This window comes from Ascidiella aspersa, chromosome 1 (assembly GCF_963924565.1).
Source record: "Ascidiella aspersa chromosome 1, kaAscAspe10.2, whole genome shotgun sequence".
Taxonomy (NCBI): Eukaryota; Metazoa; Chordata; class Ascidiacea; order Phlebobranchia; family Ascidiidae; genus Ascidiella; species Ascidiella aspersa.
Window position 1 is genome coordinate 2,479,258 of NC_139447.1, and position 72,089 is coordinate 2,551,346.

At 34.4% G+C, this 72,089-nt stretch overlaps 3 protein-coding genes, 2 long non-coding RNA genes and 2 pseudogenes across 5 annotated transcripts in view; 5 read left to right on the top strand and 2 right to left on the bottom strand.

The window, feature by feature from the left end:
- Nucleotides 1-1,096: 1,096 nt before the first annotated feature.
- Nucleotides 1,097-2,183, bottom strand: LOC146166523 (uncharacterized; annotated as a pseudogene).
- A 335-nt stretch (nt 2,184-2,518) lies between these two features.
- Nucleotides 2,519-4,767, top strand: LOC146166524 (uncharacterized). Its single transcript, XR_014498688.1, has 4 exons — nt 2,519-2,930; nt 3,202-3,264; nt 3,826-3,936; nt 4,152-4,767. It is a non-coding gene; the product is annotated as an uncharacterized LOC146166524 (long non-coding RNA).
- A 10,735-nt stretch (nt 4,768-15,502) lies between these two features.
- LOC146166525 (uncharacterized) lies at nt 15,503-16,244 on the top strand. Its single transcript, XM_083389247.1, has one exon. The coding sequence runs from the start codon at nt 15,518-15,520 to the stop codon at nt 16,136-16,138; it is 621 nt and encodes a 206-aa protein (XP_083245373.1). The 5' UTR covers nt 15,503-15,517; the 3' UTR covers nt 16,139-16,244.
- Nucleotides 16,245-26,420: 10,176 nt separating this feature from the next.
- Nucleotides 26,421-42,091, top strand: LOC146166526 (uncharacterized; annotated as a pseudogene).
- A 754-nt stretch (nt 42,092-42,845) lies between these two features.
- On the bottom strand, nt 42,846-44,424 carry LOC146166527 (uncharacterized). Its single transcript, XR_014498697.1, has 4 exons — nt 44,319-44,424; nt 44,121-44,198; nt 43,609-43,709; nt 42,846-43,263 (listed from the first exon to the last, which is right to left on the bottom strand). It is a non-coding gene; the product is annotated as an uncharacterized LOC146166527 (long non-coding RNA).
- Nucleotides 44,425-50,408: 5,984 nt separating this feature from the next.
- On the top strand, nt 50,409-51,461 carry LOC146166528 (uncharacterized). Its single transcript, XM_083388615.1, has 2 exons — nt 50,409-50,938; nt 51,014-51,461. Exons 1-2 carry the CDS (start codon nt 50,409-50,411, stop codon nt 51,459-51,461), a joined length of 978 nt encoding a protein of 325 aa, XP_083244741.1.
- A 6,620-nt stretch (nt 51,462-58,081) lies between these two features.
- LOC146166529 (uncharacterized) overlaps nt 58,082-72,089 on the top strand; it is a 23,734-nt gene continuing 9,726 nt past the window's right edge. The window contains 5 exon segments of the mRNA XM_083388687.1: nt 58,082-58,728; nt 62,203-62,942; nt 69,247-69,312; nt 69,315-69,767; nt 71,953-72,059. Of these exon segments, the coding sequence (XP_083244813.1) occupies nt 58,082-58,728; nt 62,203-62,942; nt 69,247-69,312; nt 69,315-69,767; nt 71,953-72,059 (2,013 nt within the window).

Below are 72,089 nucleotides of genomic sequence, written 5' to 3' on the forward strand. Positions count from 1 at the left end.
AGGGTGTCTGCTTTGGCAATTAAATCCTTTAGTCTTACAAATGCAATGTCCTGGGCCTTGCCCCATGTAAACTTGACACTTTTCTTTGTTAAATCCAAAATGGGTCTTGCAATTGAAGACAAATTCGGGATAAATCGTGCAGAATATTGCACCAAACCCATAAATGATCTTGCTTCACTGGCAGTTTTGGGAGGTTCAGCATTCTTGATTGCTGCTATTTTCTCTTCACTTGGATTAATCCCTTGCTTGCTTAAATCATGACCAAAAAAAGTAAGTTTAGCCATACGAAATTTGCACTTTTTAGCATTCAGTGTCAAACCACAACGAGACATTTTATCCAACACAGCATACAACCTCTGATCATGCTCTTTTCTTGTACGCCCATGTATAATAACATCATCTGCAATGTTTGCAGTTCCTTGACATCCCTTCAAGATATCCCATATAATCTTCTGATATTTCTCTGGGGCAGAGTTTAGACCAAACATTAGTCTAGTGTACCTGTACAATCCCTTGTGTGTGATAAATGTGGTGATATGCCTACTGTGTTCATCAAGTAAAATTTGATGAAATCCCCACTTCAAGTCCAATTTACTGAAAACAGTACTTCCATTAAGTTCATACAGCAACTCTTCCACTGTGGGTATTGGGTGTCTTTCCCTTACAATAGCTGTATTAGCCTGTCGCATATCCACACACACTCTAATGTCACCATCAGGTTTAGGAATTACCACCAATGGAGAAATCCAACCAGTAGGCCCTTCAGGTGCTTCCTCGATTATCCCCCCCATTAACAGCTCTTCTAATTTTAATTCCACTTTTTCTCTCAGCTGAAATGGAATTCTTCTCACAGGCTGTGCCACAGGTTTAACTTTATCATTGATGTGCAACTTCAACTTGTATTCCTTCAACAAACCAATTCCAGAAAACAGTTTTGGAAATCTGGACAAAACATCATCATACACAGAGTTCACACAACTTGGCCCCAAGTGTAGTAATCCTAACACTTCTGCAGTATGCTTTCCAAGCAAGGTGTGACCTTTTTTTTCTGTGACAATAAAATCTACCTTGCACTCTTGAAGACTGTCTTTAGATTTCACCTGGGCTGTAAAAGTTCCTAAGGTAGCAAGAGGCCCTTTACTGCCATATGCATACAACGTCTTGGTAGACTTTCTGGTTTCTGCTTTAATTTTCTGCTTCTTTAGCCATTCCCATGTATCCTTGTCAACAATATTTGCTGACGCCCCTGAATCAATCAAAATATTTGGCAAGGTAACACCACCAATTACCAGTGTCACTGTATAAAACTCTGTTAGAGGTTTTAGACCAAAAACAAATCCATCACCATCTTCTTTCTCTATTCCATTTTGTACAGTGTTATTATTGGAACGCCTTTCAAAAAGACGATGTCCCTCTTCACCATTATATTTTGATGGCTGGAAACCATTGGACCAACACTTTGATTTAAAGTGTCCAACTCTACCACATTTAGCACAAGCTTTTTTTCTAGCTGGACATATCATATCTTTCTTAAAATGTCCCTTTTGACCACAAGCAAAACAGGTTTTTACTTCTTTTCTTGATGTTGAAGCAACCTGACGTTTTCCAGGCTTTTCAATGTAGTTGACTGTCTGGCTTTCCTCCATCACTTTTGCTTGAGAATTCACAGCTTCAAATGCTTTGGACATTGACAACACATCTTTAAGGGTAAGTGTATCTCTCTCCAGAAACTTTCTACGTAGTGCATTTGAGTGACATTTATCAATTACTTGATCACGAATTTGGTCATCTGTCTCATTTCCAAAATTACAAGTAGCTGCACTTTGCCTTAGTCGACATACAAACTGATCAACTGATTCGTCATTTGTTTGATGCAATTGACGAAACAAGTGTCTTTCAAAAGGTATGTTGCACTTTGGCATAAAATACTCATTTAAAACAGTTAAAGTTTCATCATAGGTCTTATTGTCATCTTCCTCGTTTACTAATGTATAGTAAATTTCCTGCACATTCATACCTGCAGTATGTAGCAACAGTGCCTTTTTCTGAGCGCTACTCGTGATTCCCTTTCCCACCAAGAATAGATTGAAAGCTCGTTTCCAACGCTTCCAGCGTTGAGACAAACCATGTGCATCGTCTTGAACATCGAACGGTTTCAGTGCACCAACATCACTGTTTGACATTCCCACGAGGGCAGGATTCCCTTCCATTACCTTCAGAAAGTTCCACAATCAACCCAAATGTTGATTAAATGAATGAAAAACAGATCCTCGTCGCCAAATGTAGCGTCTCACTCACGCTTTTAGGGATTCAAACGGATTTATTACGCTGCTGTCAATTACGCAGCACAACTTCAGCACACGCTAGGTAGAATCCTTATGTACACAACAGTTCATGTAACAGACGACACGAAATGGTAACCGGCACATTATAAAACACTACAGATAGTGGTTATGTTAGAAATATAACTAGTTATGACAGTGATTAATGCGACTGTTTTAAGATGAAAAATCGGCGGACCATAACGTCCTATTTCACTTATTAATCTATTAGGCATACCGTTATGAGTTAGTTCAGCAGCTTAGAGCCTAACATACATTAAATACTCCAGTTTGTTATAACGCTTATTAGGTGTAGGCCTACAAATATTTAAATAACGGCAAATTGGTGCGTCGATTTTAAATTTTGAAAGGCGGCGCGAGACGTCACACTCCGTTAAGCGAGAGGCATTCTTTCGCCAAGCGCGCGTCTAAAAACGCCTTTGTTTCGCCAAGCGCGCGTCTAAAAGTTAGTTTGCGAACCACATAAGTTATGTGTATGTGAGAAGTGTGATAAACATCAGCCAGTTGCAGTTATCTTGTTCTCAACTTTAAAAAGATTAGGATAAAAAAGAAAAGGAAGGTGGATATGTCTAGGTCAAGCCATTTATGGTAAGTTAAAACATTACTGTTTTTTATTTAATTTATATGTCAACACTTTTGTTGAAAAAGAAACAAGAACATATACCCCACTGATATTTACTACTTTACCTTTTTTGGTGATATTATTGTTGGACCCAGTCAAGTTCACACCAAAAACTTGTAGGTTAAGCAATGTTAATAAATAATTAATATAATACTATTTGACCCACCCTTATCCAAATAAAAAGACAATTTCTCCTTTGTTAAATCATTTATTTTAGTTTTTATTTTTATCTTTCAGCAATCCCAAACTGCAAAAAATGAAGTTGTCTCAGTGGATAAGAGTTACAAAAAGCCATTAGAGGTGCAAAATTAATATTTGCAATATTTTGCTATTTTATATGGTAATAATTGTCAATGTTGTTTTTAGATATTACCTTTATTTGTACAAGTGTGCTTTATATAGTAAAATTCTTTACATGAGGCAATTTTGTTTACCTAAATAGTTTTGTAACATTAACTAAATTGCACTCATTGGAACTATAGGTTACTGATAAACCAAATTCCATTAGTATCGGTACTTCTCATCATATTAATTTATGCACTTTGCCATGTTTTTCGATCCACTGTAGTGTTTTCTAATTTGAAGTTAAATTTCTGAGAAAATTTTACATTAAAAATCACTAAAGAGTCTTTCCTGTAAATGCACTTATAAATTTGTTTTGCTCATTTTAATATAGTAATGACGTAATTTGGTATTGGATCAGATCCCGTTACATTTTGCCTAAATTTTTTGTATTAGACATTCCTAATTTTAAGTATAAAAACACAAATATGCATGTAGTAAGTGATATTATTTTAAAGTATAGGCACATACAGACTACGGCACTATAATTTCTTTTTAACTTCATGTGTTTTTTTACAGACAAGCAAGGATTATTATCAGCAGTGTCCACTATGCTTAACAATGGACCGTATCTGGTCAGGTGAAGGAAATTAACCAAACGCCATTGAAAAACAAAGAACTATTCTTCTGGTAAGAAATATGTTTATAGCTCCTGTTAAGTGATAATATACAATAAAATAACTCCAAACAATAAAGACTAATGTTGCCTAAAATTGATACTGTTAACATTACTTATTTTATAATTCATATATGTTTAGATTAGTGGAATATATTTGTCTGATGGCTTTTGAGAAGGATCGCAAAACTTAGTTTGCATTAAGTGAAGGACATATTTGTTTTTGTAGAAAAAGACAACCACATATCATGTTACAAGGGCTGTCCAGGACTCCTAAATAACCATTCATAGCAGTGTTTGTCAGTGCAGAAAAAAAACTACTGTTGTAAAAATCTAACCCCACTTCTGTATATACCATTGTGTGTTTAATATGAGTGATGTCCCCACATGTACGTTTAGCCCTTCATTTTTTATAGTCTTTTTGGTGAAACGTTCTTAAATGTTAGTGATACGTTGATTATAATTATTGTTTGCAAAATAATGCTATTTTCATTGTAATTTTAAAGTATTTTTCCTTATGTTGTTTTTTCTTTTGTATTTTTATTTGTCAAGTTCCATTTGTTACAACAGTGTTCTTTCTAATACACTTTCTTATTTGCTTCTTAGAAATTGTGGTGAACGCAAAATTATTTGGGTGAATTCTTTTTCTACCCAACAATGTTGAATTTCTCGACAAATGTATACCTTGAATATTATGTATGGCACGAACTAAAATTACCCAATATAGCATTTGGGTGAAACAAAGCGATACCAAAAAATATTTATTGGGAATCCCCACGAGCGTACCCAGAAAAGTAAAGTGTGTACAACCTAATATTACCTAAGAATACCATTTGGGTGGAACAATGCGATACCCAAAAATATTTATTGGGAATCCCCACGAGCGTACCCAGGAAATTAAATTAGGTACAGGCTTATGTTACACCCATGTAATTTAGGTAAAATAATGTGATACCCAATAATTTAGATTAGGTAGATATCAGTGGTACCCAAGGTATTTTGGGTATTAATTACCCAAAAATATTTATTGGGAATCCCCACGAGCGTACCCTGTTTGACAAAAAAGTACCCAATGATTTTGGGTATTGAATACCCAATTTTGCTAACAGTGTATGGCAGCTACATATTACCTAACCACAGTAGATGCTTGAATTACTACTTCTCAGTCGCATTAACTGGAGATGATACAAGCTCATATCGAAACGTTTTAATCGTGATGCTGTCGATCTTCTTAACCTTTATGGCTTTGTAATTTATTAATTATCATTACTAAAATATCTTTTTTATATCGGTATCGAATAACGTACAAGTTGCAAACTTTTGCGATATTTGACGTATGTTTTGGTTAAGAGGCCGCTGTTTTTCTCAATTTAATCAATTTAATGGTGTTGTTTCGTTGTTTTTTACAAGTTCATTATAAACCAAGCATTTTGCGCGAGTTTGGAAAGTTTAGTTCCTATTGAAAGGTTCGGGTTCGATAAACGTTTTTTTATGTTAATTGCGCAACAAAACAATAACAGTCTGGTCACAGATGTGCGCTTAAGAGAAAAAAAGAAATTTAAGTTAGTTAAGATAAGCAAAATTATCTATATAATATTAAAGAGCATTGGCCAGAGGTTGTGGCTGTGCAGTGCCTAGTATTATTAGTGAGCTATACTTGTTACTTTTCAGAACGAAAATTAAAACATGTCAAACAATCAAATTGAATTTTCTACGACGGAACTGACAAAACAGAGCGATGATGGATTTTCTGATGATTCTGGGTCATCACAAGAACATGAACCTGTAAGTGAAGAGTCTGATTATAAAGAACAAAGTGATTCGGATCTAAAGAAAACTTCTGAGAAGCAAATAAGTAAGGACAATCCAACAAAAAAGAACGAAATTGCAAGCAACAGCTTTGAGTTCCGTTGCAACATTTGCGAAAAGTTGTTCGAAAAGCGCTTTAAGCTCAATGCACATTTGTCCAGATTACACTTCAAGAAACACAAATGTGAGGTTTGTGGGAAACTGTTTGGGAGAAATAGCGAACTTGAAGATCATGTGAGAACTCATACTGGAGAAAAGCCTTTTAAATGTGCTTATTGCGCTAAATGTTTCAAAGTAGCTCAAAACTTGCAAGTACACGAACGAATTCACACTGGGGAAAGACCATATAAGTGCAAACATTGTGGAAAGCGTTTCACTCATTTGTCTAGCCTCAAAACTCATAACAAAATACACACCGGAGAAAAACCTTACAAATGTAAAGTTTGTGTCAAGTGTTTTGCTAGGGCAGCTACCCTTAAAGTTCATGAAAGAATTCACACTGGAGAAAAGCCTTTCAAATGTAAAGATTGCGAAAAATACTTTTCCCAGCTGGGACCTCTTCGAAAACATCAAAAGACTCACATCAAATGAATGCTTCGTAACAACAACAAACCTTATAGTGCTTAGAACAATCCAATACAGATAAGCAAATGAATAACCACAAAACCTAAAATTGAAGTACACTTTTGCCTCGTTCTAATAACTTTCTAAAAATCGCTTTTTCATGTAAATTTACCAGTTGTTTCATCAGCAACTCTTGAAAGAAAATTTCTTGGCAAATTTAGCGCGTTTTTTGCTTTGTGTATCACCCCTAGATTTAAATCTGTCACAAAATAAATAAACAGCGCTGTGTTTAAAACATTAGTTTTTTATTACGTCATTTCTCGTAACATATATGCTTAATTTCGTGAATTTAAACAGCCGCATGAAATTTATTAAGATTTATATTTATGCAACCACGCAAAATAAGCTCTACAACAGAATGGTAAAAAAATGATAAATGTTATGGTTTTGAAAGACTGCGTTCTTTAAGGCTACTGTAAGTTTTAACGGCCGAATATTTGTCTTTGTAAGTTGTAACGGCCCAATATTACTTTGGTTCTTTGAAACAGCATCTTGCAAGGAATATTAAACGACACTACTGTCTTATACCAATGTAAAAAATAATATATTATGCAATAAGAATATCAAAGCCCATACAGAATAACTCTTTATTCATTTTCAACATAGATATGATATTCTTATTACGTCTTACTACAACCTCCAACCATTATGCTCCAAAAAAAATATATTATGCGTTTTAAAAAATTAACATCAAATAGCCGCATGTGGCCTGTGAGCCACAGTTTGCCAACCTCTGTAAATGTATATATATCATTTGTACCTGGATAATATACGAAATACATTGCGTTCTTTCAGTGAACTTTGATACTGGTTTCGGTTTGCCTAACAAGACAACATGATGCTCTAATGTGGACATGTTTGATAATGCTATAAACTAGGTAATCGGTTATATATTAAGATGTCATCTTATAAGCAATAAATGCAAAAAGTTGAAAACGTATATGAGTTTGTCGCTTAAATGAGTTAATTTGCTGTGATTGTTGTTTGATGTATAGAGTTTATATATTGTGTAAGATAAATTTAAGCATTCAATGCATTTATCTTTATAAATAAAAAAAGAAAACACGCAGCGCTTTAGCATCTAGCGACTGTCTTTAAAAACTGCCAAACGACATCAACCATGATTAATTTTAAAGTATATTTGATTTGTCCGTTTCAAACCAAAAATAAACTACGCTTAATCTATTTGTACATGTAACTATCCATGCCTAACTTAAAACTAGCCATGCGTTACATTAAATCAGCCATGCGTTTCGGGCTTGCGTAAACGGAAATCATCAGTTTCAGAAAAGCTGTGCGATGTTTATAGTTGCATTTCTGCAAAGCAGGCAGTGGCATTTTGTTTAGCTTATCGCGGTAAAAGCGTTCAACATTGTTTCTTAAAATTACGATTTATTAGTTAGAAAAATGACAGCTGTATACGTTTGCTTGGAAACTGCAGATGTGGTTATGATTATATAATATACATAAAAATTTAGTGTTTATGTGGCAGCTCCATATTAACTAACAACAGCTACAATATTGGCCTTGTATATCAACACAATTTTAAATAAGGATGCACCATCATTAACCCTGTAAGAGGTTTAAGCCATTTAGTATAATTGTATACATGACGCTCAGTGGCTTATTTAGCAAGCTGTAAGTTGTAGGTTAAGAGTAGTAATTTAGCCGTCCATAGATTTTTGTTTATGCTTCAGATAACAGTATGCTTTAGACTACAGTATTGTTTACAGCAGTTATTCCCAACTGTGTGCCGCGGCACACTGGTGTGCCTCGAGAGACTACTAAGTGTGCCGCGAAACTTTTTGTTATTTCGGAAAATAAGTTGTTTGTAATATACAAATTGGCATACACTTAGACTTAAAGCGCACTATAGCCATTACAAAGAATCATGTTGAGACATTTGCAAATAGTTTGTCGTGTGGCAAGGGCGAATGTAAAATGACTCTATTGTTGTTCTGTTAAAAGTGTTCCGCGAAATATTTAAGATATTTTTAGTGTGCCGTGAGTCAAAACATTTGGGAACCACTGGTTTACAGTATGCCGGTAAAAAGCGAACAGACTTACGGGATGTCAATAACCTCCGCAGCGTGTTTCTTCTTAAAGAAAGGACCACTTAGGCCTAATAAGGATATATTCAATTTCTAACATCAATATAGCAACGGGATAATTTTTACCCAATGATCCTTTATTAATTTTACTTAAATAAAGGGTTTGCAATTATCCCTGTGCCATCCGTATGTATTGAGCTTTACTTTTCGGATTTTAAAATTTAAGCAATCTTGTTAAGTAAAGGAACTACTTATATATTTTATAAATCGCTATATTTTAAGACGTTGTACACCCCTGTCTTAAGATTGCAAGGTTTTTTTTTTTTGGTATGAGATGGTTGATTTATGGAATGTGGAGCTATTTGTATTGATGTGCAAAAAAAAACTCATTACAATTTTATGTTCTAGCAATACACCAAACACCTGTGGGGGTATGGGTCCGGATTAAATGAGTCTTCATTTATATAATTGCCAAGATGAATCGACCACACTCCTACAAGATTTGAGATGGCCTGTCTTCGTGAGGCCATTCAGGTCCAATTCTTTCCTTTAGTTCAGATACATGAACAGTCAATTTTTGCTGTCTTCAGTCAAAGCTGTAAAAGCCTCTATCTCTTTTTCTGGTTTATATTGATTGAACACGCTATTTATAGACGAGAATCAGTTAAGAAAATTTCTGCGATAAAGAAAGATTTACGTCATTAATTCTTATAATACTTAACAAAATATCACGTGATAACAAGGCGTGGTTTAAACCTTTTTCACACTTATTTCTGACGCGAAACATACAAATTTTACGTCAAAATACGATTGCGAAACAGCCTCTGCCTCCAGTTAAAATGTCAACAGTTTAAAAATCACACAACCGGGGAAACCGGCTAATGTTCAGACCGCGGTGTTTTGAAACATATACAAAAAAACGGATGTAAATACCTTGACGCATAAAAATTGGTGTCAGCAATTTGAATTGTTTGCAAATTCGCTGCAAATATTATGTGGTTGCAAGAAATCTACGTAACGGAATTTTACCGAAAACTTTCCGCTTATCGTTTGCACATTGGCTGCAAGGAGTAACGTAAACATTAGAATATGGTTACAAAGAATTTAGGCCATAGATTTTTACTGAAAATTTTCCGTTACGACACATCGATTAAAAACAAAAATTCTCTGTGTAAACACAATATGACAAAATGGCTTCTACAAATATTCCCACGCTAGATTTTGGAACAGCTTGCATATTAAAAGCTGGTTATTTGTTTGTGAAATGTGTGTGGACACGTGGACGCGAAAATTGTTCGATCACATAACGCATTTGCGCAATTGTTTTAGTCAGATTCCTGATTCCTCGAGAAAGTTTTCTCTTTGGTGCCTGAATTAGCAACCGAGGACTTTGATGTCAGCGTTCGCTGAGTTGCTCGAAATTGTTGTGTGCTTGACACACCATTGCATTGCTGTGGATTGAGCTTTTCAGGCGATCTGTGCGGCAGCAGGGGAAACTCCCTGTTTGGTGCGTTGTAATTTTGACGTCACCGGAAAGCCATTCATTGTGCGCTGCGCTGTGCTGTGACCTTTCGCTGTCCAACGTGCTTTTGTATTCTGAAAAATGCGAAATATTTTTCGGCAGATGTGTGTTCGTATGTCTTGAACATTTTGATTGCAACACTTCAAACTTAAGTTATTAACATTTTGGTTATAGACACACATATTTTTTTTATACTTATATATATATAGGCGCGACAGGTTACACTTAAAGTTTGAGACAATTAATTATTGCAATATATTCATTTAAATTTATATTCTTTGCGATTCATACAATGACATATACTTTATAGCGATTACATGGTTATTTAATTTACATTATACGCGATACATAGAGTAACTTATACATAATGGTAACATTTTTACATTTCTTCGCTTCAACAGCGATACATACAATGATTATAGTTATAACAATTTTGCAACAAGTGAACATTTGTGGGGCATTTCGCGAGCAACGTGCATTTTCATTGAAATTGGTTATCGTCATTCGACTGGCTAGTCGAAGTTTATCATAACTTCATTTTGGCGTGGCAACTCTAGGGTTTGTGAAATAGGACAGGCGTTGTTGGAAATTCTATCCAGCTATTTAGTAATTGCGACCGCATATAGGTCTTGGTCGGATAAGGGGATTTTCTTATCGTGGAAATGGTAGAATTAACCACCATGATATATTTAGGGTCAACGTAGCAACAACACGTTAGCGATGAAAACTAGTGACCTAGCAAGCTATAGGATATTTGACGTTACCGAATATCATTGGTAACTTGCGGAATACATTTATAGCACTCGCTGAGAACTAATGCGTATGCTATGTATTCTTTTGAAAAGATAAGTGAAATTTATCTGGAAACGTAGAATTTTTGCTTTACATTTCGCTTGGAGGGATTAAGTACCGGCGTTGAAAAGCGATAACTTACGGAAACACCGCTAATGGGTTTTGTCGGTTGCTAGCTTACCAACATATTCAAAAGCGATCGAGTGGCAACTAAGCCTTGTAAGCCAGGCACGCCTTGGGCGTAAGTTTACAGATGAACAAGCTACTTTTTACGTAGGGTCAAGTGTCTTAACGCGTACTGGCAATCCTTGTTAAAATAGTAAGCTTTTGCGAGTGAGTTTCACAAAATGGTTCATGAGATATAATATATTAGACGTATAGAAGTGTACACTTAAAATTAGTCATTTTGACTGGCTTGCGTTTTATAAGTAGCTGCGGATCCGTTTATAGAAACGCTGTTTGTTTTAGGAAGGGAAAATGCGGTTGGAAACGAGTTCAGTTTCCACGTAGAGTGCCGTTACGGAAATTGTTTGATTTACGCCTATTTAATTGGGGTTGCATTTGAAAAGCACGAAGGCAAGCGATGCATTGAAAATATTTACATAAAACATTTAACACATTACGAACGCGAGCAGGGTTTTATCCCTAAAGTCGTGTTTATAGACTTACACGAGTTGAAGCATATTTTTCGCTTGTGAATGACATTACTATGCTTTTACGAAGTATTTCCGCTACGCGTGCTTTGACGCGGGCAAAATTTGGACACATTTGAATGGCTCAAAAAAATGTCGCATAAACACTTTACAGACCTTTCGGTCGGTATTTTAATAATTATATACATATATATTAAAAGTATAATAGATTTTCACCTGATAAACTAGGCAGAATCAGTTATTGTGAAATCCATAATTCCGTTTCGTTTTCCATGATTCCAAACAGTGGTGATGTCTTTATCGGCAACGCTTGTTTGTATTTCGTGTTTCGAATTCCAAGCAAATGCTTTGCTGACGCTATGGAGCGTCTCTTCACGTATCTTTCGATGAGATTAATTTCTTCTAAAGCTGGCTTCTTGCAAGTTCCAAACATGACAGTTTTTAGGCGGCCGTTTGTAGGTGGTCCATACAGATTAAGGCACATATTTTTTTCTTTGAGCTTCGTTTCTTCAGTCTTCTTGGGAAAGTAGTTTGCAGGTGGTTCGTTCGTCACACGCGGGCATCAATTTGTGGGGGTATGGGTCCGGATTAAATGAGTCTTCATTTATATAATTGCCAAGATGAATCGACCACACTCCTACAAGATTTGAGATGGCCTGTCTTCGTGAGGCCATTCAGGTCCAATTCTTTCCTTTAGTTCAGATACATGAACAGTTAATTTTTGCTGTCTTCAGTCAAAGCTGTAAAAGCCTCTATCTCTTTTTCTGGTTTATATTGATTGAACACGCTATTTATAGACGAGAATCAGTTAAGAAAATTTCTGCGATAAAGAAAGATTTACGTCATTAATTCTTATAATACTTAACAAAATATCACGTGATAACAAGGCGTGGTTTAAACCTTTTTCACACTTATTTCTGACGCGAAACATACAAATTTTACGTCAAAATGCGATTGCGAAACAGCCTCTGCCTCCAGTTAAAATGTCAACAGTTTAAAAATCACACAACCGGGGAAACCGGCTAATGTTCAGACCGCGGTGTTTTGAAACATATACAAAAAAACGGATGTAAATACCTTGACGCATAAAAATTGGTGTCAGCAATTTGAATTGTTTGCAAATTCGCTGCAAATATTATGTGGTTGCAAGAAATCTACGTAACGGAATTTTACCGAAAACTTTCCGCTTATCGTTTGCACATTGGCTGCAAGGAGTAACGTAAACATTAGAATATGGTTACAAAGAATTTAGGCCATAGATTTTTACTGAAAATTTTCCGTTACGACACATCGATTAAAAACAAAAATTCTCTGTGTAAACACAATATGACAAAATGGCTTCTACACACCTTTAAGTTTGGCATATTTATTAAAATTAAGCATTTGATATTGAAGAGTTAATCTAGGTCAACTTTTTTCCTTTCACACGGCAGCCTTAGTAACATTATCAATTTGACCAGAATTTAGTTGTTCTGTTCAAAAACTAGCCCCATTAGCACCAATTGATATACATCAAACAACACTACTTGTACTTTATATTCCATTTGTATTAAAATATGAATATAGCTTTTGAACTGTAGGGCCAAGTCACATTGAAACCACCAAAAAATAAATAAATATATTTGCAAACGGCAAACTAGAAATGACTACTAACCGTAGAGATAGTATAAAATTTTTCCAACATCAAAGTTTCCACTCCAATCCTAGCTGGTAAATAAACCCAGCCATCCGTTACATAAAAACCAGTCATCCGTTAAGTAAAACTAGACATGCGTTACACAAAACCAACCATGCGTATATAAACCATGCGTTCGGGGCTTAGGCAAATGAAAGTTGTTCGTTTAGAATGCACTTCTGTAATGCTTGCAGTGGCATATAGTTAAACAAAGTGAGGTCAAAGTGTTGCTTTGGTATTTATGTCACCTGTATATTTAGATTACATTATATTTATCGTCGACCTGACAGAATAAAACTAACGACAGCTAGGCCACAGTTTTAATCTTGTACATCAAAATAAATGAAGCACTATAGGACACTGAAGAATGCGTTATGCTGAGTAGCTTTTGTTTAAAGTTGTTTACAGTGCTGGTAAGTGTGATTCTAATCAGTGGAAGCCAGTTGAGTATTAATTTAAATCTCGGTGGTTTGTATGTGTTGGGTTAGGAAAGCAACAATTTCGTCAAGAATAAATGAGAATTTATTAAAGCAAAATTCGCCAAACCATTTCAAACAATAGTAAGAATAAGAGCATTTAAAAAGCAGCATCGAATACTCGAGCAGCCACTGATTAAACCTTTTTTGTTGTCACGATCTGCTGCTACGCTCCAGTGCGCACGGTGCTAGTAATATAACCTGAGGCTTTTGTAAGTTAACTTAGGTCCAGTAATTTCCTGACAGTAAACTGCAGCAAGATGCAACCTTAGAAATATTAGGAGCTATTTCATTATAGTAAGTATTTTCCAGAAAATGTTGCAACTAACTTTTGCAATTACAGTATTATATATAGGTTCAGTGTACCTTTCTGCAATTAGACTATTATAATATAGGTTTGTACCATTCTAATAGTTAAATTGACTAGAGCTACTAGCGAGTCTGTGATGTTTTGTGTGGCTTTACGTTCATGTTATATTTGTGTGTTTTTTTTAGATGTGCAGTGCAGATTTTCTTAGGTTACTAAAGTTAGCATTACCATTTTGAACCGTATAACTAGATATTTGAAGATTTTAGTTATCTAATATCCAATGGTTATTTAAAATGAATAGTAACGTTGTTGCAATAATCCTCCCATGAATGTGGGGTTTGCAAATAACGCATGAATTCAGAATTAAGTGGATAATATATTAAGTTGGCACTGGAAGAAAGAAAGGTTTTTTGCATAATACATGTTAACACTGTTGCTCAAAATTTGCTGATTAACTTATGACAATTACGTCTATTACGTCACACGCTTGCTTGTTTTCTGCTGCTAATGCTATAGTTTTTTTTATTGTTAACTACTTGTGTTGTTGGCTGATTTAGTAGTTGTAGGTAATTCGTTAACGAGTATTTCTATTTGCAGAAAAGAGTTTTTTGAATGTTAACGTCTATAATTACGCCACTGATATAATAGTTCATGCAAATTGCTAGATTGTCCATTTTGGTATTTCATTGGTTTGCTGATTTCGTTTATATATGAAAACCGCATTCGTGGTGCGTATTAAACACGTCGATTGGCATCCTGACTAAAAGAAACTTTTCAAGTTATAACAGTAAAAAGAGCTACTAAGTTTTGCGACACAGTAAGTTGGAAAAATGGATTGTGGCTCTTTGTGAACAACACAGTAAGTTAGAAGTTAGGAAAATGGCTCTTTATAAATAATACAGTAACTTAGAATTAAGGAATGGGTTTTGGCAGATAATATAGTTAATTAGAAGTAGGAAATTTGGCTCATTGCGGATAATACAGTAAGTTAGAAGTAGGAAATTTGGCTCATTGCGTATAATACAGTAAGTTAGAAGTAAGAAATTTGTTTTTGCAGATAATACAGTAGTAACTTAGAAGTAAGGTATGTGTTTTTGCAAATAATACAGTAAGTTAGAAGAAAGAAAGGTCGCTCATTGCGAATAATAAAGCATCCAAATGGTGGCCAACCCATGACGAACGCATTGTGCTCTCAGATTCCCTAAAGCACTTTTAATACAGACTTGTGTTGTGTTTTCAAAGTTTAACTGGCTGGTTATATTTTAGACACAATATAGGTTGGATGACAACATGAATAAATGTGCTGAGTTTTTAGCATTTAAAAGAGAAAACATGTCGAACTACGAGATTGGAGTTACATCAAAAGATTTCCAATATGAGAACGATGATGATATTTCTAATCATCCTGTTGCCACGGTTACAGATTGTTCTTCACAAGAACATCAACCTGTGAAAGAAGAGTCTGATTGTGAAGAACAAAGTGACTTATATCAAATGGATACGAGAAAAGAACAAAGTAAGAGTCTTTCAACACAGAATACAGAGTTCCGATGTCACGTTTGCGAAAAGGTGTTTGAACATCAAAAACAGCTTAACTTACATTTGTCCAAGATTCACTTCAAGAAACACAAATGCAAGGTTTGTGGAAAACTGTTTGGTAGAAATTTCGACCTCGAAAGCCACATGCGAACTCACACTGGCGAAAAGCCTTTCAAATGTGCTTATTGCGATAAATGTTTCAGCCATGCTCAAACCTTAACAATACACAAACGAATTCACACTGGGGAAAGACCGTATGAGTGCAAAGAATGCGGAAAATGTTTTGCCTATTTGGCCAGTCACAGAAATCACGAAAGAATTCACACTAGGGAAACACCTTTTCAATGTAAAGAGTGTGGAAAATGTTTTATTCATGCACGAAGCCTCAGTTCTCATAAAACAACTCACACTGGAGAAAAACCATATAAGTGCAAAAAATGTGGAAAGTGCTTTAGCCAGGCAGAAAGTCTGAAAGCTCATCATAGGATTCACACTGGAGATAAACCTTACAAATGTGAAGAATGTGGAATGTGCTTTAGCCGGACATCAGATCTCAAAGCTCATCATAGGATTCACACTGGAGAAAAACCTTACAAATGTGAAGAATGTGGAAAGTGTTTTCGCCAGATATCACATCTCGAAGCTCATCATAGGATTCACACTGGAGAAAAACCTTACAAATGTGAAGAATGTGGAAAGTGTTTTCGCCAGACATCAAGTCTTAATAAACACAAAAAAACGCACTCCAAAGAAGAAACGCTTTAAAACAAAACTTCTGTTTAGCTTTGAATCTTGCAAAAACACATATTTGTAAAACTTATAGGTAACATAGAAAACACAGAAATACCAAACACAAACTTTGCAAAAAAGAATCCACAATGGTTGTAAATAATTAAAAATATATCTTCAATTTGAAGGAAATGTAAATATATTCGAGCTTCGAACATATATCGATGGGCAACTTCCTATGCTGGACTTATGCTACTTCAACAAAAGTAAAAACGGCGGATTTTTTACCACCGAACCGTTAGAGTATCTATTATCATTAAAACAGTTGCTTTAAAGTGTGAAGTCTTCACTTAATATTGTTAGTTTTCTGATCGAAATGGTTTTAAAGCGTTTGTAATTGTCGATGTACAATTTGTGTTTCAAACGTTTTAATGACATTTACGCTTCGCATTTAAAAATGTAAGCCATCTTGTAGCGTAAAGGAAAATACAAATTACATGTTTTGTGTTTTATAATAAAAATGATTATTCAACAACACGCATCCGAGGTTTTTGGAAAGAGTTGCGTATTTAAAACCACACAGAAATTAACATTACAGAAAAACATTTGAGTGCAAAATATGTCAAAAATGTGAGGTTATGATACAAGTCTTTCAAATACTTTAATTACGCATAATGGAAACTTAGATTTAAATTTTTTCTGGTATTTAATCCTAGTTATACGTTGATTCAGCTTTTCAATTTATCTTTACGTCGTCCGAGTGCGACTGTGGTAATAACTTTTAACACAACACGATTTCATTTTCTCGCTCAAGGCAATTTCCTTTAACTAGATTTGCTGCAATAAACTAAATATAATAAGCATACCTGGATGTTGGTGTTTCTGTTGTTTCCGTTTACATTTTTGGATATATAAGTTAGTGGTATTTTAAAGTTTTATAGTTATTAGACAATTTTGACGCAAAAGTGTAACTTGCATTCTACAATTCATGAGTTTAAGCATCTGCATTAAATTAATGAAAATATATATATTTATGCAACCACGCGAGGGCTCTGAAGCCACAACAGAAGGTTGAAACATGAAAACAAATGATGAATATCATGGTAATTTTACAGAGTGGGTTCTTTAAAGCCACTGTAATAGCTCAACATCGTCGTGTTTATGTTCTTCGAAGCAGCAACACTGAAATAATACAACAACACAGGATAAACTAGTTTGTTACGGAATTATACAAAAATATTATTTCTGATTTGAATCAATTTAATCATAATTAATGCTGTAGATGCGCAACAGAACTTTATCAATCTTTGAAACAAAAAGCCACAGTTTTTAAACCTGTTAATGTATACTTTGTTTGTACCTGGATAATATACGAAATAGAACGCGTTCTTGCAGTGAACTTAATACTGGTTTCGGTTTGCCCATCAAGACAGCACGGTGTTCTAAGGTGAAAATGTTTATAATTGTTTAAAACTAAATCAGTTATAAATCAAGACATCATGGTACAAGCGTCTAATCTCATTCGCAGCTGCGATAAATAACACTCTGCTAGCAGCAGCGTTGCGGGGATCGAACCCGTCGTTATCCTGGCTTACTGTTCAGTGTTCGCCGCTTTGTCAATCCGGCGCCAGGACAATTATCACCGTTTATCTGAACAGGAAGCATCTTGTCGTTCGACCCGATAAAACCAACCAAGCAAATGTGTTTAACGTCATATTAGTGTTTGTACTGAGTGCAGTTTACTGTACAAGGCTGAACAGACTAGTTGCTGGAGATATCTTTTGGGAATTTTAATAAATCAAAGGCTTTAAAGCTGTATGGAATATTTAAAATATATACATTTGTTAATTTTATTTTGTATTGCAAGCCATTTATATACTACAATGACCGCCGATTGTTTAAGTATGCCGAGTTAGGTTTTCATTAGGTCTATCTAACTTCTAATTAATGCCAGCAGATATAAATTTGATAAAGGGTTGGTGATATTTCTTATAAACGCACTTTAATCCGGTAGCTAGAAATTCGTGAAAGCTTTAGAAACAATGAATGGAAGCTAAGGTAGTTTAAAGTAGATTTTAACATCATAAGAACTAGAGCTATTTCAAACAGTTGTTGTTAATATAAAGTAGCTGGGAGAGATATAATTTCATGCAAAGCTCGTTTTCATGCGCTAGGGAGCTTTGTAATCCTATATACCAGACCTGGGCAACATACGGCGGCCAGCGTAAAATTTTTCCCAAAATACATATAATCATCTTAAACACTCTTTACAGAGATGGATCTATTCATGACCCCACAAAACCTTATTTTTATCCTGTTTTGAATACTAAAATGTAAATTGTTTTCGCGGTTCGCGCGAATCTTTTCTGACAAAAGCGTTCTCAGCATTATGCTACTCTCTCCAACGAAAGTTTAACAATCCTATCCTAATTTTATATACATTTTAAGCTTCGGTCGAATGTATTCCGCCTATAAAATATGAACTAAATACTAGCCGATTTCCAAACTCTGAAACATACCGATTCGCATTTTGTCAACCTAATTTAGTTAATGAATGCTATGTTGTGTGTTTCTCCCGATTTATATCGTCTTTGCAATATGGCCGTTGTATCACAAAACTTGAAGCCTCGAAAAGCAAAGTAAACATTGTAAGTTTTTTCTGAGACGTTTTTACGCATTTTAATCTTAAATTTTGAGTCAACTCGCCCACAACTTGATAAATTCTAATACAAGATATCTACGTTTTGTATTTGTGCTCAATGCGTCACGTCTTAATATCTAAATTAAAGTTGGTATTTTAAAACAAATATACTGGCATTTTTGTTACGACGTCTTCTTCAAATTCGACTTAAATTGCAATTTTTCAAGCTACAAACGTAACAACAAACTACGTAACAAGTTCGTTGGCCTATTTGTTTTATACCGCCAGAGCAAGACGTCACACTGCGTGTATTTAAGATCCTATTTTTGACCTGGCCCGCTACAACATTTTAAGTTTGTCAAGTTGTCCGCGGTTAAAAAAATGTCCGCTCCTGCTATATACTTATGTTTCAATTGCCTAAGTGAATATTGTACTATAAACATTAGTACCGCTTATTTGAAATATATTATCGCCGTGAAACGTCGTTGTGGTTGTGATATCCTTACTTCTGTCGTCTAATTATAATCAATTGCCAATTAAATGTTATTGGGCAAGCGGCGAACTTGTAATATCAATGCGCTTCTTTGAAATGCGTTTGTACTGCAAAGTAACACTCGATCGTCAAGATAAGCTGTATAGGTTTACTAACAAAGTCGGGGCAATACACATGGGTTTGCAGAACCGACTCTAGTAATGTTGCATTCTTCGCAGTGAAGAATGGTTGCGGTATGGACATTATAAATTATTACAGTCGATATTTAAACGCGCCTTAATTTAATGTTATAAGGTTAGCTTGACCATCTTTCTTGGGCTGTTAATTTGATAAATCAGTAATAAATATAATTCAAGACATTTTTATCTTTCAGGAAATAAATAAACATGTCAAAACACCAGACCGATTTTGCAACAAAATATTTGAAAAACGAAAGCTCAATAATTTCCACCCCTAGGCTTGGATTTCAATTTACAGTGCATTTCAATGGTTTCAGTTCGCCAAACAAGACATAATAGTGTTCTATCAATATTGGTTCATTTTTCCTTATTACTGCTATAGATTTTGTTCGTCGAAATGGTATTGATATAATGCGTTTTATTTTTACCTGTGATTTAAACTATAGTTGTTGCCAAATGTGTTTAAGCTGAATTTTGCGATCCAAGCAAATATTGTAAGTTGATTATGGACATTAATGTTTTAAAAAGCGTTACTTGTTAAAAGTGAATATATATATAAAGGTCACAGTCCATTATACACATATCCAATAACAGATCCTTCTTAAATAATTGAACCGCAAATGGTTCTTCGTAATTTCTACATTTTATGTGTGTTCGCAATTTCCAACGTTTGTTGCTATAATCAGTCATTTCGCTGTAAACGTTTGTAATGCTAATTTGAAATATATTTATTATCTCCGTAAGACATCGTTAGCATAAGCGTTTAATTGTGTGATACCCTTCCTACATTTATCTAATCATTACTAAGTGCCAATCTAAATATTAAGTGTCATATCTAATTATTATTAAGTATTTTGGAAAATATTTCTAAAAGTTTTTGCTATGTACAAGAGAAAACCACATACGAGAATTCAAACTGAAGAAAAAACCTTTGGTCTCAACAATATTGAAATACTTTTAAATCGATCAGCAAATCTCAATTTGTTCAAAATTGTAAATCTAACAAAGAAAAGAAATATTCTTCTTGAATTATGAATGCACAAAACTAGAACTGTGTTATCGGGAAAATATCATATTTCTCGTCTCTTTCATTGTTATAGGTCATGTTGCGCAGCATTGGAAAACTCTCAACAAGTGAATGGCAACATGTGTAACGGAAGTTATGTGGCCGTTCTTGGTGGTTTCTTACATTGTGTTTACACGCGCAAAAGGTGTTAGGGTTATATTGCGGTCTTTAAAGCAGTAAATACTTTAGTTTGGTTTATTGTCAAACGTACAAGCGTCTTATCTCATTTGCAACTGCAATAAATAACACTCTGCAAGCAGCAGCGTTGAAGGAAGCATCTTGTCGTTCGACCTGATAAACCAATCAAGCAAATGTGTTGAACGTCATAGTAGTGTCTGTACTGAGGGGAGTTCACTGTACAAGGCTGTACAGACTATAAGTTGCTGTAAATATATTTTGGTAATAGTAATTAATGAAAGGCTTTAAGGCTGAAAGGAATATTAAAGTATATACATTTGTTAATTTTATGTTTTATTACAAGCCATTTATATACAACACTACAGCCGATAAAGTACAACGTTTTTAGTACGCCGAATCAGGTTTTCATTAGGCCTATCTATAACTTCTAATTGATGCCAGAAAAAGAGATGGTTATATTTCTTACTAAACCTTAAGCTTTACAGTGCATTTAAAGATATAACATAAACGTAATAGAAGCAAATAGAATTCTAGGCTTTCATTAACTACTTGAATACGAGGTCGACGGTTCGCTTTGATAACAACTTTGTCGTTGTTTCCTGTTTGTTTGTACAACAATTATAGAACGTCTTTATGCCTAAACGTGGCGCATTTATTAAGGGATTTAATACACTTAGCATTTAGCCAACTATATGCACACTCTATTTTCTGGTGCTTGTGCTTCTGGCAAATTCCCAGCAAGTTCCTACTAACAAGATGCAGCAGGTCTGCGTAGTTCAGTTGATAGAGACGGTCCCGGTTAGAGACAGTGCCGGTATGGCGGGAGGTTTTCTAACCTCACCACAGACTAATTTTCCGGATGCAGCAGTCAATAGTGCTATGGTTGTTTCTCGACCTTCTCACAGCAATCTGCTTAGCAATTACTTGATACATCGACAGTTACTTTATGACCGTGGTCCTGAGTTCTAGTTTCATTACAAGGTAATTTTACGAACAGTTTACAAACGAGGAAACAGATTTAACAGCCTCTCTCTCTGCCTAATAAATGGATGCTTAATGTTATGGTAATTATGCCAAATAAGGTCCCAAATCGTACGCATTGACATTATGTATACATCACATATTACAGCTATATTTTTTAGAATTATTGAAGATTTCTAGAATTGCTTATTATTGCGTAGTAATCTTGTGAGTCTCAGAAACAAAGTAGACAACTTCAGGTGAATAAAGTGCAATAGCAGATCATAAAAAAGGTGTTTTTATACCAAACTGGAATTAACATTACACAAGAAACATGTGAACTGAAACCTAATGTTATAAAATGGCGTACGTCGGGCATAATGAAAATAGACCGACACATAATATTTATGTCGGAAAAAGTTAACCATCGGAAAGTTGTAAACTATTACTTGCGACCCCTTCTTACAATTTTGCAAGATAAAAGTTTATTTTGGTTGCTGATCAAACTTCAACGCCTTTTTCGTTTTTATAATCGCTGTAAAATATTTAATGAATGTCGTCAAACTTTTTGTTTCTATAACAACATGTCTTTTGGTATTTAAATTTAGATTATGGAGCAAAAATTTTAAAAGCATTTTACAAGTATGTTTAGTTAGGCTTGCCAAAGTAAAACGAGATACATACCGTTCACCAACCTCACACCTATACGTCCTTAGTTTGCCATTATTTTACTGTTAAACAGTTGTTTAATGGTATCGATGGACAGGCAGGCTACTGTGTAACTCTATGTATATATGTTGCCTTCCGCTGTAATTTTGATTTCTAACGTTTGTTTGAAGCCTTCATTAAACATTACTACTCAACATTGCTTATTTGTAGTCACAATGCACGTGACTGTTGTCTACTGACGGGTGACCAAACCGAACAGTGGACTATCGGCGTTTTTCGATGCATTGTACTTTTTAAGACTTATAGACTAGCGACTTTAATAACCGGGTTATTTTATCGTGTGTTCTGAGATTTGTGAATATATATTCAACGAGCAATCAACTGAGTGAAGTGACTCTTTCTAGGGTTCAAGAAGTGTAGGTCAGTCATTTAGGCGGCCTTACCTGTAAATACGTCTGCTAATCGCTAAATGCTATATACTGATACGCTATCAGTTCTTATAATGTTACTGCAAAACATAGCAATGCTGTATTTTGTTAATTCCATTCCTTAAAATCGAGCAGAAACTTTTGAGAAAAAATAAACGTCTTTAAAAACTGCCAAATGACCCCAACCATGAATAATTTTAAAGTATATTTGATTTATTTGTTTCAACCCAAAAATAGAATACGCTTAATCTATTTGTACATGTAATCTATTTGTAACTATCCATGCGTTAGATTTAATCAGCCATGCGTTTCGTGCTTAACGAAACGGAAGTTATCAGTTTCAGAAAAGCTTTGCGATGTGTATAGTTGCATTTCTGTAAAGCAGGCAGTGGCATTTAGTTTAGCTTATCGCGGTAAAAGCGTTCAGCATTGCTTCTTAAAATTATGATTTATTTGTTAGAAAAATGACAGCTATATACGTTTGCTTGGAAACTGCAGATGTGGTTATGATTATATAATATACATAAAAATTTAGTGTTTATGTGGCAGCTACATATTAACTAACCACAGCTACATTATTAGGCCTTGTATATCAACACAATTGTCAATAAGGATGTACCATCATTAACCCTGTAAGAGGTTAAAGCCATTTATTATAAATGTATACATTACGCTCAGTGGCTTATTCAGTAATCTTCAACTTGTAGGTTAAGAGTAGTAATTTAGCCGTCCATAGATTTTGGTTTATGCTTCAGCTTACAGTATGCTTAAGCCTACAGTATTGTTTACAGCAGTGATTCCCAAACTGTGTGCCTCGAGAGACTACTAAGTGTGCCGCGAAACTTTTTGTTATTTCGGAAAATAAGTTGTTTGTATTATACAAACTGGCAAACACTTAGACTTAAACGCGCATTATAGCAATTACAAACAATCATGTTGAGACATTTACAAATAGTTTGTCGTATGGTAAGGGCGATTGTAAAATGACTCTATTGTTGTTCTGTTAAAAGTGCGCCGCGAGTCAAAAAATTTGGGAACCACTGGTTTACAGTATGCCGGTAAAAAGCGAACAGACTGATGGAATGTCAATAACCTCCGCAGCGTTTCTTCTAGCTGTTTAAAAAACGAGCTACTGTATGAACGCGAGGAAGTATGAAGCAAAATGTTATTAAACCCAGTTTTAATCCAGGGAGTGTATACCTTTTACAAAAAAGGTATAAACTATAGTGACATGTTTAGGCGATAATATGACGCAATAATAGACGACATTTGGTGATAGGGCCTCAGTGTGTGGCGAGCCAACTTATAATTGTAGTTCTAGTTTATCACTGCTTGTACTTACGCGAGACAAGGTTAAATCAATGTATGTTTGCTCAAAATCTATTTTCTACATCTTATTGTAAACGTATAGCAGTCATCAGCCCTATACACATGTTTTGTCAGAATGAAAACAATTGCGTCCAAACTTTTATAAGTAATTCGTTATCATTATTAACATGTATTTTTAAATAGCATCGGGCTGGCACATTCGAATAACCAGTTCCAAACTTTTTGGTCAAGAGGCCGCTGTTAGTTTCGTCGCGATATTCGTTATCAATCTAATGGTGTTGTTGCGTTGTTTTTTTATTTCATTTTAAACCAAGCATTTTGAGAAGTTTGGAAAGCTTAGTTGCTATTGAAAGGTTCGGGTTCGATAAACGTTTTTTATGTTAATTGCGCAACAAACCAATAACAGTCTGGTCACAGATGTGCGCTTTTACATGAGAAAAAGGGAATTTAACTTACTTTCATTAATGAACAAAACTATTTATATAATATTAAAGAGCATTGGCCAGAGGTTGTGGTAATGCAGTGCTTCGTATTATTAGTGAGCTTATACTTGTTACTTTTCAGAAAGAAAAATTAAAACATGTCAAACCACCAAAGTGATTTTTGTACGAACTGACAAAAGAAAGCGAAGTTGGATTTTCTGATGATTCGGTTGACACGATTACAAATTGGTCATCACAAGAACATCAACCTGTAAGTGAAGCGTCCGATTGTGAAGAACAAAGCGACTTAGATCAATTGGATATTTCTAAGAAGGATAGAAGTAAGAATAATCCAACAAAAGAAGGACAAAATTACAAACAACAACATGGAGTTTCGATGCAACATTTGCGAAAAGTTGTTTAAAAATCGTCGTAAGCTTAATATACATTTGTCCACAGTTCACTTCAAAAAACACAAATGCAAGAATTGTGGGCAACTTTTCGGGACTGCAACCGCACTTGAAATTCACATGCTAATTCACACTGGCGAAAAACATTTCAAATGTGCTTACTGCGATAAATGTTTCAACCATCCTCAAAACTTGAAAGTCCACGAACGAATTCACACCGGGGAAAGACCACATGACTGCAAAGTTTGTGGAAAATGTTTCACTCATTTGTCTAGCCTCAAAACTCATAATAAAATACACACCGGAGAAAAACCTCACAAATGCAACGAATGTGGAAAGTGTTTTATCGTAATATCAAGTCTTAAACAACATGAAAGAGTTCACACTGGAGAAAAACCTTACAAATGTGAAGAATGTGGAAAGTGTTTTAGCCTGGCAGGACATCTTAAAGAGCATAAAAGAGCTCATACTGGAGAAAAGCCATACAAATGCAACGAATGTGGAAAGTTTTATCGCCATGCCTCAAGTCTTAATAAACACAAAAGAACGCATCCTAAAATGAAACCTTTAAAACCAAAACTTGTGACTAGTTTTAAATCACACAAACAGGAAATGAAACACAACAATGGTATGTTATATAAGTTCAAGATATATCTGCAATTTATAGAAAATATGAATAAGTGCGAGCTTCGAATATATATCAAAGTGCAACTTCCTATTCTGTATGCCACTTCAACTTAATTAAAGGAAGGACCACTTAGGCCTAATAAGGATATATTTAATTTCTAACATCAATATAGCAACGGGATTGTATAATTGTTACTCAATGATCCTTTATTAATTTTACTTAAATAAAGGGTTTGCAATTATCCCTGGGCCATCCGTATCTATTGAGCTTTACTTTTCGGATTTTAAAAGTTAAGTAATCTTGTTTAAGTAAAGGAACTACTTATTTATTTTATAAATCGCTATATTTTAAGATGTTGTACACCCCTGTCTTAAGATTGCAAGGTTTTTTTTTTGGTATGAGATGGTTGATTTATGGAATGTGGAGCTATTTGTATTGATGTTCAACAAAAAAACTCATTACAATTTTATGTTCTCGCAATACACCAAACACCTTTAAGTTTTGTTTTGCATATTTATTAAAATTAAGCAGTTCATATTGAAGAGTTAATCTAGGTCAACTTTTTTCCTTTTACACGGCAGCCTTGGTTACATTTCCAGTTTAACTAGATTTTAGTTATTCTGTACAAATGTACGCTAGAGCTTACGTCATTTGTGGCTCGCACGGTTCTATTATGACGTAAAAATGCTAGCTGTGTTCTTAACAAATATAAGCGGCTGATTGCAGCAAGCACATTGGTAAGTTAAACCCCATTCTGACATATTTTGAACTACTTTCTACAGCAGTAGAAGTTGTGCACTTGTTGAGGAAGGTATTTAACTTGCACGGATCCGTCAACACAGAATGCAACGTTCCGATGTCACGTTTGTGAAAAGGAATTCAAAAACTGTGACATACTAAAACAGCATTGGCTGGAGTTCACTTTAAGAAACACAAATGCAAGGTATGTGGGAAAATGTTTGGAACAATTTATGCACTTGCAATCCACATGCGATTTCACACTGGAGAGAAACCCTTCAAATATAATTATTGCGCAAAATGTTTCCACCTAGCTTCAAACTTGACAGTACACGAAGAATTCACACTGGAGAAAGACCATATGAGTGCAAACATTGCGGAAGATGCTTTACCCAAGCACATCATCGTAATGATCACGAAACAATTCACACTGGAATAAAACCTTACAAATGCAAAGATTGTGGAAAATGCTTTTCTCAATCAGGAAGTCTAACAAACCACGAAACAATTCACACTGAGTTAAAATCTCACCAATGCAAATATTGTGGAAAATATTTCAACCTTGCTGCAAGTCTTAGATCACATGAAAGAGTTCACACTGAGGAAAACCTCACGAATGTACAATTTGTGGAAAATGTTTTAGCCAGAGAAGACATCTTAAAGTTCATGAAAGAATTCACACTGGAGAAAAACCTTACGAATGCAAAGAATGTGGAAAGTGTTTTAGCCAGGCATCAAATCTTAATAAACACAAAAGGACCCACTCAAAAGAAGAAACATTTTGAAACCAAAACTTGCGACTAGTTTTAAATCTTACAAAAACATTTACGTGTAATAACTGTTTTGTATTATATGAAACATATAAATTGTTTTTCAACAAATAAAGCACAACAATTGTTGTAAAAGTTAATGAGATCTCTGCAATTTAAGGAGCGTGAATGTGTGCGAGCGTAGATTATATATCGATGAACACTTTTATATGTTGGTCTTATGTGCCAATTTAGAAAAAAGTAAAATTAAAGGACCAGTTCGTAAGACTGCATTACATTTCCAAAATTGATAAAGTTTAAGTATTCTATATCATTTTACCCACTGGACATCTATATATTTTGAGATATTAGTATCGTTAAAACAGTGGCTAAGTTGTATAATATTTATTTAATCCTATTCTTCTTGACGTCACAATGGTGTTAAATAAATAATAGTCCCATACCCACTCCCTACAATGTCTGGCGTTGTTTGTCCATTTAGCTTGCAAAAATATACCTGTAAAACTTATAGTTCTATAATAATAATTAATAGCCAAAAATTCATAGAATAAAACATAACAATGGTTGTAAATAATAGAAAATATGTTTACAAATGGAAATATGAATATTGTGAGTTTCGAACATATATCAAAGTGTAACTGCCTATACCAGTGTTTCTCAATCTATATGACACAAAATTGGTTCTGCACTGCTGTAGTTCACTTGGGTAGATTACTGGGACTGGTTCTAGGCAAGATATCATTCAAATTTAAGAAAACTTAAATTGATGTTTATTTGAAAAGAGTTGAAAAAAGTTTACAAATACTGGTCTATATTCTATACTTAATGCCACTTTCGCCAAGTTAATACGGATACTCAATTTGTAAAATCGAGAAAGTAACAGGTTTAATATACACTATGGTTAAATAAATCGTTTATAATTATTCCCACATTTTATATATATAATTTCTATCAAACAATGTTGTGAATTTTACTTTTTAGATTGTCTAAGTAAAGATAAGCAATCCTATTGTTTAAACATATATAAAAAATTATAACTTGTTTTACGCATCTGAGATAGTCCAAGAAATCTGGAATTGACATTACACAAGAAACATGTGAACTGAAACCTAATGTTATAAAATGGCGTACGTCGGGCATAATGAAAATAGACCGACACATAATATTTATGTCGGAAAAACTTAACCATCGGGAAGTTGTAAACTATTACTTGCGACCCCTTCTTACAATTTTGCAAGATAAAAGTTTATTTTGGTTGCTGATCAAACTTCAACGCCTTTTTCGTTTTTATAATCGCTGTAAAATATTTAATGAATGTCGTCAAACTTTTTGTTTCTATAACAACATGCCTTTTGGCATTTAAATTTAGATTATGGAGCAACAATTTAAAAAGCAGTTAACAAGTACGTTTAGTTAGGTTTGCTAAAGTAAAACGAGATACATACCGTTCACCAGCCTCACACCTATACGTCCTTAGTTAGCCATTATTTTACTGTTAAACAGTTGTTTAATGGTATCGATGGACAGGCAGGCTACTGTGTAACTCTATGTATATATGTTGCCTTCCGCTGTAATTTTGATTTCTAACGTTTGTTTGAAGCCTTCATTAAACATTACTACTCTACATTGCTTATTTGACGTCACAATGCACGTGACTGTTGTCTACTGACGGGTGACCAAACCGAACAGTGGACTATCGGCGTTTTTCGATGCATTGTACTTTTTAAGACTTATAGACTAGCGACTTTAATAACCGGGTTATTTTATCGTGTGTTCTGAGATTTGTGAATATATATTCAACGAGCAATCAACTGAGTGAAGTGACTCTTTCTAGAGTTGAAGAAGTGTAGGTCAGTCATTTAGGCGGCCTTACCTGTAAATACGTCTGCTAATCGCTAAATGCTATATACTGATACGCTATCAGTTCTTATAATGTTACTGCAAAACATAGCAATGCTGTATTTTGTTAATTCCATTCCTTAAAATCGAGCAGAAACCTTTGAGAAAAAATAAACGTCTTTAAAAACTGCCAAATGACCCCAACCATGAATAATTTTAAAGTATGTTTGATTTATTTGTTTCAACTCAAAAATAAAATACGCTCAATCTATTTGTACATGTAACTATCCATGCGTTACATTACATCAGCCATGCGTTTCGGGCTTAACGAAACGGAAGTTAGCAGTTTCAGAAAAGCTGTGCGATGTGTATAGTTGCATTTCTGTAAAGCAGGCAGTGGCATTTAGTTTAGCTTATCGCGGTAAAAGCGTTCAGCATTGCTTCTTAAAAGTATGATTTGTTAGAAAAAAATGACAGCTATATACGTTTGCTTGGAAACTGCAGATGTGGTTACGATTATATAATATACATAAAAATTTAGTGTTTATGTGGCGGCTACATATTAACTAACCACAGCTACAGTATTAGTCCTTGTATATCAACACAATTGTCAATAAGGATGCACCATCATTAACCCTGTAAGAGGTTAAAGCCATTTAGTATAAATGTATACATTACGCTCAGTGGCTTATTCATTAATCTTCAACTTGTAGATTCAAAATAGTAATTTAGCCATCCATAGATTTTTGTTTATGCTTCAGCTTACAGTATGCTTAAGCCTACAGTATTGTTTACAGCAGTGATTCCCAAACTGTGTGCCTCGAGAGACTAAGTGTGCCGCGAAACTTTTTGTTATTTCGGAAAATAAGTTGTTTGTATTATACAAATAGGCAAACACTTAGACTTAAACGCGCATTATAGCCATTACAAAGAATCATGTTGGGACATTTACAAATAGTTTGTCGTGTGTCAAGGGCGACTGTAAAAGGACTCTACTGTTGATCAGTTAAAAAAAAGACTCTACTGTTGATCTGTTAAAAGTTATTACGGTTATTATTTTTGTGTAAATTATCACGTTTTCGTATTGAACTAATATTGAGGCTCTCTGGTAAAAAAATAATAACGAGCAATTAGAAAATATTATTAACAGATCCCAGTTATTAAATCCTGACGTTTAACTAAAAGTTTGAAAATGGCGAATGCTTTTATAAATGCTTTTTATAAAGGCGGGTATATTATTTACTAGGCCTATAAATAAAAGTTTACGTTAAACTAATTTGCAACAATCGTAAACTTATAAAATGCTAAAATTGTAAATTAAAGTATATATTTATGCAACCACACGAGGGCTCTGAAGCCACAACAGAATGTTGAAACATGAAAACAAAGATGAATATTGTGGTTATTTCACAGAGTGGGTTCTTTAAGGCCAGAACAGCCGAACATCGTCGTGTTTTCGTTCTTTGAGCAGCAACACTTAAATGCTACAGTATAAACTAGTTTGTTGCGGAATTATAATTTCATTTGTACCTGGATAATTAATAAGTATAAGAAAAAACCTGGGTTCTTTCAGTGAGCATTTTAATGGTTTCAGTTCGCCAAACAAGACATAATGGTGTTCTATCAATATTGGTTCATTTTTCCTTATTAATGCTATAGATTTTCTTCGTCGAAATGGTATTGATATAATGCGTTTTATTTTTTACCTGTGATTCAAACTATAGCTGTTGCCAAATGTGTTTAAGCTGAATTTTGCAATCCAAGCAAATATTGTAAGTTGATTATGAACATTAATGTTTTGAAAAGCGTTACATGTTAAAAGTGAATATATATATAAATCAAATTGAACCGCAAATGGTTCTTCGTAATTTCTACAAGTTATTTGTGTTTGCAATTTCCAACGTGTTTTGCTTAAATCAGTCATTTCGCTGTAATAAAAATTTGGAAAATGTTTCTAAAAGTTTTTGCTATGTACAAGAGAAAACCACATACGAGAATTCACACTGAAGAAAAAACCTTTGGTCTCAACAAGATTGAAATACTTTTAAATCGGTCAGCAAATCTCAATTTGTTCAAAATTGTAAATCTAACAAAGAAAAGAAATATTCTTCTTGAATTATGAATGCACAAAACTAGAACTGTGTTATCGGGAAAATATCATATTTCTCGTCTCTTTCAATGTTATAGGTCATGTTGCGCAGCATTGGAAAACTCTTATGTGAATGGCAACATGTGTAACGGAAGTTAAGTGGCCGTTCTTGGTGTTTTCTTACATTGTGTTTACCTGCGCAAAAGGTGTTAGGGTTATATTGCGGTCTTTAAAGCAGTAAATACTTCAGTTTGGTTTATTGTCAAACGTACAAGCGTCTTATCTCATTTGCAGCTGCGATAAATAACACTCTGCTAGCAGCAGTGTTGCGTGGTTCGAACCCGTCGTTATCCTGGCTGCATTGTTCGCCGCTTTGTTAATCCCCGCGCCAGGACAATTATCACCCGTTTCCCTGAGAAGAAAGCATCTTGTCGTTCGACCTGATAAAACCAACCAAGCAAATGTGTTTAACGTCATAGTAGTGTCTGTACTGAGGGGAGTTTACTACAGACTATAAGTTGCTGTAAATATATTTTGGGAATAGTAATTAATGAAAGGCTTTAAAACCGAAAGGAATATTAAAGTATATACATTTGTTAATTTTATGTTTTATTACAAGCCATTTATATACAACACTACAGCCGATAAAATACAACGTTTTTAGTACGCCGAATCAGGTTTTCATTAGGCCTATCTATAACTTCTAATTGATGCCAGAAAAAGAGATGGTTATATTTCTTACTAAACCTTAAGCTTTACAGTGCATTTAAAGATATAACATAAACGTAATAGAAGCAAATAAAATTCTAGGCTTTCATTAACAACTTGTCGTTGTTTCCTGTTTGTTTGTACAACAATTATAGTACGTCTTTATGCCTAAACGTGGCGCATTTATTAAGGGATTTAATACACTTAGCATTTAGCCAACTATATGCACACTCTATTTTCTGGTGCTTGTGCTTCTGGCAAATTCCCAACAAGTTCCTACTAACAGGATGCAGCAGGTCTGCGTAGTTCAGTTGATAGAGACGGTCCCGGTTAGAGACAGTGCCAGGATGGCGGGAGGTCTTCAAACCTCACCATAGACTAATTTTCCGGATGCAGCAGTCAATAGTGGTTTGGTTGTTTCTCGACCTTCTCATAGTAATCTGCTTAGCATTCACTTGATACATCGACAGTTACTTTATGACCGTGGTCCTGAGTTCTAGTTTCATTACAACGTAATTTTACGAACAGTTTACCAGCGAGGAAACAGATTTAACAGCCTCTCTCTCTGCCTAATAAATGGATGATTAATGTTATGGTAATTATGCCAAATAAGGTCCCAAATCGTACGCATTGACATGATGTATACATCACATATTACAGCTACATTTTTTAGAATTATTGAAGATTTATAGAATTGCTTATTATTGTGTAGTAATCTTGTGAGTCTTAGGAACAAAGTAGGCAACTTCAGGTATAAAGTGCAATAGCAGATCACACAAAAGTGTTTTATCCGAAACTCCTTTTATGTATAGTATTCCAAACTGCTGTAAATTCACTAAAAACTTTATTCTATTACGGTTTAAATGATGCTACATAAAACAGTTGGGTTTGTTTATTCAGTTTGTGCTTTTTATACTTAAAAGTTAAATGCATTCTAATGCTTGTTTTCAAGCCCAAATTACCTTCTTATGTCCTAGGTTTGCTCATTAATTCTTTATACACGTGCGTTTCTAATTTGGATAATTGCTTAAACATTTGTGTTTTCTTATGGCGTAAAGCAAAATGACGATTTTTGCGCTTCTTATAACGACCAATTGCTTGAGATTATCACATCAATTTTTATTGGCGCGATGCTGATTTGAATTTGCCAGGTCCCTTCATTTTTGTGTAATTATAATTAAGCGTCAATTTAATCTTATTGGACGAGTAGCTTTTTAAACTGGATTTGTTTGAACTTCTAGGTGCATGAATTTTGTAATTTTTGTTTGCCTTTTTACCTTATTAAAATGCGTTTCTATTGCGAACGTAACGCTTTTATAGTTAACAAGAATCGTAATTATGAGGTTAGATAGGATCGTCTAGATTTGTTGTGCTAGTAATTTAATGAATAATTTATAAAAATAGTTTATCACACTATGTTTCAGGAATTAAATAAATATGTTAAACCACCATTTTTTCTAAAGGTTCTGTTGCCACGATAACAAATTGGCCATCACAAGAAAATTAACCTGTAAGCAAAGAGTCTGAAAATAAAGAACAAAGTGATTTGGATCAAATGACAACCAAGAAGGAACAAAGCACGAATCCGTCAACACAGAATGCGACGTTTCGATGTCGCGTTTGTGAAAAGGAATTCAAAAACTGTGACATACTAAAACAGCATTTGGCTGGAGTTCACTTTAAGAAACACAAATGCAAAGTTTGTGGGAAAATGTTTGGAACAATTAATGCACTTGCAATCCACATGCGAATTCACACTGGAGAGAAACCCTTCAAATGTGCCTATTGCGCAAAATGTTTCCACCAAGCTGCAACCTTGAAAGTACACGAACGAATTCACACTGGGGAAAGACCGTATGAGTGCAAATATTGTGGAAGATGCTTTACCCAAGCACATCATCGTAATGATCACGAAACAATTCACACTGGAATAAAAGCACACCAATGCAAATACTGTGGAAAATGTTTTAACCTTTCAGCAAGTCTTAGATCACATGAAAGTGTTCACACTGAGGAAAAACCTCACGAATGTACAATTTGTGGAAAATGTTTTAGCCAGAGAAGACATCTTAAAGTTCATGAAAGAATTCACACTGGAGAAAAACCTTACGAATGCAAAAAATGTGGAAAGTGTTTTAGCCAGGCTTCAAATCTTAAAGTTCATGAAATAATTCACACTGGAGAAAAACCTTACAAATGCAAAGAATGTGGAAAGTGTTTCAGCCAGGCAGGCCATCTTAGTAGACACAAAAGAACGCACTTTAAAGAAAAAACCTTTTAAAACTAAAATTTGCGACTAGTGTTAAATCGTTGAAAAACATATACGTGTATAACTAGTATATATTAAGTTTTGTTGTATATTAAACATAGAAATTGCTTTACAAAAAATAAAACACAACACTTGTTGTAAAAGTGAAAGAGATCTCTGAAATTTAAGGAGTGTGAATGTGTGCGAGCTTAGAATATATATCGATGAGCAACTACCTATGCTGTACTTTATGGTACTCCAGCAAAAGTTAAATTGAAGGACCAGTTCATTAGACTGCATTCAATTTCCAAAATTGTAAAAATAAAGAATTCTATATTTTTTTACCCACTGGACATCTATACATTTCGAGCTATTATTATCGTTAAAACAGTTGCTCCAAGTTGTGTTATTTATTCGTATTATTTGTGTATTTGCAATGTTGTTAAATAAAATAACAGTCCCATACCCTCTCCCTACAATGTTTGACGTTGTTTTGTCCATTTAGCCTACCAAAATATACCAACTTTTTAGTTGTATAATAAACAAATTGCGAACCTACACTTTATAATTTTTTAAAATAACAATAGTTGTAAAAAATTAAAATTATATCTGCAAATAGAAATGTGAATATTGCGCAAGCTCCAAACATATATCGAAGTATGCTTATACCAGTGTTTCTCAACCTATGGGCAGCGACACAATATTGGGTCTCCACTGCTGCAGTTCACTTGTTAGACTGGGGTTGGTTCTAGGCAAGTTATAATTCAAATTTGGGAAAACATAAATGTTAGAAGCAATTTCTATGATTTAATTCATGACACTTTAGCCAAAGTAAAAAAGCCAGACCCGTTAATAAGGATGTGATAACGATAAAGTAACAGTATTCTGTATTTGTAATCCAGTTATTTTTTTCGTCGCCATGGTGTTAAAAAATAAAGCGTTTGTAAATTAATTAATTATCCCTCCCATTTATGTGCATAATTCGAAAACGCTGCCATTTTAAACACTGCTATGACTTTTACTTTTCATCTTTTTTATTATATAAACAATCTTGTTGCGTAAACGAAATACAAATTATGATTTTTTTTTGGTTTTAATAAACGCTGCGTGTTAAATGCGCATAAAATGGGAATGCCAAACTAAGCACGCATCCGAGATTTGCATATTATATTTCGCATTTGAACAAAACGGGAATTGACATTTAAGAAGAAACATGTGAGTGCAAATGTGTTAGTTACCGTAAGTTTTCATAAATTTTAAAAAATGGCGTACGTCGGGCATTTCGCAAAACAATCGTAAAATTGCAAAGTGTTAGTTTCGACCCCTCGTTATAACGTTGATAGATGGGAATTCAGCTGTTTCATTTTATCTTTGCGTCGTGCGGGTGCGACTGCTGATAACAACTGTCATCTTTGCTTGCTGATTGCGCCTTCAGGGCCTTTTTCGTTTTTATAATCGCACTAAAATATTTATGGTCGTCGCAACATTTTAGTCACAATAGCAACATGCCGTGGTGTTTGTATTTAGGTTATGGAGCAACAATTTGTAAAGGACTTGATAATAGAGCTGATAAGTGTACTTTGTTATAAGAAGATGAAAGCCGAACCATACTGTTGATTCAATTTTCGCCACAACAGATTTGAAATCAATGGATATTCAGCATTTAAGTGGAGGGTCCGATTGTGAAGAACGAAGCAAGCCTCTGATTGTTCGAAGAAATATCACCAAAGATCTTTCAAGAAGCAAAAGAAAATCCAAGCACGAAGCTGAAACAAACAAAGAGTTCAGATGTGAAGTTTGCGAAAAGTGCTTCAAAGGTCTTTACGCGCTTCGCGAACATTTGTCCAGACTTCACTTCAAGAAGCACGAATGTAAGTTGTGCGCGAAAATGTTTGGAACCAAGCACTTGCTTAACACTCACATGCGAACTCACACTGGAGAAAAGCCGTATCAATGCAAACAATGTGCGAAGTTTTTTTCCCAGTTGGGACACCTCAGACAACATGAACGAATCCACAGCGGGGAGAAACCTCACAAATGCAATCGTTGCGCTAAAGCTTTTGTACAGTCGAGTGCTCTTAAAACGCACGAACGAATCCACAGCGACGAGAAACCTTTCAAGTGCAAGCAATGTGCAAAATGCTTTCGCTCGTCTTCAGATCTTAAAACACACGAGAGGATTCACACTGGAGAAAGACCTCACCGATGTAAATACTGTGAGAAAAGTTTTGTTCAGGCCGGACATCTTCGAACACATGAAAGGACGATTCACATCGGCAAAAAGCCGTATAAATAAAAACATATATTTCCCTTACATTGCTTTAATAAATTTGTTACATTAATGCCTTGCGTAGCAATTGCGCTAACGATGTTTCAGTTCGACCATTATTTCTCACTGCTGTTTGTTTATACCTGCTATTAAAATATCTGATGTCAAAAAAGTCACCCGACATATCTTTACGGTGCGTTTTGGAATGCAGGGTTAATGAGCTTAGCACATTGAACAAAATTAACTGAGATTTAAGTTCATGAGGCGTGAAACTGCGTAAGAAAGCAACAAGTCCGACATAAAACTGTATGTTATATTTACATCACGTCTCAACAACTTCAAAGTTGCTCAAACCTGGACAGCTGCTAGAATGCAAACTTCTCTTGAGGGCAGCACTTATGTCGGCGTAAGACTGCATTGATGTTGCTTTTAACGGTTGAGATTACTTAGGTCCATGTTCTAGTGGGATATTCCTAAAACGAGACGCACGGTTAAACGTTTTTGAGCACTCCTAAGAAATTATTGTTTTATTTAAACCAATGTCAGCGTTTAAATATGTCAAAGGAAAATTATGATTAATTATTAAGATCCTAATAAACATGGTAATGTAAAAATGTCTAGTTTATTAATGAATTGTAATCCATTGATACATAATGGAAAATCTATATTTATTGGTGGGAGGATTGAAACATAACGCCTGTATGTTGGAAACCATGCACCATTCGAGTTTGCGATTCAGACGCTGTTGTTTTACTTGGTCTCCGCTGCGCAATACAAAGCAATAGCAACTCGGTGTGAAGTTAGCTGCTTCAACACATGAACGCAAAAAACGCACTTGGCCAATCTGCAGTGCAACATATTTTGCATTAGTTAAGGTCCGTTGCGCCAGATAGCCGTGGCTTCTTGGGATTTACCAACGAGCTAAAAATAGAATAGACTAATTTAACGAGTTGCAATATTTCGTTTAAGGCATTGTTGTAATGTCAGATAAGGTTTCCTTACAGTCAAGTTGAGTTGGATTGTCAATTTAAGGCGATTTAACAATTTTATTTCACGCCTTGGTTTTGTTCTGTATTTTGCAAATTACTAATTTAGCGAAGGTTAACTAAGAAGTTTGTAAGTTTGACAAATCATGAGTTTGTTGTTCTAAACCAGGGATGTCCAACATTTTATTATAGTGGGCCGCATTGACGCTTGAAATAATTTAATGGGCCGCAGAACCTATTAAGTTTCAAGATTAAGTATTGTTCTTTAGAGTTATAACGGGCCTTTATAGTTATATATATATATTTTTTACCAATACTATACGATTAGTGCGCCCCTAAAAGCTGACTGGTACATTTAAATTAGGTTAATATTGAACGTTTAAAATACTACTTGGGAGTCGAAATGACTAGCGGGCCGCACCAAAATTTCAGACGGGCCGCAATGTGGCCCGCGGGCCGCAGGTTGGACATCCCTGTTCTAAACTAAGCCATCAAGATAAACAGGTTGGCCAAATGAATAAAAAGAATACCTCCTCGAACTATTAGAGAGGTAGAGCTTCAAATTTTAAGCTTAATTCTTAAAGTAACAATTCCCGTACAGCATTTACGCTTTGTGATAAATATTTACGTGGTAAAAATATTTGTTTAACTTTGCGCATTACATAATAACAACAGCTTATGGAGTGTATAATTCGTGGAAAGAATTACGCTAAGAAGTTCATTACAGCAACTGTGAGCGGCGTAGTACAGTTTGTGATCGAGTAACGTCACTTAGAGCAGGGATTCTCAAATGTGTATAGCCAAATATACCTTAGATTTACCTGAATGTATGGCGTATCCATTAAACATGATAAAATGAAAAGATCAAACACGTGTTTAACATTGAAAGACATAACGTGGTATCAACTAGTTTAGACGAAAGAAATGCTCGGCCCGTTAGAGCGTCAGTGCCAAACTTTCTAAGATCCGTTGCTTACATAATCAGCATGACAGTGATAACTAAATTCACTACAGTTATTTGTGTTTGAAGCGAGTAAAAATAGCGTCGAAACAAAATGGTGATTATGGATGAAATTTGTAATATTTTGCTACTTCATAATAACAATTCCAATCACAGGGATTTGTAAATGTCTAGATTTAATTCACACATGGGCGCTGCGCTTTGCAAGTTTCACCTTTTTCTCGCTCGTGTCATGAACGTTAACAACAACTTCTTTTAATCAATTGTTTGGAAAATCTTAACAAATCCAGCAAAATTAAATCGTTTTACGTACGTAAGAAATTTTAGTCGCGAACCCCAGTTTGACAACCCCTGATGTAGATTGCATATATATAATATAACTTGCAATATTCAGGACTAAGCATTTTATGTAAGTTACTAACATGAGTAACTAACACTTGTACAATAGTATTAAGCGAATGCCGGTAAATAGCGCTTTAATTGACGCCACGAGCTACGATTAAACAGTCAACTCATCGCATTAAGTGTTCCTGTGAGTTGTAACTCGCTAAGTAGTAACGAAGTAACCAAATAAAACAAGGAAAGCGGTTGTTAACAAATATGAGATACTTTGGGGGTACCAGAGAAATGCAGACTCAGTTTGTCACGGTATTTATAAATACTTTGGAGCAAACAGGATCACAATGCTATTACCTTTCTTACTAAATATTACATTGATAGACATATTGTGTAGTTTATATATTCAATTATTATATATATTGCTTTTTACATGGATACATGGAATGCAATACTTAGTAGAAAAAACGTAATGTTGTATTCTTCGCAGCGAAGAATTACTGATTGCTGTGCGAGACCTTACATAAGTTTTAATTTTATCAGCAAGTTCATATTCTGCGGGGGTTAAGATCTCAAAATTTCTACTTTCTGTGTTGAACCTCAATGGAATCTGCTGCTACTATCAAAGGGTAATTTGTTTAGCAAACTTCTTTTTCCAGGAAATTGGTAAAAATGTCAAAGCACGAAGGGTATTTTGTAAGTACAAAGCTGAAAAAGGAGAGCGATGATGGATTTTGTGATGATTCTGTTGAAACAATAACAAATTGTTCATTACAAGAACATCAACCTGTAAGTGAAGAGTCCGATTGTGAAGCACTAAGTTACTTGAATCAAATGAATGCTACGGAAGATCAAAGCAATAGTCTTTCAACACAGAATACAGAGTTTCGCTGTCACATTTGCGAAAAGTGTTTCAAATATCGTTACAAACTAAAACAGCATTTGACTGGATTTCACTTCAAGAAACATAAATGCAAGGTTTGCGGGAAAATGTTTGGCAGAAATAACGACCTTGAAATCCACGTGCGAACTCACACCGGAGAAAAGCCCTTTACATGTGCTTATTGCGATAAATGTTTCAACCATGCTCAAACCTTGAAATACCACGAACGAACTCACACTGGGGAAAGACCATATCAGTGCAAATATTGTGGAAAATGTTTTACTCGATTGTCACATCTCAAAACACATAATAATATACACACTGGGGAAAGACCATACAAATGTAAAGTTTGTGGAAAATGTTTTAGCCATACAGGAAGTCTTACATATCATGAAAGGATTCACACTGGAGATAAACCTTACAAATGCAAAGAATGTGGAAAGTGTTTTAGCCGGACATCACTTCTTACTAAACACAAAAGAACTCACTCTAAAGAAGAAACCTTTCAAAACAAAACTTGTGATCAGTTTTGAATCGCACAGACAATTATTCCTGGAAAAATTTTTTCTAATATATTAAACGTAGAAATTGCTTTACAGAAAATAAAACACCACAATGGTCGTACTTATATATAAAATAAAACTGTAATTTAAAGGAAATGGAAATATTTGCGAGCTTCGAACATAAGAGAGCCGCAAATGGCCTGCGAGCCTCAGTTTTCCAACCTCTGTAAATGTATGTTTATTTGTATCTGAATTAAAAACTGCGAACAACTAAGAAAGACAGTGGAGATAGTTTCATCCATATGTTTCCTACATCAAATTTTCCACTCCAATCCTAGCTTGAACATATACCAGTTATCCGTTACATAAAAAACAGTCTTCCGTTACGTAATGCCGTCCATGCGTTTCATAAAACCAACCATGCGTATATAAACCATGCGTGACGTTTGGAACTCAACAAAACGGAAGTTTTTGGTTGTACAAGTTGTGCTATGTTCACTTAGTTGTACTTCTGTATTGCGTGAAGTGAATGGCAGTAATTTAAATTCGAGCTGCATAATTTTCCTATGGTATTTGTGTGGACATTACAGCATTATTGCTGGTAAGTATCAGTGGAAGCAAGTTAAGCATAGTTTAAGCAGCATGATTAGTTGTTAGTAACTTGTATGTGTTCACTTCGAGAAGCATCTTGAATTGAATTAAAAATAAATACAGAAAACGTGACCAACCATTCAAATATAATAATAAGAATAAGAGCATTTGAAAAGCAGCATCGAAAACTCGAGCAGCCACTGATTAAACCAGTGTTTCTGAACCTTTTTAGCGCTCGTACCCTTTGAGCTTTCATAAACTTTTCTCGTACCCCTTGCCTACAATGGTCGACGGAAGTAAAGAAAATTGTAATATTAGGAATTAAACTCAGTGTATTTATAACTTACGCGCTGAATACATGCAATAAATACATTCTTGTAAGTCTAACAATATTTACAACACACAAACAATCAGACAATTTACTAATGGCTATTTGTTGTTGCTTTACGTAAATTAGCGCATAATGTCACGCTGCATGTCGTACCCCCTGCTTTGGTGCTTCGTACCACTAAGGGGTACACGTACCCCCTGCTTTGGTGCTTCGTACCACTAAGGGGTGCACGCACCCCCCTGGTTAAGAACCCCTGGATTAAACCTTCTTTTGTTGGTCACGCTGTGCTGCTACGCTCTAGTAAGTTTGCCTGAGGCTTTTGTGAGATTACTTAGATCAGGGTGGTCCAATCCTAGGCCCGCGGGCCACATGTGGCCCGCAACATCATTGTTCGTGACCCGCGAACAGTGTTGAACCATTGCAATCAGGGGCGCCCGCAGAAAATTTTCCAGGGGGGGCAATCAGGGGCGTAACCAGAAAATCAAAAAATGGTCCTGAAATTTCAACTTAGGGAATTCCCCCTTTTCCGCCTGATGTTAATGAATAATGACGTCATTGAAATAGTGACAGTATGACGTCATAGAATGGTAATTGCAAGCCGATAGAAAAAAACCAGAAACAGCCAAATACGTCCAGCAATAGCGAGCACGTGCGTCATTGACAATCCTGTCAGGCGCCAGCTGCGAAACCACAGTGTGCAAGCGTTAACTTTAGGGAAAAAACAAACCAAGACCTTAAAATATGTGTGTTTAATTGTGGTAGAATAATACATAATTCGACTATCAGCAGCGCAGTTTTCAAGTTCCATGAACGGAACAAAAAAAGAAATAAGGTTTGACTTAGCGTTGTCAATTGTCGAATACACACTTGCGAATCAGTCAACCTAAACCAGCGCTTCTCAACCAGTGGGGGCCATAAAAACATTTGAGGTGGGCCACAGACCAATTTAAAAAGCTAGATTTAGTTTCATTTGTGTCATTGTATTTAATTTTAAAGGAATAATGGTTTGGCAGAAATTAAAAAGGAATGTAAACTTATTGTTCAGCCGCAAGTATCTCACTAATGCACGGTTGATTAAATAATCTGTTTTGAAATATGTTCTGCTGTGTTTTGTTCTAAACCAGGGATGGCACGCGACCTAATAAAAAATGGCACGCAAGCCCTCCTAAAATAGGCTACTTAATTTGTTATTCACCCAATTGTCAAAAAATACTTTATTTTGTACAGTAAATTGCTAATTTTTTATACAGTAAAATCATTCTAATAGTATAACAATATATTGTAGTGGAGGCTAGCATTTACATAACTATAAAGTTTGGTGTGAGGAAACAAGAAGCAAAATTCAGCTCACGGACGGACAGTTTGTTGCAGTAATGCGCACTGCTATACGTATTTATTGTTTTTAAAAATGCGCTTTTATTATTAGAAAGTATTAGTTACTAAACTTTGGCACGGGAAGAAGTTATAGGATAAAAATTGGCACGCCGGCATGATTGAGTTGGACACCCCTGTTCTAAACCTATTTTAAAGGTTTTTCTTTCATAAAAATTCTATTGGGCCACAGAATTTTTTTGCAACGTACATGGGCCACGAAAAAAAAGGTTGAGAACCACTGACCTAAACAAACAACGAAAGAGAAAAACTATCCAGCGTTTACGGTCGACCAAACTAAAAACGAAAAACGGCGTTTTGCGCTTGATTTTGGCTTATTGTTTTTGCAACTTATGAACGATAAATTATATCTCGCTTCTGGAACGAATTGTTTCACAGGATTTTACTGCGACTAAAATGCTAACGCCCTGACCATTTACATGTTTGTTAAAAAAAACATTCTACGCCAGGGGTTCTTAAACTGCACTGTCATTCGATTAAACACCAAAATTAAACACCTGAAATGGGCGAAAATGTAACATGTTTAAAAATAAACATGTTTAAATTTCAGGTGTTTAGACGTTTTGCCGTTTATTCGGTCAGGTGTTTAGAGCTAGTATTCAGTGTTTCCAAATCAATTCCACAAAAATTTCATTGGGTTAACCATTTTATTGCGCGAAAAAGGTGAAAAACAACAAATAGCTCAACACAGTAACAGTTTTAAAAAATGTAAAACTTGGAAAAGAAAACTCTACGTAAAAAATTAAAAGCTCATTTCAGAAATGAAGAGGTAGGAAAACTGAAAACATATATAATACACAAAATGACATGTTGGAATTGGGTACAATGAAAGTGTTAAGAGAAAAAGTAAATAAAAGCAACAAAAGATATATATTTTTTAATATTTATAATTTTCTATACGTGGGTTGTTTAAAAACATATATAAACACAGGGCAACTGGATGTATAACTTAAATACTGGGCATATTAACAGACTCAAATAGCAATAAACTCAACCTAACAATTTATTCGACAAGTGTTGTTTTTCCACTTATTTAACGTTCATTCCATCCACTAATATACAAATGCAGAAATGCTGCTGTGTCGTTCGAAAGGTTCACTCAGTAAAGGCCTCGAAGAGTTTTTCTTTTTAGAAGACAAGTTGAGCACGGATGCCTAAGAAATAAAATATACTTTGATAAATTTTATGCAATGAATAAAATTATATGCTGTCACAGAGTAGAACAACTCTTTTTGCTAAACCTCATAAAATTTACAAATTTACTCAGCAGAACCATTACATGTCATGTCATAAAATATGTTTTAGTCTGTCACTAATCAATACGAAAACATATTCTTATGACATGTACTATAAGTATAAGGCAATGCAGTCTTTTGGAAACATAGCATTAGGAAATGTATTATTTATGTTACACAGTGACCCAATGACAATTAAATCTCTATTTTTAATTATGTATCTACCACAAATTTAAAAATTAGATAAAAACTTAGAGTAATCACCTTGTGTATCAATTTTAGGAGTTTTATACTCTTTTGTTGTTTTCCGCTTGAACTTTTCCTGGGCTTGAATTTTACCATCTTACACTTTGCAATTAAAATTCCTGTAAATAAATAAAACAAATCTAATTAAAATATATAATTCTATTGAAGGGGTCAGTAGTGTACCAAAAGTACTACAGATTAAATTCTACATTTAAAGATGGAATGTAAAACTAAAACAATGGAAATGATAAGCTAAAACACATATTGAAGTACTTCAGAAATTTTGTAAAGATTAAAAAAACATCAAAAATGGTGAAAATGAATATTATTTAACATATATTTTAGTGTTCTATGATAAATCGTTTAGAGTAATAGTCTAAAAAATATATATTATTCGATTAGGAAAAGCAAACAGTTCTCCCCGTTGGCTTCTAAAACTAAAAGATAAAAGCGAAATTTAAATAAAGGGACAATATAAAACCTGTTTTAAAACTAAATTTATGTAAAACAGGTAATCAAAATTTACTTACATTTTCACAGTTAATCTTCTATTAACGAAGTTGTTTTTGAAGTCGAAAATAGCAAATGGTTTGGTGTAATTGATCGCCCTGAAACAAAGCAGTGTAATCTAAAAAACTTTATTAATTATTAATCTATTAAAAGCATACTTAATTATTTTTAGCAGAACATTTAAATTGCTATTTAAGTTTAAAAAATGGCATACACACCTTGACTGTTTCGCTTAATCCTTTCATGTCTACAAAGTGTAAGCAACAAACCATCATGAAATAGACTTTTATAACTTTCATTGCTTTAGGATTTATAAATAAAAAAATTCTGAAACAAAAATCCACTTTTAGTCATTTCGCTTGAAAATTTCTTTTTAACATACATTTCACATCCTAGACCTGTCAGTCTAGCACAGCTAATGAAACATTATTATTGCTATACGCATTTATCAACAAGCAAATTACAATAAATTTTATATAGAAATCATCACTATACACATTAGTATTTGTTTAACCACAATTTCAGTAACTCGAAAGCCAAATTACGCAAAAACGGCTTTAACTGTAATGTATAACTTGTACCAGTTTAAACCTTTTTCACTCACTGTTCAAACTGTCGCGCCTTTCGTCACAGGCCAGTGAATGTTCATCGGACCGAATCAATTTCAAATAATTTAACTCATGAATTCATTTGTGTATTTTTTATGTATAATATAACATAAATTTTGTTTCAAAACATAACACATTACTATAAATAGTTAAAATATATCTTAAATCAATACTTACTAATTGTCTTTTCGTCGCGCGTTCTTTATCTTTGTCGTGAATTAAGTAGGTCATGGCGGCACAAAACCACACAGTCTCGCTTAGTACTTTAGTTCAAAGTTATTCGCAAGCTACATTTATGAAATTAAATATTCGCCAAACAAATGTTAAGTTAGGAAACTATGATTTAAGTAGTTTTGTTGTGATCTTTTACGACCTTACATGCCAACTTGTATATTTAAATAGTGGACAAAATCGATAGACGAAATCTTTCATAAAACAACCAATCAGTGCTTTAAAATAGCTTTAACCTCTCACCAACATCGCCACACATCAACATAAATGTCTGCAGCAATAAATATACAAGAATGCATCGAAATAAACATGTCTAATAATTGACGTGTTGAAATATCAGGTGTTTAATCGTCAACATGTTTAAAATCGTCATTTGTGCTTGAAATCTCCCAATATTCGTTGTTAAACACGTCAAAATATCAGGTGTTTAGCAAAAAAACGTTCAGGTGTTTATAATTTAAACATCAAAACTAAAATTAAACACGAAGGTGTTTAAATTAGGTGTTTAAGTGTTTAGATTTTAAACGTGTATAGACCGTTTTGGTGTTTAAGTTTAAACACCGTTCTGACAGTGTGGGGTACATGGACCCCTTGGGGGTCTGTGAACTTATTTTAGGGGGTACATGAAGGCCAAATTAAAGTGAAAAATTAAAGTAAAAAGTTTAAATTAAAAATCAAACGTTTTAGCAATGTATTTAGACCTTATTTTATCATCAGCATATTTTAAAGTCTATTTTTATTTTAACGTCAATTAATGACATCATCTCTGAATATTTCTCGCCTACCGTGGGCAACACAAAGCCAAAAACAAAAATTTAGGGGTCCGCGGTGAAAAAAGTTTAGGAACCCCTGGTCTACGCATATAAACTGCAGTCTTCTAAATTTAAAGTTTTATTAAATACGCACAATTTTGCCTGTCTCATTATCACTCGATTTCAGTTGCGCACAAGTTCAACGAAGCAGCAAGTTTATGGAGCTTATATGTCTTTCGACGTAACTTTTTGATGATGTTTTGTGGCGTCATCTTTAAAAAATTATCATTCATCCACCCCTGGTACACACGTAGCACTTTATGTGGCCCGCAATGCTGTCAACCTTGGACCACCCTGACGTAGATCAAGTGATTGAGCTAATGTTGTTGGACGATTAGAGCTCCTACTCTTATGCAAAAGTATGTTTTATTGGCAGTAAACCGCAGCAACATGTCACAGTGTAAATAAATAGGAGCTATTTTATTATGATATTATGTGACAGAAAATTAGAAAAATTAAAATTTTGCAACTTGCATGTAACTTTTACAATCGGTAGAGCATTATGTAAAGGTTTCAACCTTTCTTATAGTTGAATCAACTAGGACCACATGCGACTCTGTTAGTCTGTGTCGCGTTATATTTGTGTTTTTTTTTTCAGTTGTTTGTGTCAAAGAACTAAAAAAAAACATATTCAAGAAAATTTAATAGCTAGTTTTATAAACGCTTATCAGAGAACCTATTCACCGATATTTTTATAAGTATTCGACTTAGGAAGAATCACTCATATTTTATTGCAGTTTGTATTGCTTTCGCGTTTCATTTTATATTTGTGTTTTTTTTCAGATGTTCAGTGCAGATTTTCTTAAGTTACTAATGTTAGCATTGCCATTTTTAAATCGAATAACTAGATATTAGAAGCTTTTAGTTATCTAATATCCAATGGTTTATAAACGTAAAGTCGTTTAATTATCCCCCATATAATAAGTGTGATTTGTGAATAACACACAAATAAGAAAGTAAAGAAAAGTGGCTCTTTTTTTGCGAATGAGCTAAATAAAGGAATGTAGATCTTTGCGCATAATACATTAAGTTATAAGTACGAAACTTGTTTTTGTGGATAATACATCTTTAGGTTTAGATAGTGTATCTCTCCACGTTTCCTTTTTTCTGACGTCTGCCTTAACAATATATATATATACACTTACAATCTGTGACTTCTCTCTATGTAGAAAATGAATAAAGATTTATTCGAAACGTTCAAAATGATATCTACTTCTGTATGGGCTTTGATATTCTTATTACGTCTTACTACAACCTCCAACCATTATGCTCCAAACATCTTAAACTGTTGCTCAAAATTTGCTAATTATCTTGCGATAATTGCGTCTAGTACAGCGGTTCTCAACCAGTGGGCCACGGCTCACTGGTGGGCCATAAGAACATTTTAGGTGGGCCACAGACCAATTTAAAAAAGATAGATTTATTGAACAATTTAGTTTAATCTCGATCACTATGCTAAGTATACCTAATTTTACAGGAATATTGGGGAGGAATTAAGAAGAAATGTAAATGACACGGAACTTTATGTTCAGAAGCACGTACCTCACTAATACACGGTTGAATAAATAATCCGTTTTGACATATGCTCCGCTATTTTTTTGCTATAAACATTTTTTATAGTTTGTTCTTTCATCAAAATTATTGGGCCATAGAACTTTTGTGCAACGAAAAAGGTTGACAACCACTGGTCTAGTACGTAACACGCTTTCTTTTTACTGCTGTTAATGCTGTAGTTTTTTTTTATTGTTAACTACTTGTGTTGCCGGCTGATTTAGTAGTTGTTAAACATTCGTTAACGAAAAATTCTAATTGCAGATAAGAGTGTTGTAAATGTTAATGTCGATAATTACGCCACTGCTCCTATAATTAAATTGCTAGAATGTTAGTTTTAGTATTTCATTTACTGATTTTGTTTGTATTCAGAAACCAAACTAAGAAATGTGTTTCTTTGTAGATGCGCAAAATACAGTAAGTTCAAAGTAAGGAATGTTTTTTGTGTAGAATACAGTAATTTACAAGTAATGAATGTGGCTCTTTGCAAAGTACTATTACTACAGAATTGTGTTGTGTTTTAATAGTTTAACTGCCTTGTTTTATTTTTGACACAACATAGGTTTGATAATACCATGATTAAATATTGGCTAATTTTTAATGTTTAGCAGAGAAAATATGTCAAACTGTGAGTTTAAATTTGCGTCGAAAGATTTAAAATATGAGAGCGATGATGGATTTTTTTTGAAGAATGTGGAAGATGTTTTACTCAATTAGGTGGTCTAAAAGTGCATGAACGAATTCACACTGGAGAAAAAACCCATAAGTGCAAACATTGTGAAAAATCTTTTCGTCAGTTAAGTGCTCTGAGAGTTCATGAAAGGATTCATTCAAGAGAAAACCTAATGAATGTAAAGAATTTAGAAAATGTTTTGTTCAATTAAGTCGTATAAAAGTTGATAAACGAAGATAATCCATATGTAAAGAATGTGGAAAATGTTTGGCTCAAAAGAAACACAAATTTGTTCAATGCAATAAGTAGTTAGGTATATCTTATGTGGACAATGTAAATCGTTCTCTTAAAATACTTTTTTTTAAACAAAATAAAACTATTTATTCTGTAAAACTACAAAACAATTAACTTGTATCACCTAAATATTATGGCATACAACACTTTAATCGGCAAAATAAACGTGTAAAGTTCCTTAAACGTTTTTTTAGAATTATTTAGGGTCAAAGTATAACTTTTTTCTGAACTATAAACAGCTTGCTAAGTGCACATCACACAGTTACTTCGTCGGGGAAGGATTCCTTTGTCTCCATTTGTCCCTGGTTTTTACTTGATGATGAAACTGCCGATTCGAATTAATATAATATACATACATAACTATGCAAAAAGTTAAACAGCTAAGAAAGACATTGGGGAAAAGTTTACGTTAATATCTTTCCAGCATCAAATTTTCCACTCCAATCCTTGGTGGTACCTAAAAGATAAAACCAGCCATGCGTTTGGGGCTTGAGAAAATAGAAGTTATTGGTTTAGATCGCACTTCTGTAAGTAAGCCTGCGGTGGCATATCGTTTTACACAGTGAGATTAAAGTGTTGCTTTGAAACACATGGCAGTTAGTTTTAGATGACGTTATATTTTAAAGTGGAAATGAGTCACAATCATAATTACAACATCTAGGCAACAGTTTTAACCGTTGTAAAGCAACACAGATGAAGCACTATAGGACACGCGTTTCGCCAGTTATATATGTGTATGGTTGTTTACATTGTTGGGAAGTGTGATGCTAATTAGTGGAAGCAAGTCAAGTATTAATTTAAACAGCAAAATTAGTTGTTATTGGCTTATATGTGCTTGGGTTAGGGAAGCATCTTAAATTGTCGCAAACACTTCCCAATTTAATAATAAAAATAAGAGCATTTAAAGCTAATGCAGTTCTTGGAAGTAAACTGTAGAAAAATGCAACATGGAAACAATTAGGAGCTATTTTATTATACTTAGTATTTGATGTAACAAGCAATTTCCTGAGTTGCTTCACCCTCCGCTCTTCTATCTAGCGGTAAACCTCCCTGTTTAATCACTGGCCTAACTGATTATGTTTTAATAAAACACCAGGTTGTCCCATTAGATTCACTTAAATCCCTTTTCAAGCGTCTGATTTAAGCTCGCCCAAAAAAGGTAACACGGTGTTCGATGCGGTCTGCTGCGCAAGAATGCACAAATGTAGCATCGGGGTGTGGCGGGCTAGCTTAGATCGACTGGCAATTGTTGCTGTGCAATATCACGCGTCAAACTAGCGCAAACAAGGTTTCTGTACATTGAAGTTATGTTTAGCTATTGCATTGATTTTACAGTAGATGTTAGTAAGGTTTTTTTACTATGTTAGCCACAAACAGTTCATTCCACCTTATATCTAACTGATTAGCGGTTGTCAATAATAGTAAAAAGCAGCAAAAGTTGTTTAAGTGAGGCTGCTACTCGACTTGGTAGACCAGAGCGACGGTCCATGCTTGACCGAGGTAGTGAGTTTAAACCTCACCGCATAAATATTTCTTTAGCCTGTCTTTCTTGCAATATAATCCTGAAAAGCGGCTGGACTTAATAATATTAAAAGAGCAGCAAAAGTTGTTAGGTCCAAGCACATTTAAACCACGAACATGTAAATTTAGTTGATTCTGGACTCTGAAGGCAAATATTAGTTGTAAGCTGCTCGCCTGAAATAAACTGTTAAAACGACGACGTGAAACTAACAATATTGACTGTGCGAAGCGATATAGAAATGAATTATAACAATGAGAAAGTGCAGAAAATCCTAATGATCGTAAACAGATCGATTTCATAATGCTTGATTTTCCCGTTTTATTTTTTCGCCCTGTATGCGCTTAGCTGCGCAAGACTGTAGGAAATATAACAAGCCTCAAGAATGTGGCGAGCCAATTTAGCGTTGTAGTTCCATTGGTATCACACCTAGTACTTACGCACTAAAAAGTTTTTTATGTCTGCTTTAAATCTTGTCAACTAGTGGGTTTGGATAGGCCAAGCTATCATTTCCACATCTTATTGTAGAAGATCAGCAGTAAGTTATTTTAACGTAAGTTTATTTTTCAGTATTTGATAATTTGTTGGGATTTAAAAAAAGTTTCAGAAAATAAAAAAACATGTCAACCCGTCACAACGTTTTGTTTGCGATGGATCGGATAAAAGATTGTGGAGAGGACAAAACAAATATCAGAAAAGAACAAAGCAAGAATCAAACAACTACAGAGTTCAGATGTCACGTTTGCGAAAAGCGTTTTAAAAATATTTCCGTCTTAAAATATCACTTATCAAAGGTTCACTTCAAGAAACACAAATGCAAGGTTTGTGGGAAACTGTTTGGTGAAAATTACCACTTTAAACGCCACGTGAGAACTCACACTGGAGAAAAACCCTTTAAATGTGCTTCTTGCGATAAATCATTCAACCGAGCTCAAACTTTGAAAGTACACGAACGAATTCATACTGGCGAAAGACCCTATGTATGCAAAGTTTGTGGAAAGTGTTTTGCCCAGGCAGGACATCTTAAAGAACATGAAAGAATTCATACTGGAGAACGACCTTATGAATGCAAAGAATGTGAAAAATGTTTTAGTAATGCCGGAGATCTTAAAGAACATGAAAGAATTCACACTGGTGAAAAACCCTACAAGTGTGCTTATTGCGCTAAACGCTTTAATCGAGCTCAAAACTTAAAAGTACACGAACACATTCACACTGGAGAAAGACCCTTTGTATGCAAAGTTTGTGGAAAGTGTTTTACCCATGCAGGAAGTCTTAAATATCACGAAAGAATTCACACTGGAGAAAAACCTTACAAATGTAAAGAATGTGCAAAATGTTTTACCCATGCAGGAAGTCTTAAATATCATGAAAGAATTCACACTGGAGAACGACCTTATAAATGCAAAAAATGTGGACAATGTTTTACCCATGCAGGAAATCTTAAATCTCATGAAAGAATTCACACTGGAGAACGACCTTATGAATGCAAAGAATGTGGAAAATGTTTTACCCATGCAAGAAGTCTTAAATATCATGAAAGAATTCACACTGGAGAACGACCTTATGAATGCAAAGAATGTGGAAAATGTTTTAACCAGGCAGGAAGTCTTAAAAGACATAAAATGACGCACTCTAAAGAAGAAAGCTTTAAAAACAAAACGTGTGGTTAGGTTTAATTGTCACAAATAACTAAACCTGTAAAACTTTTTTCTAATTTAATAAACGTAAAAATTGCGAACAAAACTTTACAGAAAATGAAAGAGGCAATGCCGATTGTAAATTGTAATAAAAATATATGCACAGTTTAACGGAAATGTGAATTTAACGTTAGCTTCGAACATATGTTGATGTACAACTTCCTATGCTGTACTTTTATGCCACTTCAGCAAAAGTGAAAGGAAGGACCAGTTAATTGGAGTGTATTCAATATCTAAAATCGAATTTCTAATAAACTAAAATAATGCTGCACTTTTTACCCACTGAACCTCTATTCATTTTACGTTAACCATTATTATCGTTTAAACAGCTGTTTAATCCTGTTCATTTTCTCGTCGCAATGGTTAAACAAAGCGTTTATTATCAATATACCATTTGTATGCATAATGTATACCAAGCGCTGTCATCACTTTCACTTCTCGGATTTTTAATTTAGGCAATCTTTTTGCGTAAAGTAATGTACATATTACAAATTGTTCAAAGTTTTTTGTATAAAACGTAACATGTTAAAGGCGCATATGCAAAGGTGATACCAAGCTAAACACGCATCCGAGGTTTGTGGAAGAAGTTTCGCAAATAAAATAAACAAGAATTGACATTTAAGAAAAAAACATGTAAATGCAAATCTCAATTATTGAAACCTAACGTTGTTAATAAAGTTTATCAAATGCGTACGTCGGGCATGTTGTAAAATCGGCCGACGCATAATTTTTATGTTTCAGGAAATTCCAAAGTTGTAAAGTGCTACTTCGGCCATTTAGTTATAACATTCTTTTGTACAACTTTATTTCGACGCGCATAACCTTCTAAGAATACAACAATTAATATATTGTACTACATTGTTCCTTAATGGAAAAGCAATATTGAATGGTAGGAGAGTTAAAACATAACACCCACATATTAGAACCAACGCATTCGGTCGACTTTCCGCATTAAACGCTGTTGATTTACTTGGTCTCCGCTGCGCAATACTAAGCAATAACAACTCACATCAACTCGCGAAAGAAAAACGCACTTGGGTAGTCTGCAGTGCAACATGTTTATAAAGTAAACTATTTCATTAGTAAGGTCCGTTGCGCCAGATAGCTCTGAGTAAAAGATCTAGCTAAAAATGGTATAGACAAATTTAGCGAATTACAATGTGCAGCCAGTTTAATAAGGCTTTCCGTGTTAGTCGCATTCCGTGTTATTTACCCTGATGAAGACGACCTGTATAGGACGTCGAAACGTCGGAATAAAAATTACATTTGCCAGAAGAGCTCTACAAACCTGATATTATGCCTGGTAGCAATAGCTTATATATTTAATAAGGCTTGTTTGTAAAACAAAAAATGTTCATTTACAGTCAAGTTGGGTCGGATGTTTATTGTGATTTCGGGCGATTAAACAATTTCATTTCACTCGTTTGGTTAGGTTCTGTATTTGTAAAGTAAAGGTAAGTAACTATTCAGCAGAGCTGTCAAATAAGTAAAGTCAACTAAGTAAAATTTAATAAGCTCGAGCTATCGTGAGTATGTTGCCCTAATTAGTCCATCGAATAAAACACAAAAACAGGTAGGCTAAAAGAATGAAAAGTAAATATTTTTGAAATTTTAGAGAAGTCAAGATTTAAATTTTAACCTTAATTGTTAAAGTAGTATAACCCATAGAAAATTATACAATATAAAATTTATTTTCATAGTATGGCAAATAAATGTAATGCTGCTTATAGGTCTGTTGTATGCTTGATAGCTGTGCGCAGTACATAGTAACAACAGCATAAGGACTGTATAATTAGTGTGGTATAATGTCAGTAAGAAGTTCATTACAGCAAACTGTGAGCGGCTAAGTTCAGTTTGTGATCAATTAATATTACTTAGAGACTTAGAGCAGGCCTTCACAAACTTTGCTTAACCAACTATACTTTAAATTTACCTGAATGTATGACGTACAACCTAAAATTATAAATGAAAAGACCACGGTTTGTAGGCCATAATTCAGGTCTATCTGCGTTAAGAGTAATTTAAATTTAGACGAAATAAATGGTCGGCCCATTAGCCCATAACTGCTAAACTTTCTAAAGATCGCTGGCTTACGTCATCAGCCCGGCAGTGATAATTGAGTTCACTACAGTTATTTGTGTTTGCGGCGAGTAAAAATAACGTCGAAACAAAATGATGCTTATGGTGGAACGATGTAATAGTTTGCTACTTATAATAGCATTAAAATAAAACGGATCAATTTGTTGATGTCTAGCTTAATGGGCGCTGCGCTCTTAAGTTTCAACATTTTTTTCGCTCGTGTCATAAACGTAACAATTGATATTTTCTTTAAATCACTGGTTCAGAAAATCTTAGAGAATTACGGGCCCGATTTGTCACATAATTGTGGAAAGCTTTGGAACAAAACAGGATAACAACGGTATTACTTTTCCCAAGGAATATTAATATGGTACACGCAATACTAACTCGATTAACTTGTAAAACGCAAGTGGGCAGCCAGAATTCGTCTGATTTATTTTAAATATATTTGGTGAACAATTTGACTTATTTCATCGTACGTAAACACAATACAGTAGTTAAATGGTGAATTTAGCACTGTTTTATGGGTCAAGCACCCCTAACTCGCCGTCAATGATTGAAGGTCTGTAGGATTTCTTATAATGCATTGTAATTTCGTAAGTCTTAGGAACAACATAAAACTAGTTAATTACAATCCTGATCAGGCTGACTGTTTCAGCAAGGCTCAACGAAGGCATTTTGTGTACTATATATGTTGTTGTTACACTTCAACATGGTAATGCAATACTAGTAATGTTACATTTTTCACAGCAAATTATTTCGCTTATGAACACCATAGCTTGTCACAGTCGTTATTTAAGCGCCCTTCAGTTTGATTTTATTAGGTTATGTCGGCCATCGTTTTTGGGTTAGTAAATTGATAAACGATAAAAATAGTTTCGCACACTTCTTATTTTTCAGAAAATTCGTAAAAATGTCAAACCAAGGCAATTTTGTAATTTACAAAGCTGAAAAACGAGGGCGAAGATGGTTTTTTGAATATCGCATTGTCAGCATGACAGAATGTATATCACAAGAACATCAACCTGTAGGTGAAAAGTCTGATTGCGTAAAACAAAGTAACTTGGATCAAATGAATACTAGGAAAGAACAAAACAAGAGTCTTTCAACACAAAATACACAGTTCCGATTCAAAAATCGCCACGCACTAAAACATCACCTGTCTAGAGTTCACTTCAAGAAACACGAATGCGTGGTTTGTGGAAAACTGTTTGGGAGAAATATCGAACTTGAAAACCACGTGCGAATTCATACTGGAGAAATGCCCTTGAAATGTACTTATTGCAATAAATGTTTCAATATAGCTCAAAACGTGAAAGTACACCAACGAATTCACACTGGAGAAAGGCCTTTTAAAAGTGCTAAAAAACATTTTGCGATAAATGTTTCAACCGAGCTTACATCTTCAAAAGACACGAACGAATTCACACTGGGGAGAGACCATATGAGTGCAAAATTTGTGCAAACTGTTTTAACCAAGCAGGACATTTTAATAATCATGAAAGAATTCACACTGGCGAGAAACATTACAAATGCAAAGAATGTGGAAAGTGTTTTAACCTAGCAGGAAATCTTAAAACACATGAAAGAATTCACACCGGAGAAAAACCTTACAAATGTACAGAATGTGGAAAGTGTTTTGGCAAGGCAGGACATCTTAGTAGACACAAAAAAATTCACTCTAAAGAAACCATAGTAGAACAAAACTTGTCAAAAAAGCTCTGAAAAGTATTTCTGAAACCTTTCCAACCCATTGAACACTGAGATAACAAAAAAGAACAAAACAACTATTAATTGTAAATAATTTGGAAAACGCTTTGTAACTTAAACAGACACAATTGTTAATAAAGGAAATATAAATATTTGCGTTAAACACTTACTTAAAGTGCAGTTGTCAATACTTTTAATGAATGACTTCATAAAATTTTCAAGGTGACAAAAGTAAAAAGTAATTAATCAAGCAAGCATTATTTTACCAGCTAGTTTTACTACAAACATTTCATTACAAGCCAGCCCACATTTGTGTACAAATAAATTGGTAACAAAGATGTATTTAATCACTGAACTTGATAAAGTATTAGAATTCTTTTCAAACACTTTCTGATATTATCATTTTTTAGATTTTATTATAAAACACCAGTTCGCAAGACTTCACTTATGGACTCAAGGCAACGGTGTTCTAATGTAAAAATGTTTTATCAGTGATTAGTGTTCCAATTAATTGTACCAGGCCAATCAAAACAGATTTAGCTTTTAATACTATAAAAGATGTTTCTCTAATTAACACTGTTACTCTAAAAATTCCAGATTCATTCAATCAGACAAGCGTTAATACCAGCTAAAGTGGACATAAACAAGTCCAAATATTTCATCCCAGGCTAAACATTTGTTAAATAAACCTTTAAAGGAAAATGTATTTCATTTCTAAACTTGATAATAGTAGCATCTATCTACTTGTACTTTAACTTTTATAATACAACACTAAATTCTCTTCTACGCAATTACAATCGTTGTCGAACGACTGATTTAATTTCACCTTTTTCCAGTGTTGTAAACAAGTCATTTTAAAACGACTTAAGTCCCAGTCAAGTCATTCTTAAAATAACTTAAGTACAAGTCAAGTCTTTTTGAATAAATGACAAGTCAAGTCCCAGTCAAGTCATAATTAGAGCCCCTGTCAAAAAAATAAAACTTTAAATTATGAAAACCGGCAAACTCCTCCGATTATTATGAGTAACTCAAGTCAAAAATAACATAAAAGCAGCATATAACAAGCAAATTCTTTTATGTGTAAAGATTGGCCTAAATAACGTAATTTTATAAATAATTGCTTAATTAAAACGATTTATTTTAACCCAAGTCATTTGCCCAAAAGACTTAAGTCAAGTCAAGTCATTTAAAAACAGTGACTTAAGTGCTCTTAATTTAAGTCATTGACTTAAGTCATTGCAACACTGCCTTTTACGGTAACACGGTGTTCTAATGTTTACAATGTTTGATAGTAAGACATTACCAAACGAACAAGTGAATCACGCTGTTGCAGCTGCGATAAATAACACTTTGCTAGCAGCAGCGTTGCGTGGATTGAACCCGTCGTTATCCTGGCTTACTGTGCAGTGTTCGCCGCTTTGTTAATCCCCGCGCCAGAACAATTAGCTCTCGTTTCCCTGATCAGGAAGCATCTTGTCGTTCGACCCGATAAAACCAATCAAGCAAATGTGTTTAACGTCATATTAGTGGATGGACTGAGTGGAGTTTACTGTACAGCGCTTTACTACCGACTAGTAACTGTTTACATCCATTAGAAATAGGAATAAAAGAAATGCTATAAGCCTGAAATGACTATAGTTGCTGTAAATATATGATAAGAAAAAATTCTACAATTGTTAGTTTTATGTTTTTAGTACAAGTACTTATAACACTGGGAGCCGATAAAAGTACAACGTTTTGTATAAGTTCGCCGATGCTTTATTTAGATGGAAGTCAGGTTTTCATTACGCCTATCTATTTCTAATTGATTCCAGCCAATAAAAATTGATTATATATTTTCTTATATTGAGCGCTTCAAATCGGTAGCTTAAAATTGTTTAAAGCCCTAAAAACAATGAATGGAAGCTACGGTTGTTTAAAGTAGATTCTCACATCGTAAAATCAAGAGCTGTTTTAATCCGAACAGACTTTAGTATAAAATAATTGGAAGAGATATTATTTCCTGCAAAACTCAATTCAATGGAGTAGGTGGTTGGTTCGTAATTCTATATGCCAAAATAACAAGTTTGGATAAATGCATGTCGCTGGAAACATTTGAATGCTTGTCAAAAAAGTATTACTTCCCGTAGAACGTCGTTGTGGCTAGCGAGCGATTGTGAAAATTTCTGCCTTCGTCTAAATATTACAAACTGTCAAACAAATGTGATGGGCGAGCGACGAACTTGTAATTTCAATTCCGCTTCTTTAAAATGCGTTTATATTGCAAAAATAACACTCGATTGTAAATTGTGGACAAGGTACGTTGTATAAGTTTACTAAAGATTGGGCGATAACCTTGTCGGCAAACTGTGGGCCGCAGAACCACCATCTTTGGTGGGCCGCGAGTTACTTTGAATAGATTAGTGTCATACTGTATTTGTTGGCCGCGTGATAGCCGTACATTCATTACACTTGTTTAAAAATTGGTGTGACATAGAATTTTTAACTATTTCATGGTAGTTTTACATAGTGGGCCATTCTATAGAACTAAAAAGAGTACTTTGGTCAGCGACAAAAATAGCTTCACGGCCCCTGTTGTGTAGTTACAAGTGGAATATATGTTGCTGTTGTAAAGTAGTAATGTTACATTTTTCACATCAAATTATATCGCTTATAGACATCATAGCTTGTCACAGTCGTTATTTAATCGCCCTTCAGTTTGATTTTATGAGGTTATGTCGGCCATCTTTGTTAGCCTAGTAAATTAATATTCACAAAATAAGAAGGATTTAGCGCACGTCGTTTTTTTCAGAAAATTAGTAGAAATGTCAAACAACGAAGACTATTTTGTAATAAAAGAGCTGAAAAAAGAGAGCGAAGATGGATTTTCTAAATATCGCAGCATGACAGAATGTTCATCACAAGAACATCAACCTGTAAGTGAAAAGCCCGATTGCGTAGAACAAAGCAAGAATATTTCAACGCAGAGTACAGAGTTCCGATGTCACATTTGTGAAAAGTTGTTCAAAAATCGTCACGCACTAAAATATCACCTGTCTAGAGTTCACTTCAAGAAACACGAATGCAAGGTTTGTGGGATACTGTTTGGAGAACTTACCACACTTAAAAACCACGTGAGAATTCACACCGGAGAAAGACCCTTTATATGCAAAGTTTGTGGAAAGTGTTTTGCCCAGGCAGGACATCTTAAAGATCATGAAAGAGTTCACACTGGAGAAAAACCTTACGAATGTAAAGAATGTGGAAAGTGTTTTAGCCTAAGAACAAGTCTTAAAGGTCACAAAAACACTCATACTGGTGAAAAACCTTACCAATGCCAAGAATGTGAAAGGTGTTTTACTCAGGCAGGGTCACTTAAATATCATGAAAGGATACACACTGGAGAAAAACCTTACAAATGCAAAGAATGTGGAAAGTGTTTTAACAGGAAATCAAATCTTAATCAACACAAAAGAACTCACTCTAAAAAAGAAACCTTTTAAAACAAATCTTGTGATTAGTTTGAAATCTTACAAATATTTATACCTGTAACAGTTTTTTTCTAATATAATAAACGTAGAAATTGCGAACAAGCGTTGACAGAAAACTAAACACAATAATATTTTTAATATATGAAAATACATCTGAACATTATGAAAATGTGAATATGTGAAAGCCTCAAACATATATTGATGCATAACTTCTTGTGATGTACTTTATGCCACTTCAGCAAAATTAAAAGGGAAGAAACAGTTCATAAGGATTAAATTTCTAACATCGATAAATTAGGAATTCAGAATTTTCCGAATATCTGATGTAGTTTCGTTAAAAGAGTGGCTTTAAGTTGTTGAAGCATCTCTACACCATTTCTGTAACGCTTTCATTACTTTTCTTTTTCTGATTTTAATATCTTAGCAATCTTGTTGCGTAAAGAAATAAACTTGGCGTACGTCGGGTATTTAATGTTAACTTGGTCAATAAATATTAATTTACGTTAAACAAATTTCTTACAAACCCAAAATTGTAAAATGTTACTTCCGACTTTTTTTTATAACATTGTAGATGGGAATTCATCTCTTTGTTTTATCTTTCTCTTTTGTGGTGCGGGTGCGACTACTGATAACAACTTTCACACAACACGATTTCACTTTTCTCTTTCTTATTCATGTTAATTTTGTTTAATTCAATTTTCGTTAATAAACTAAACAAAGTGATTAAACTTTGATTGGCTGGTTTGTGTTGTTTACGTTGAGTTTTTTCGTTTTATTTTTTTGATATATATTTTTGTGGCTTAAAGTTTATCTAAATTTTTAATTTTAGAAAATTTGATATTATTAAGTTTAATTTAAAAATAATCAAATATTTTGTTTTATAGTTCTTAGATAATTTTGAGTGAAAAGTGAGTAACTTTGTGACGTCATGTTTTCGCGTAACTTGCATTCCACAATTCATGAGTTTAAGCATCCGCATTAAATTAATTGAAGTATATATTTATGCAACCACCCAAGGGCTCTGAAGTCACAGCAGAATGTTGAAACATGAAACAAATGATGAATATTATGGTTATTTTACAGTGGGTTATTAAGGCCATTATAACAGCCAAACATCGTAGTGTTTTCGTTCTTCAAAGCAGCAACACTAAAATGTAAAACAAAAACATTACCGTCTTTTTATATAAAAAAAAACAACATTACCTGTCGCGTAACAGAACTTTATCAATCTTTGAAAAACTATCTTAAAGAGCCGCATGTGACGTGCGAGCCACAGTTTGTCAACCTATAATACCTTGCGTTGTTTCAGTAAACTTAAGTTTGCTCAGCAAGATAGCACGGTGTTCTAATGTGGAATTGTTTTAATACTGTATAAAACTAGTAAAGCGGTTATATGTTAAGACATCACTGAACGCGCAATAATCTCATTTGCTGCTGCGATAAGTAACACTCTGCTAGCAGCAGCGTTGCGTGCATCGAACCCGTCGTTATCCTGGCTTACTGTGCAGTGTTCGCCGCTTTGTTAATCCCCGCGCCAGGACAATTAGCTCTCGTTTCCCTGAGCAGGAAGCATCTTGTCGTTCGACCCGATAAAACCAAGCCAGCAAATGTGTTTAACGTCATGTTAGTGTTTGGAGTGAGTGGAGTTTGCTGAACAAGGCTGTACTGACTAGGCTAGTTTGCTGTAAATATTGAAAATGTGTAGAAGGCAAGTATATATGTGCTAATTTTTTATGTTTCCACTAAAACATTTATAAGACAGCTAAGTAAGTCCTTAGGATTTTAAAAGTTATGCATCTTTATTGTAAATTTTGAAATGCAAGACACAAGGACTTATTGCTGTTAATTACTGTCAGAAAATAAGAGCGCGTGGCCTCGACCTCGTCAAGTTAGTTAGTTTTTTTTTAAATGCATATTAAAAGATATAACATACACGTAAGAGGCGCAAACAAACGGTGTCAATTCGCACAAGAATATAGGCTTACAGTAACTTATTTATATACGAGGTCTACTGCTCGCTTTGATGACAAATTTGTCGTTGTTTCCTACTTTGATTGCAGAACAATTACAGTATATTTTTAGGCCACAATTTGGCGCAATTATAATTATAACAATTTTGGCGCAATATTTGGCCCAAATAGGCGCATGTAGTCAGTCATATCCACAGACGTGTTTATGCTTCTGTTAATTTTCGGTAAGTTGTTTGCACTAACAGAATGCAGCAGGCATTGATCTGTGTTGGTCAGTTGGTAAAGCGACGGTTTCGGTATGACCGAGGTCGTGAGTTGGAAAGTTATATCCGAGTAGTTTTACGAACAGTTTACAAACGAGAGAAAACAATAAAAGTCCTTTTGTGTATAACACGGTGATAAATGTCAATCGGGATTATTACAGCATTTCAAAGGTATAGACTTATCATTGTTTTAGAACTATTAGAAGTTGCTAGGAATGCTTGTTATTGCTTTGTAATCTTGTGAGTCTTAAAAAAGGCAGATTTGGCCCTTAAAAGTGCAATAGCGGATGTTAAAAAAACTAGCTGTTCTATTCGAAACTCCCTTTTATGTATGCTATTTTAGACTGCTGTAAATTCTCTCCAAACTTGTTTCTATTGTGGCTTAAATAACGCAATAAAACAGTTGGTTCTGTTTATTTAGCTTTTGATTTTTACACATCTTCATATTCTTTTATGCCAAAATTACTTTATTATGCCTTAGGGTGGCTTAGTAATTCTCTATACACGTACGATGTTAATTTGAATATTTATTTAAACATTTGGCAGGCCTTTTTTTAGAATAGCGTAAAGCAAGTCTTTTTGGGGGAGTTCTCGTAACCTGTATTGCCAGGTGCTGGAATTTTGTAATTTCCATGTGCCTTATTAAAATGGGTTTTTATTGCAAAAGTCACGTACATTTATTATTAACAAAGATCGAAGACTGTTGATAAAATAGGCTGCATACATGGGCCAATAGCATTGTAGTTACACTTTGCTAGATAAAAATCCCGAGTACTAATGTAGTAGAACGAATTCTTCTCAGCAAATTGTTTCAGTAATGGAGAACGTGGTTTGTCACAGTCGTTATTTAAACGCACCTTAATTTGTTGTTATGAGGTTAGATCGTCCATCTATGTTGTGCTAAAATTTATATCTTTAGGAATAAAGTATAAATCTTTAACCACCAACTTTCCTGGTGTTCCTGTTGAAACGAAGAACATCAACCTGTAAGTAAAGATTCCGATTGTGAAGAACGAAGTGATTTGGATCAAATGAATACAAGGAAAGAACAAAGCAAGAATATGTCAACACAGAATACAGAGTTTCGATGTCACGTTTGCGAAAAGTGTTTTAAATATCGTTACAAACTAAAACAGCATTTGACTGGATTTCACTTCAAGAAACATAAATGCAAGGTTTGCGGGAAAATGTTTGGAACAACTTTCAAACTTGAAAACCACATGCGAATTCACACTGGGGAAAAACCATATGAGTGCAAAGAATGTGGAAAGTGGTTTACTCAGGCAGGACATCTTAAACAACATGAAATAATTCACACTGGAGAAAAACGTTTTAAATGTAAAGAATGTGGAAAATGTTTTGGCCGTGCAGGGAGTCTTAAAGAGCATCAAAGAGTTCACACTGGAGAAAAACCTTACAAATGCAAAGAATGTGAAAAATGTTTTAGCCAGGCAGGACATCTTAAAGAGCATGAAATAATTCACACTGGAGAAAAACGTTTCAAATGTAAAGAATGTGGAAAATGTTTTAGTAATCCTAGAAGTCTTAAAGTTCATGAAAGGGTTCACACTGGAGAAAAACCTTACAAATGCAAAGAATGTGGAAAATGTTTTAGTGAGGCAGGAAGTCTTAAAGTTCATAAAAAAGTTCACACTGGAGAAAAACCTTACAAATGCAAAGCATGTGGAAAATGTTTTGGCCATGCAGGGAGTCTTAAAGAGCATCAAAGAGTTCACACTGGAGAAAAACCTTACAAATGCAAAGAATGTGGAAAATATTTTGGCCGTGCAGGGAGTCTTAAAGAGCATCAAAGAGTTCACACTGGGGAAAGACCGTATGATTGCAAATATTGTGGAAAATGTTTCACCCAAGCAGGAAATCTTAAAAATCATGAAAGAATTCACACTGGAGAAAAACCTTATAAATGCAAAGATTGTGGAAAGTGTTTTAGTGAGGCAGGAAGTCTTTATAGACACAAAAAACACACTCTAAAGAAGATGAACCAGATGGCATTGTGTAATCCAAATTGTATTGGATTCTCGATAAGTTAAAAGAAATGCGTTTGTTGAATAAACACTCCTCTGAGGTTTTTGGGAAGAGTTGCGCATTTGAAACTTCACAGGGATTGACATTTACATATAAGTGCAAAATATGTGGAATTGTGGGACTTATTTACGCCTTTTAGTATAAATTAAAATCTAAATTTAAAATGACTGTAAATACAAAAAAAAATGCAATAATATTTTATAATACACAAAAAAGGAAAACATTTGATTGCGTGTTGTAAAAACTCACAGTCAGGGCCGGATTGTGGGTCCTGTAGGCCTAAGGCTATTTACCAGGAAAGGGCCTAATTTTGCAAACGAATCTATAAAAAGTAGTAAAAACACATACATGAAAAATTGAAATTATATACCGGAAAATACCACAAACATAATATAAAAACATGTAATAAATGTAATTAAGTGTCATAGACTCATAGTGTAGGGGAGATGAGGGACAGTGGTTCACTTTTGAAGTTTTTATATCTGCAGGTTTAATTGCGTCCTAAAATCGGATTTAGAGGTCGTAACGTGAAGTTTAATCTACCCTTCAACATACCACAGCACTTAGCTTAAATTGTGAGAAGAGAAAAGTTAAATTAAGGCAGTTCCTAATTATTTAACAAATCAGTCATTTCAAATCAAACTAAAACCATTACAAAGCTTATTTTTGGACTCCGCCGAGATATTTTTATATTCGACTAATGTTTTGTCACTCTACATTCGCCGAGATGATTCCTAGATTTTTATTTTAATAATGCGGTATTAATATTTGCCAAATACCGTACGCTGTACATAACCTAGTTGATGAATATTGGCCTAAAAGTTGACCTTGAGTAACCCCGTGGCATACCTTGCGCGTTTCACGATGGAATGTTCTTTTGCAAACTCTTTAAGAAAATTGGGAAATCTCTGCACCAGAAAGCTTAAAGATTAGGCAAAGGGTATCGCTAAGTAAGTGACTGTCCGAAAAAACGCTGACGCCGCACCAAATGGCTACATATACAATAATTGTTTCTCCACAGCGACAGGCCTTTATCAAATCTTGCCACACGCAAACGTACGATTAGGCGTAAAACTTCGCGACAAAACGTAATAAAAGGATACAACATTCTACTTTGAACATCCCTACTTGCGAGTAAATCAAAAGTCGTGTCAGAAAAATGAGTTACAATACGTTACAAGTGGAGATATACCGATATATCGGTATCGGTAAATGTAGGCCGATACTTTGGCCGATATTTTAGAAAAAATATATGATTTAATTTTTCCTGTAACAAACAAAAATAAATTGGTTTCAGCATCACGCCAAGTTAATATGCAAAATAATAGTTTAATAAAACTAAATCTTAGGTATATAAAAGAATCGGTATCGGGAATCGGTTGACAAAATGGTAAAAATTTGGGTATCGGTCCAAAAGGTATATCGGTCGATCTCCAGTTACAAGAAAGGTCATAACTAAAATCACAAATTTAAGTTAACACGCAAATCTTATAAATGAAGACACTTGTGTAGTTGGGTTTTGCAAACTTCGACCTAGCTAGAAAGTTATGCCCGTGGCCCACATATGACCTCTCCGTGCCCCCCCAAGGGGGGCGAGGGCCACGGTTGAGAAACCCTGTACTAGATTCTAGAACAAAATACAGATTCTATTAGATGAGATAATTTTTCTTTTTTGCCTCAAAAGTCGTTTCATTGTTTAAATCTTTAAATATCTTTTTTTAAAAAAAAGGGGGAAAAGCTTCCGAGTCGCTGGCCCCTATGATCCAATGGCCCCACATCTCCCCTATTACACTTTAGCCTACAGTTAATTTTCCTTGCCTTGCAGCTAGCCTACGTATAGGTTGGTTCACACTAAATGCGTTTTGCTTCTGACGTTAGCGTCTGTCGCAAAACGCTAGCGTTGTCCAGATCACACTTAAACGGTTACTAGCGTTAACGGCAAATTTCCTCGTTCCGAACCAAAAGTGTCAAAGTTAAACTGTTTCAACTTCCGCAACCGAAATTTAAAAACGTTTTACGTTAACGCCAGACGCGTCTATAGTGTTGTGTTAACCAACCTCATGAATGATGTCATCGACATTCAAACCTATAACAACATCACTCTCTATGCTTAAAAGGGACTCCAGCAATAAGACCGAAATTAGAACAACATCAACGTCGCAATAAAACAAAATACCTAATAGTCGTAGTACCGTCTAAATCGGAATAAACCATAAATCCGCCGGAATAAGACCTAAATGGTCAGAATCAAGCCTAAACAAAACTTTACCTGACTTCAAACCTTACCGCTAAGTATATCACTTGATCCCCTAATAATTTTAACCCCATTACCCACCAATAACCCCAAACAGGGCCAAAAATCTAATGCAAAAACGGCGGCGCCCTAATGGCGCTGGTCAAACGAGTGCGTCCAAACGTGACACCAAAACGACCGATGACAGACCCAACACAGCACCCTATCGACCCATAACCTCTCCCTATACAGTTTCAAGCGTTATTTTTGCCATTTAGGCAATATTACGATGAATTTAGGACGTATTTTGACAGATTTAAGTCTCTTATTCAGACGATTTTGATCTTATTCAGTACTGGGCAGTAATCTGCGTATTTGGTTTATTATGTCATTGGTTTTAATACTATGGGTTTATAGATTTTTCTGCTTCAGGTATTGATGCATTTTAGGTTATTATGTATGTTCCCCTTAAAAGTGATAGCACAGAACGTAGATAGTTCTTAACTCGTTTGCAGAATAAGTCAAACGATTTATTTATCTACTTACACACAAGGCACATATTAACTCGATTCAGTAATTCGTTTTTTAAGCAAAAACTGTACTGTACCGGTACTGGATCTGTATCACTATCAGCCTTACAGAAATTTAACCAAATTTAGGGCCGAATTTTTCCAGGGCATAAGGCTATAACCTTATTAGCCTATTGGTTAATCCGGCCCTGCTCACAGCGATGTACGACATGACTATAGTAATTGAATAAAGGTTTATCGCAATGGCTTAAATTACGCAAAACTAGATAATATTTTTAAAGATCTTTTTATTGAAACCAAAAGTTTACATTAAAATTTCAATATGGCCAATGCCTATGTATAAACGTCGTACGTCGGGTACGTTAAACAAAGTTTCACAATGGTAAAAAAATTGACAATCGTAAAGTGTTTCTTTCAAACCCATGTTATAACGTTAAAAGAAGGGAAATCAGGTTTTTGTTTTATCTTTGGGTGCTACTTATGGTAATTTTCATTTAACTAAAGGTGCGTCAATAAACTAAAGAAAGTGAATAAACTTGAATTAGCTGGTTGGTGTTGTTTCCGTCTACTTTTCATTTCATTTTTTGGATATATTTGTTACTCGATATTATTAAGTTAAATTTAAAAAATAATTAAAGTGTTTTGTTTTATAGTTCTTAGATAATTTTTAGTGAAAAGTAAGTAACATTGTGACGTCATGTTTTCGCGTAACTTGCATTCGACAATTCATGAGTTTAAACACTCGCATTAAACTAATTAAAGTAAATATTTATGCAACCACGCGAGGGTTCTGAAGCCACAACAGAATGTTGAAACATAAACAAATAATGAATATTATGGTTATTTTACAGAGTGGGTTCTTTAAGCAATATAACAGCCGAACATCGTCGTGTTTTCGTTCTTTGAATCAGCAACACTGAAATGCCACAACACAGAAAAAGCTAGTTTGTTTTTTACAAATATAGACAATATTTTTTAACAAATCTCAGGTATTGAAACCTAAAGTTTACATAATAAAACTTTGAATATGGGGAATGTGATTTTATAAATGGCGTACGTCGGGTATAATTTAAACTTGTCCAATAAATATTAATTTACGTTAAACAAATTTACAACAATCGTGAAATTGTAAAGTTTCACTTACGAGCCCTTGTTGAGATGGGAAATCAGCTCTTTATTTTATCTTAGCGTGGTGCGGGTGCGACTACTGATTAAGCTTTCCCACAACACGATTTCACTTTTCTTTTTCTTCTTCATGTTATTTTCGTTAAACTAAACAAATTTGAATAAACTTGGTTTGGCTGTTTTTGTGTTGTTTCCGTTTACTTTAGCGTTTTAGTTTCTCGCTTATTGGTCATTTTATTTTCAATTTAAGAAAAAGTTTGAGTCGAACCATTTGACTTTTTCCCAGGTTCAAGGATTTTTCGAAATCAGTTTCTGTTCCCAATTCAAAGTTCCGGTTCAGCTCCGGTTCAGATACAATACGAGTTGCGTTCAACTCAAAATTGTGGATCATTAAATGTAGAGTATAATTATCGAATTGTAACTCGTAGCAAATCTTAATTTCGAGACGCATTAAAACAAGCAGCTCGTTAATTAAAGTATCTCAAAAAATGTTTCGAACGTGACAATAACTTGACTCTGTAGCATGCGGGTTGTGACGTCATGCTGGAGTAAACCGCTTTTTTGACAGGTTCGGGTTCAGTTAAGAAGGTTAAGTTGTTTTTTTCAAATATTCGGTTTATTTGGGCTCCTTAAAATCTTACAAAAACGGTTTAGATTCGGTTACGGTTCGGGGAAAAATAGCTAAAAAACGGTTCTTAACGTTCCGGTTGGGGTAGGTTCGACTACCTCATATTATCAAGTTAATTTTAAACAATAACTAAGTATTTTGTTTGATTATTAATCTTATTTATCTTATTTTGATTAAAAAATGCGTGCTTGTCAAGGAAAAATGTTTTAAAGTATGGTTAACTAAAATACAGCAAAAGCAATGTAACTAATGTCTTTGCTTGAACAAATTTAGATTTTTTGTAATGAACGGACTAATCTAAAATATTTCCAGTCTTTCATATATTTACCAACAAGTAAAAACCATAAAGCCTCATAAAACAAGTTAAACAATATATTATACCCGTTAGCTATTTAAATCTTCAGCGCTTTTGTATGTGTATACATTGTTACACTCTGCTGCGCAAGACTGCAGTAAATATAGGCTCAGGGAATGGCGAGCCAACTTATATCGAGAGCACGTGTGGCAGTTTTAGTTTATCAAAGATTTTATACTTTGCGCACAAGACATTGTTTTTATGTCTGCTTTAAAGACGCTGCGCAAGAATGTAGAAAATATAGCATCACAGTGCGGCGAGCCAACTGAGAGTTGCAGTTCTAGTTTATCGCGGCTTGTACTTACGCACTAGACAAGGTTAGTATTATTCAAGTATAATTAGAGAGGATAAAGCGTTTGTTAAAAGGAGTTGTAATAGTTCAAACAGTTTTAAAATTTATTTTAGACTGATTTAGTCAGCTCGTGCTCTTGTAGAATTGCTTAAATTTGTTTTTATAAAATGCAACACGCAGCCAGGTGTTAACTTTAAGTTCAAAAAAGGCTCAGGCCTATACACATTTTTTAATGTTTGAGTTTAAGTACAATTTAAAAACACGCGTAAAATTAGTTTACCATTTCGCTAATTATTGTCATCAGTTTTGTCATAACTATTAGGTATTTTGAAAAACACATTTTATTAAAAAGAAATAGTGATTTTGGAGATTCTTAAGATCATTTAATGATGTTAAGTTGCTACTGAGTTCCTAATGAAATTCGAAACATTGGTCGCAAAGGTTAAAATCGAATTGTTATTGGAAGATACGATTTCAATAACAGGCAGATTTTCATGTCAATTGCGATAAAATATTTTGCGCGAAAAACGCACGGATAAGGGTTGGTGAAAGATTTAAAATTTTGTCACAACAATCGATGACAATCCTCTATGTTATAGTTTTTGACAACACACTTAGTTGAAAATTTATAAGATTTGCCAATATTTGAATTAGAAATTGTAAAAGAACTATTAAGTGCATTATGTCAACCTGTGGCATTAATCTATTTACAACTTGTTACTTTTCAGAAGTAAAATTCAAACATATCAAACCAGCAAAGCGATTATGTTACAACGGACAAAAGAGAGCGATGATGGATTTTCTGACGATTTTGTTGCCACGATAACAGATTGGTCATCACCAGAACATCAAACTGTAAGTGATGAGTCCGATTGTGAAGAACAAAGTGACTTGGATCTAACGATTACAAGGAAAGAACAAAGCAAGAATCGTTCAACACAAAATACAGAATTTCGATGTCACGTTTGCGAAAGGTTGTTCAAAAATCGTTACGCACTGAAACAGCATTTGGGCGTTGTTCACTTCAAGAAACACAAATGCAAGGTTTGTGCAAAAGTGTTTGGATTAAAAGGTGATCTTAACAGTCACATGAGAGTTCACACTGGAGAAAAACCTTACAAATGCAAAAGTGTGAAAAGTGTTTTACCCAGGCAGCATCTCTTAAATATCTCGAAAGAATTCACACTGGAGAAAAGCCCTTTAAATGTGCTTGTTGCGATAAATGTGTCAACGGAGCTCAAACAATGAAAGTTCACGAACGAGTTCACACTGGAGAACGACCATATGAATGCAAAGAATGTGAAAAATGTTTTAGTAATGCGGGGAATCTGAGAGTTCATGAAAGAGTTCACACTGGGGAAAGACCCTATGTATGCAAAGAATGTGGCAGATGTTTTACCCACCTGGAAAGTCTTCAATATCATGAACGAATTCACACTGGAGAAAGACCGTATGCGTACATAGTTTGTGGAAAATGTTTCCGTAATGCTGGATATCTTAACATCCATGAAAGGATTCACACTGGAGTAAAACCTTACAAATGCAAAGAATGTGGAAAGTGTTTCAGTCGGACAGGAAGTCTTGAAAGACATAAAATAACGCACTCTAAAAACGAAAGCTTTAAAACAAAACTTGTGATAAGGTTTAAATCTCACAAATAACTAAATAAACCTGTAAAACTATTTTTCTAATTTAATTAACGTAAAAATTGCGAACAAAACTTTACAGAAAATGAAATACAATGCCGATTGCAAATTGTAATGAAAAACTATGCACAGTTTAACAGAAATGTAAATATGCATTTAGAAACATATATCGATGTATAACTTCGTATGCTGTACTTTATGCCACTTCAGCAAAATTGTAAGGGAGGACATGGTAAAGGCGCACTCAGAAATGTGATACCAAACTAAACACGCATCCAAGGTATGTGAAATAGGTTTCGTATATAAAACAAACCAGGAATTGACATTTAAGAATAAACACGTAAATGTTTAATCTCACTTAATGAAACCAGAAGTTTCAATAAAGTTTTAAAATGCCGTACGTCGGGCAATTTGTAAAGTCGACCGACGCATAATATTTATATGTTTGAAGAATTTCCAACAATCGCAAAGTTGTAAAGTGTTACTTCGACGTTTTTGTTATAACATTCTTGTGTACAACTTTACTTCGACGCCCATGAGTAACCTTCTAATAATAAAACATTTAACATATTGTGCTGCATTGCTCCTTTACGGAAAAGCAACCATTATGGTAATTATGGTATTCACACTGGAGCAAAGTCCTTTAAACGTCCTTATGTATAATTGTTTCAACCATGCTTGAACCTTGAAAAATCACGAACGAATTTACACTGGACAAAGAACTTACGAATGCAAAGTTTGTGGAATTTTTTTTAACCAGTCAGGACATCTTAAAGTTCATAAAAGAGTGCACACTGGGGAAAGACCATATAAATGCAAAGAATGTGGCAAATGTTTTAGCCCGAATCTATACTGAACTACACTACTGTTTAACGATATGGAAAAGCGACGAATAGTTAAAACCTGTAAAATGGTTTTCTATTATATTAAAGGTAGAAATTGCAACAACTTTACTGAAAAGTAAGCACAACAATTAAAGATATATCTGCAATTTATAGGAAATATGAATATTGTGCTTTGAACACATATCGATGTGCAACTTTCTATGTTGTAGTTTATGGACTTAAAAGTAACGGAACCAACTTCCAGTTAATTGGGATGTATTCAATTTGTGAAATTAATAAAGAAACAGAACATTTGAGCATTATCGTTAAGACAGTTGCTTTAACATGTGGAATCTTTATCTAACCCTGTTCTCGTTGCAATTGTGTTAAGTAAAGAGTTTGTAATTATCCCTACCAGTTGCATGTATAGATTGTTTTTATAAAACGATACATTTTCAGGACGTTGTGCATCCCCGTCTTTTCATTTGATATGAGATGGTTGATAAATGAAGTGTACAGCTATGTGTATTGCGCAAAAAACATACATTGCAATTTGATTTTCTAGCTATAAACCAAGCACCTTTGCTTTTTGGCCTATTAAAATTAAGCAGTTAATATATAAATGTTGATCTAGATCAAATTATATATTATTTAAGTGGAGAGTCTGATTGTAAAGAACGAACTTATTAATTTCAATGAAAATGCGATTGCAAAAGCCTAAAAGTACTCACACCGGGCAAAGCTTTTAAAACCAAACCTCGTTCCAAAACGCTTTATAATTCGTGTAAAATTACTTTAAATACGTTTTTTTATAACGTATTAAACAACGACAAACATTCGAACGAAATCTGTATAAAAAGTCAATGAAAAAGAAACGTTGTAATGATTTGTGGTGATATCAATCTTACTTTAATCATAATGTATATATTGTTGCGCAATATTACCTTATAATACACTAGTTAAACCAAGCATCTTTGTAATTCATCCATTCTATTAAACTGAACAGAAGCGTTTAACCTAAAATTTAAAAACTTTCGAATTGCCAAATATAAGTATTAGGAGTATTTTCACATTTATTTATTCAAACCAATAAATAAGCACCTACGATAAGCCTGTATGTATCTGAAACCAGTCATGCGTTATATAGAACCATCCATGCGTTTCGGGCCTGAAAAAAAGAAAACTGGAAAGTGTTTTACCAGGGCAGGAGGTCTTAAAGATCATGAAAGACTTCACACCGGAGAAAGACTATTTGTATGCAACGAATGTGGGAAGTGTTTTAGCCAGGCAGAGGAAGTCTTAAAGTTCATGAAAGGATTCACACTGGAAAAAAGCCTTACAAATGCAAAGAATGTGGAAGATGTTTTAACCAGGCAGGAAATCTTCAAAGACACAAAATAATTCACACTTGAGAAATATCTTACTAATGC

What these genes read in the sequence shown, in the direction of transcription:
- LOC146166525 (XM_083389247.1), top strand. Translation starts at nt 15,518, where the DNA reads ATGCGAACTCACACTGGCGAAAAGCCTTTCAAATGTGCTTATTGCGAT.
- LOC146166528 (XM_083388615.1), top strand. Translation starts at nt 50,409, where the DNA reads ATGTCAACCCGTCACAACGTTTTGTTTGCGATGGATCGGATAAAAGAT. An exon ending in ACTGGTGAAAAACCCTACAA is followed by an intron (nt 50,939 to 51,013) that starts GTGTGCTTATTG and finishes CACTGGAGAAAG; the next exon opens with ACCCTTTGTATGCAAAGTTT.